Genomic DNA, 72,089 nt, shown 5'->3' with positions numbered 1-72,089 from the left:
CCATAACTTTTTGTTCATGTCACTAGGCTGGCTGCAAAATACATTTCATTTCCCATTGGAAGAACACAAATATTTTTTTTGTTACTTGTTCTATCTTATGTCTTATCTTATGTTACTCCATACATAATATGTAATTTGTGAATTTATTTGTGTTCAATAAAACTCTCACACTATAATTTATATATGGAAATTTTTATTTAAGTTTGTATTATTTCTCTAATAAGGTTATTCAACTATACTCACAATTCAATTTATATCAAAATATCATACTTCAATTGTAGTGAAAGACATTTTACTTTTATTATAGTAAGGCTAACCACATTCCTGCAAAGAACCCATTGACAAAATGATGTGGTAAAATGAGGTGGAATAATATGCTATTTATATTTTATTTTTATTGCTTACTTGGATTGTCAATTTGCAAGTAATGCAAATTGGCAAACCATTTGCATCCCGTAGTGGCAGCAGCGGCAGCAGCTTTATACCTTTTTTTTTAATTTTTTATTTTATATATGTACTTTTTGTTTGTTTTCTTTATTTATTTTATTGTTTGGGGTCCACTTTTCAAAATAGATTAGATTTGCAGAGATGTGTGAATAGTAGATGATTTGCAAATGGGATGATATGGAAGTGGGACCCATTTTTTAGAGTGGGAGATATTTGCAGGGATAAGGTTAGCCTAAGGCTGGGATTATCCCAGCCAATATCATATTGGCAAGATGAGTTGGACAATGCCATGTATGTTTTTTTTTTTTTTTTTTAAAAAAAAAAAAATAGTGAGTTTGATTGCAAGTTTGCTCTGCATGCAAACTTGCAACCGTACAAAAAGCTGCCGCGTACTTTTTGTACTTTTTTTTTATTTTTTTTTTTATTTAGTTTATTTAATTTTGTTTCCTTTCTTTTATTTTATTTGTTTTTTTGTTTTGTATTTTGCCATATTAATTTTTTTATATTTAATGTGTAATTTTTTTTAATAAAATAATATATTAATTTTTAATGCTTTGAGTGCTTTTGTAGTTGTAATTTGTTTCATTTCAGTGTTGTCGTAGTTGTAATTTGTACTTGGGTTAATTGTTATGAATTCAATTACTTTGAATTTGTAAGGTTCTTTTGAGTTTTAGTTTTACAATTCAAATCGTGGTATAATATGCATCCGGTTATATACCATACATAATACAAATAATTTCTTACATTATTTTTTAAAATAAATTCATTAAAATTACGTGTCTAAAATTTATGTTGATAAAGATACATTTTTTTTTGTAAGATTGATATACATACATTCATTACTATACGTATTTAATTCATTAATACATACATTTAGTTTTTCCATTAATACATACGTAATTAGTTATTTTCACATTTGTTATATTTAATATTTAAATATAAGTTATATATTGATATAAATAAATAATGTTGAAGACAAAATAATATTTATTAAGAAAAAAATATTAATTTTTTAAAGTGATGTGAAATTGGGGCCCACTTTTGCAGGTTGATTGGATTTGCAGGGATGTAGTGTGAATAGTAGATAATTTGCAAATGGGATGATGTGGAAATGGGATCCATTTTTGAGAGTGGGAGATGTTTGCAGGGATAAGGACAGCCTAATGGTCATTTAATTAATTTCGAATTGAATTAATTGAAGTGACGGATGAGTGTCGATGGTGTTGGTAGAATAAGTAGATTTGTAGATTTACAATTACTAATTTGTGATTCTACATTGGTATTTGGCTTCTAACTTTTAATGACTTCATTATTATTATTGAGAAGATTTGAATGGTTTTTGTGGCGTAGGCATGACCGGCGACTCTTGCCCTCCTAGGCAGCGTGAGTGTGCGACGTCGTCTCTTCTTCGGTTCGTCCGTCTTCTCGACTTTGATCAGAATTCAGAAAACAATTAACCACTTTTTTTTTAATATATACTAAGTAATACTCCGTATATCTTATGGCCTATGAGCCCCCTCTAGAGATATGTCATGGGTAGGGGTCCAGCCTGCCCTTGCCCCAAGACCGGTCCTGAGTGAGTTGAGAACTATGGAGTATTCCCATTTGTGTTTTCTAGGGTTTTTTTTTTTTTTTGGTCAAAAATGAAGGGAAGAGATTGTGAGATGGAGGAGAGGGTAAAAAAGAGAAAAAATTGATTTTGTTGGGAGTTGGATGTTTTGACGTGTGCATACATTTTTCTGTGGATCCACATGATGAAAATAACCAATCCTGATTTGCCACCTAAGGGAGTATAAATGAGGGAGTAGAATTTTGGAAGTTTATGTAGTAGAACTCTTTTTCCTGACAAGCATGCTATTTATTTTTCTTTTCTTTTCTTTTCTTTTTTTTCTTAGTTTTCTCTCCCATCTCAAGTCATGTAATCCTAACAAAAACTATGAAAAACGCTGAGGATGCTCGAAGTGCTAGTGTTCCTAAATCTTACAGGGCGATTGGTTGGAGGGGATTTAAATTTCATTCTCACTTAATTCTCACCTAATTCCAAATGTCACTAAATTTCTTAGTTTGGTTGGAAGGAATTGCAATTTCATGGAATTGCAATACCCTCATTTTTATGGAATTAAAATCCCATGCCCCCCTTAGAATTTTAATTCTATGGATTTTAGGAAGAAAAAAAGATAATGATGAGACGAAACTACCCCTCCCCTTTTATAATCTAAAATTGATGCCTGACAACAACAATATACATTTTAGACTTTATACTATTTATTCCTTTTAATTCTCATGTATACCAAACATTGGAATTGAAATTCCCAATAAGTTTATTCTTGTAAACCAAATACTGAAATTTAAATTCTTACTTTATTTCCAGTAATTTATCTCCCATAGAATTGCAATTCTTTTCCCACGTAATTTCCTCCCTCCAAACGTCTCATTTTTAACCCGCTAGGTGCTAGCGGTCGTCGCCCGCGTACTGCTTAGTTAATGAGCCTGCCCGCCAACAATGAGGAGTATGAACGTAACTCTGAAGTATGAATAAACTTACACAATTCATATGAATTAAATGCCAGAATATAATTTAGTAAAAAGCTATGGGCATGCCCAACGTGTCTTGAAGGTACAGTACTGCAGTCTTTGGTGTTCGATCGTCGGAAAAGATAGACTCGTCCGGGAAGAAGAAAAGAGGGGTGAAATGATTAAAATATCTTCATTATTTTATTAATTAATATTTTTCGGTAAAATTTGGTCGGAGTGATCAAAATTGATAAATTTGTATAGTCTAAGGTACTAAATTAACAATTTTGAAAGTCGTGAACTGCAATAAACAGGACCCCTATAGTCACATGGCCAAAATTGAAATTTACTCTATTAAAATTTAATAAGGATGTTCTCTTTCAAAAAAATTTAATAAGGATGTTTTTAAACATTATCATCGAATTAATTACTATCATTGTGATCATCCGTAAAAGCATTAAATATACACTTCTATTTTAGTGAAAGTGTAAATAAATGCATCAATTAAAAAGTGTAATTAAGATTTTAAACTTACTATATTATACAATCAAGTTCTGTATTATTAGCCTTCAATTTCCAAATGAGAAATTTTTTAAAAAAAGATTTTCGTAAAAAAAAAAATTTTGGTGCCGACACATCATCCTAATAACAACAACATTATTAGTAAAATTCAATTTCAGGTTTGTTGTCAAATTTGTGAACAAGTGAAAAAAAACATTGAAACTTGAGGGAGGTCCGCAGTTGGCGACCACTCTTCACGTGCCCGAACACTTCTTTTATTAGTTTTCAGAAACTAAGAAATAAAATTAAGATTTAATATTAAGGGGATGTTTGGTTCGTGGAAAATGTTTTTCAAACCCTTAAAGTGAAGGAAAATGTTGTTTTCTAGTGTTTGGAAAATTAATTCCTCAAATTTGAGGAAAACAAAATCCTTGAAAAACAATTCTGAAAGATTTTTTCCTTTTGCCCGTCCTATATCAACGATACCTCACAACTCCTAAGCACCATATTACCCCAAATTCAGTCGAGAAAACAACCACATCTCATCCTTACCTATATCCAAAGCGCATTTACGCGCAATCACACCCTGTCCAGATTTCCGCGTTCTGTGACCAATTTCAAAGAATGACCTATATCTCGAGATCTACTGGTTAGATTTATCTGAAATTTTGATATGTTTTAGATCTCTTCTGGGGTGTTCTATTGATATATTATACACTTGCTAATTCCTTACGGTCATTGAGATATTGATCTTCGAAGTAAGGGCAACGTTTTTGTTTTTCTTGGTGATTTTTGAAATTCTTGATTCTGTTTTGAAGGGGTTCTGTGGATCCTCTTGGTCCAAGGATTTTGTTTTCCATGGAAGATGGGAAGAAAAAGTGAATAGATTGCCTACTTTACCCTTGCTTTCTTTTTTAATTATATTACTTTTATTAATTTGTAGGGACATATAGGTCTTTATACTCATTATTCCTTACAATTCCAAATCTGACCAAACAATAGAATTAGTATTTCCGGTAATTCTTTTTCCACCAACCAACCAATGAAATTCATCCTCCTAGTAATTGTTTTTTTCATGGAATTCCAATTCCACTTCCCTTAAAATATTTTCTGCGAACCAAACGAGCCCTAAGACTTGGTTTTTTCAATCTTTATCTTCCACATCACTTTATATGCCTAAAAAATTGCTAAAAAACATCAAAAAAAAAAAAAAAAAAAAAAGAAAAGAAAAAGAACTGATAAAAATGGAATTAGTACGTGTAAGCGCATTCCAAATGGTGGAAAATTTTTAAGGAGTTTTTTTTTTGTTTTTTTTTATTTTTTTTAACCAATTGGATGAGTTGGAACACTTGTCTTCCAACACCTCGCCCCCGCCGCAAACAACAAACTTCTCCACTTCCAACTAGACGCCAGGTGCGTGTGTCCATATCTGTGTGAGAATTGTTCATATTAGTTAATTAATTAAATTTTTAAATGGTTTTAATGAGCATGAACTATGAATAAACTTACACAATTCATATAAAATTAAATGCCAGAATTTTACAAAGAACTTGTAGTGGAACAGTTTAATTGCGACTTTTCTAAATAGGAAATCTCAGGTTCAAATTTCAGTTATTTATTATTTTTGATTGGTCATTTAAAATTTTATTCTACAAACACCAGATAACGGTCATAAAATAGTTAGTTTATAAATCAATTTTGACATATTTGATCACTATTAATTGGTTGACCTTGTTAGAAATCAATATAGGCTATGTTTGGTAAAAGGCTGCTAACTATTAGCTAATTTTGTTAATTAAGGATATAATTAATTGTAACATTAACTGTTGTAGAAAAGTATTTGGTAAACTAGCTGTTAGTTGATAGTTGTTTGGTATAATTTCTTTCTTGAAAAAGCTAATTGAAAAAGTTGCTTGGAGTAGCTTTTTGAATTTTAGCATTTTGAAGTTGTAAAAAGTTCATTAACCAAATACTTATATTCATATTTTAACTAAATCAAACAATTAATAGTGGTTAAATAAATCAAAATTATAGGCATTTTACCAAATAAGGCCATAAGTGTTTGATTAATTAACTTTTTGTATTTTTAAAATGCTAAAATTTAAAAAGGTGTTCAAAACAAATTTTCAATTAGCACCAAATAGTTATCAGACACCTTTCTACAATCAGCTAACATTATCAACTCGTTATACTCTCTAATTAACACAATCAATTAACAGTTAACCAATATCCGCTAATAGTCATTTAGATGAAGAGGAAGATCGATTCAGTTTAGTTTTTTTGTCTGAAGTTGAGTAAAGGATTCAAAAGTTTAATGGGAGAAGAAATAAGGGGAATGGCCACAAAGAAAAACAACAAAAATAAAAACAAAATCAAATCAACCTGCAAAAGTTAATATATATCAGGTAAAAAGTGCCTAATTACATTTTTAATTTGCTCAATCATTCCTACTGAACTTTCTCGCTTTAAAATTAAAATTAAAATTGTTGAGAAAACCTGCAAAAACATAGATCTGTAAGTGTATTATTCAAGCTCTGAACTCATGAGTGTTCGAATACATTCTGTAAATGCTTAACTGCATATGCATAATCCACAGGTCCTTCGATCAATTCTCAAATGGATGCCAGAGAAGAAGGGTTACAGGTCCAGAAAGCGGGTGTTTGCTGCAAAACCATATCAATCATCATCACATTCTTCACCACAATCTCGGCTAAACTCAAGCACACCGGATTCTCCTTTTCCGATGAAACAGAAACTGATCACTCAGAGAACCACGCAAAGCTAAAGCAAGAGATGAATAAAATAATGTATCAAGTAGGTGTTAACGCAAACTTTGGTCTCCTGGCCGTGAAGAGCGAGAAATTGGAAGGTGTAGATCAGGTGATCATCGCGGCAAACGCAATGGGATGCGCCCTCATCTACTCCGGCCTTCTGCACCGGAAAACCTCGCCGAGATTCGCCATGATTGCGGAGCGGGTCGGAGTGGGAATCGTATTTGTTGCTATTCACCTGCTGGTTTCAAAGCACTTGTTCTGGTGGTTACAAATCTTCCTAGCGATCTGCTGCGCTGCCTCCATTACGCCTCTGCTCATGCCGCCGGTGGCTCTCAAGATCAACCGCAATGAGGTGCCCACTCCTACCCATTCATCTTGATTGAATTGTTTAGGATTTTTTTTTTTTAATTTGTTCTAGCTAAGTAACAATAATACCGCTAAGAGTTAATTCCATTTTTAGTCATAGATTTACAGGTAACAGTCCACTTTTAGTCACTTTTCATCTAACAATTCATTTTTAGTCACTTTTTATCAAACCATTCATTTTTGAGTCTAGTATTATTGTGACATGATCAGTTTTTGTCTCCTATCAACAAAATCGTTAAAATTTCATTAAATAGAATGACATTTTGATCTTTTTAATACAAAATACGTTGACCCGTTATATATTTTATGTTTAATTTTTAAAAAAATTCATAACTGAAGAGCAAAATGCTCTTGTACTTAACGCAATTTTAATAATTTTTTTGATAGAGGATCAAAATTGGTCGTGTCACAATAATACTAAGACAAAAATAAATGTTCTGATAAAAAAACAAACTAAAAACGGACTGTCACCTATAAATCTAAGACCAAAAATGGAATTAAGTCATGCCGTTAAAATAACTTTGTTACTACTCCATTCTTCTTAGTTAATTTATGTTTTAAAAAAAAAATGTTAATTTATAATGAAGGTTTTACAAATAGTTGATAGTTGGTTGGTTTAGTCATAGATAATTGTATTACCTAATTTGACCAATTGATTGTATTATTATTATTATTTTTTTGGTAATTGATTGTATTATTTAGTTGTAAAAAAATGTTTGATAAATTAATTGTTGACTATTAGCTGATTGAATGTAAAACAATATTTTAAGATATGAATGTATTATGTTATTTTAGGCTTTAAATATAGTAAGAGTATAAAGACAAATTATTCTGTGGACATGGGTCTAGCTTGCAAGGTGGACTTAGGTCCAAATGTTTATAATTTACGTACTAAATGAGTAAATGTTAAAAAAACCACAATTTGTATACTACGAACGCACAATGTTAAGTGATTATCTTGTTTTGTATTCACAGATCCCTTTCACAATATTAACATATTAAAATTTGATCATCTGTATTGTATTCACAAATTCCCGAATTCAATGACCATATATTATATTCACAAATTTCCTTCTACCGTTATTATATATTTTAACGTAGAAATACAATTTATATTCTAAAAGTTCATAATTGCAATACTAAAAATACAAAATTTATACGTCGTTTATGCACATATTTTATATTCTCATTAAAATTTTACCAACATTCACTTTGTATAATTTAGTATATAGAAAGAGACTTTCATAATTTTCATAATTACATGGCAATCATAGAATTAACCTAAATAGTGGGTACAATTGTACAAAGCACCTTTTCTAAAAGGTATAAATGAAAAAGTATTATCCTCTTCTCTATTTGAACATTCACAAACTTTAATGTTGATATTACGTACTTCCAATCTAAGTAAAATATTAACTAGTGATATTAGCAAGTGGCAAAGTTAGCTTAGAAGAGACGAGGTATATATCAACATCAATCCAAATATTCTCTTTATTACCACTTCCTTTAAAATATAATTAAATCTATACATCATATTCACCCATAGAGATCATCTTTACAATTTTATGTAGACACAATTAATTAACTATTCTCAATTAATTAACATTTAAGTAGTCACAATTTACTGCCTCAAAACCAAAGAAAACAAATTAAAATAAATTATTATATACATGACATATACTATATTATTCATGTTTATAAATACAAACTTAAGTGCGTTCTTACAACATATATAAGTTTTTCAAAAATAACTACGACTATTTTCATATAATTGCACTATGTAATTCAAATTATCAATCAAATAAGACTTATTGCTATCTAATCTCAACTTTGTTTTCCAACCCAATTCTTTAAACATCTCTTGGATGAGATGTCAAACATGACCTCTATCATTTTCTTACATAGAAGTGCATACCCACGATTCTTGACACAACTAAAATTCAAGTTAGCATCATTAGTGTTATTGATTACAAAGTCAAGTTTCGCGTGATTGCTGAATGTAGAGAGTGAGATGTTGAGAAAGGAGTCCTATTCCTAATTAGGTGTACTTAGAGCTAGGTCATCATTCAAATAATGACGGTGAGTTGATCAGATAAGAAGAAAGGTACTCTCCAAACTTTAATATAATAAAGGTTAGTGGAGCCTAGCTACTTTGAGCCTCAGATTCGTAGTGGAAAATCACTATACTTTTAGAACTAAAAGTGAAATAAAGTTGAATGTGTAAATAATGAAAATGAAAATTATCTTTTTCTTTAAACAAAAGGTTAAAATTGACCCTATCACAATCTAATTGAGTATTTAAAATAGGCTATGTTTAATTTTATTACAGTGGTAAATTATGGTTATCTATTTTTCCAGACTGCAAAATCAAATCAAAATTTTTGGGGGTGAAAATGGAATTAACATCGAGAGAGAGAGAGAGAGAGTAGAGAGAAGAGGCATGAATATTGAATAAGATGCTTCCAGTGAGTGGATTAAAAAGTCAACTCTCTCCTTTTCCTTTTTGATACCCCACCACTTTCTCTGCTCTTTTTTGTACTCTCCCCTTTTCTTCACCACCAAAGCATCTACTTATACTTAACTCATTGACCCACTTCCTCTTCGCTATCCTGCGCCGTCCACTCACTTTCAACCCTTTTCAATTCTCAGCCGGCACCCAAATACTCAACCTCAAAAGGTAAAACCCTCACCCTGAGGGGGTGTTTGGTTCACGGAATCTTGGATTACCCCAGGTAATAAGATTACCTCCAGGAAGATAATGTGAGATGTAGGGAATGTAAGATTACCTTGTGTGTTTGGTTTGGATGGTGTAATATAATATTACCTTGTTTGGTTCAAGGTTATATTTTAGGTTATATGGATCAATTTACAATAATGTCCTCAATTATATATATATATATATATATATATATATATAGGGGCGCACTCAGGTGCGAATAAGTGCCCAGGAAGGAAATGCGAACGAATCAGCGCGCGACACGTGTCCAGATCTAATAACTTAAAAAAAAACGCGGTGGCATTTTCGTAAATAATTAAACATCGAAGTGCAAGTAAAATCTCTTATAAGTGCACCTATTTTCACCTATAAGTGCATGTAATTTTGCCTTGTTAGCATTCACTTTCCGCAATCATTCATGCACCTGGGTGTGCTTATAACTATATGTGCAACTATTTATAACTATAGGTGCAACTACTTATAACTATAGGTGCACCTACTTTCACCTATAAGTGCATGTAATTTTGCCTTGTTAACATTCATTGATCTGAGTTCAGCGGGTAGTAATACTCCTGAAAACCACTCGCAAACATTCATACACCTAGATGCAACTACTTATACCTATGTGTGCAACTACTTAGAACTATAGGTGCAACTACTTAGAACTATAATTGCAACTAAGTATTGATGCTCAGTGTAAATTTTTACTTGCACCTATAATACATTTTACATGCACTTGTAATACATTTTACTTGCACTTCGATGTTCAATTATTTACAAAAATGCCACCGTATTTTTTTAAAAAATCAGTGTTTCTCATCCATTAGATCTGGACACGTGGACGAACAGAATCCATTCCTATTTCGCGCATGGGCGAGCCGTTCGCACCCGAGTGCAAGTCTATATATATATATATATATATATATATATATATATATATATATATATATATATATATATATATATATATATATATATATATATATATATATATAATGTGTGTGTATTTATTTATATGTATGAATGTATATCAATGTTTAAATATTAAAAAAAAAATAAATATATAAATATACACATGTATATTTGATTATATAAACATATATTAAGTTTATTATTATTATTATTATTATTATTATTATTATTATATAAGGATTAGTTAACAAGGGCAAAGTTGAAATAATTCAAGGTAATCTAAGATTACCTAAAAAAATGGGGGTAATCACATTACCTTGAAACATTACCGCCACGTCAGCTTTCAGGTAATATAACATTACCAGGTAATCTTATAACTTGAACCAAACAAGGTAATATAACATTACCAGACTCAGATTACCTAGGTAATCTAAGATGACCTGAACCAAACGCCCCCTTAGAGCCTCACGCCCTAGCTCAACAAGATTGTGAATTAGTAAATTATAAGACGTATAGTAATGATATCTTAAGTGGGAGGACTGGTGCTTAGTATGCATAAAAAACCCATCACATTGGGTAAAACTCTCATATTGCAGCTGCATGCCAAGGCTTGATATTATGAGCCATCATCCTCAATCTAACATCCAAGTATTAATTGAACTGCACATTAACACCCAAATACGTAATATTATAGTGGGTATCAAGTATGTAAATGTGTGACTAGTGTATAAACCATACGTACTCTCATAGTAACAAATACACTTCAAGTAAAAGTATATAATTTGGATCCAATAATTATACAAAATTTCAAGTTTTAAACTCATACCCAATTCATACAACAAACCCTATAACATCCAAATAATTCAATTTATGCAGCACAAGTTAAATAGATACCAATAGCAAGAAATCAAACCAAATTCAAGCCAAAAACACTTAGTTATTCATTATATCACAATCGATACCAAAAAAAAAAAAAAAAAAAAAAAAAAAAAAAAAAAAAAAACAGAAATCATAAATGCCAAGTAAAGAAAGAGATAAAGGCAATAAACTTATCTATTAAATATTAATGTTTGAAGATCTAAAATTACAAAGTTCTTGAGCTATGAAATCAAGTGGAATAATGAATATACACTAATCTAACCTAAACTAGTGCTAAAATTGAGTAGGAAATGAGAGAAAATTAAAATGTAGTAAAAGGGTGAATAGTAGCCCCCTTAAAAAATATGTAAAAAAGTGTTTAAAATAGGACAATGGTACTAGGCACAACCATGGTCGAGCTTGTGGAATCATAGCGGGCATAAAATTCACTATGTTACAAGCACAAATGTGCCTATTGGGAAAAATGCAACCTTAAGTGCCCACGGTGGTGGCTTGCTCCAATGTAGCAGGTTTGTCTCTTAGGCTATTTTTGACCGGTGAAACATATGAATTAGTTTTTATGTTCTTAGTAGAAGTTCAATTTAGATCTTTAAGTTAGCTTTTCAATATCGCTAAAATTACATAAATTTGATATTCCTGTATCAAGTTATATTATAATTGAAATACCGAGCAAACATCAATTTGGACAAGAAATGTAACTTTGTTGTCTTTTGCATTGAATTGCTTATATCATCAAGATCATTGAAATACCAATATTTAACACATGAAAGAATGTTGTATCAACCTCATTTTGCCTCACCTTCTCCGGCAACCAGGTCGTTGTTCGCGTTCACCTTCTCCGACGAAGGAGAAGGTAGACCAGTTTACCCTCTCTTTCGCCGAAGAAGCTGAACGCGATCAATGACCTGGTCGCCGGAGTTTGGTCGGAAGTTCGTCAGAAGATTAGTTGAGAATTTACCGAAACATTAGTATTACTGGTCACTAACTGGTTTATGGGCTTCAATGCTCCAAAATAATATGTTTATAAGTTAAATTGCAACTTTTCAAAGTTTAAGGACCTAAATTAACTTTTTTATCAAAGTTCAATGGCTTATTTGACCATTTTTCTCTAAAATAATAAATGGAGACTATCACTTTTGGCCCATGAAATGTTTTCATTTTAGAAAGGGAAAATGACACTTTTCTCCTTGAACTATACACTTATAGCATTTTTTCAATTTGAATTATTCATGTATCTACATTTGCCCCCTCAATTATTTTAAAAGTGGTGATTTTTCTCATTATTGCTTATAGACCTTGACTCTGATATCACTTGTTAAGGTCAAACGCTTACCCAATACGCCAAAAGCTATAGCTAATAGCGAAAGCGTAACTTTATTTTCTTATAGACTGTCATCACATTTTTGAGATGTAATGTGATAGACTTGCCCCTTCACCGACCTCCACCGACAATTTCCCTTATCCACCAATTGATGAACTTGGCCCATTAGCGACCTCCGCTTACCAAAAAGTGTCATATTCTCTTTTAAAATTTTGATCCCTCGTTATTAATTTGAGCAAATTTATTATGTTCACAATATTACACATTCAGTCCTTTAGTTATATAATGCTAGACTAAATATGTAATATGGGAAGGGTTCAGGTGCAGGAATGGCTTCCCGTGCGGTTGAACGCACCTTAAGCATTAAAATGGCGCACATTAAGTATTAACTTCGCGCATCTTAGTTTATAACACTGACGCATCTTAAGCATACGAATCACGCACCTTAAACACACAACACACGCACCTTAAGCGCAAAACCCACGCACATTAAGCACAAAACTCACACACCTTAAGTTTCATATAACTACTCACCTTAAGCACAAACCCCACGCACCTTAAGCACAAACCACACGCACATTAAGCACATAACTCACGCACATTAAACCCAAACCCAAACACCTTAAATTTACATAGATGCAAAAATGACCAAATTACCACTGCATCTTTTTTTTTTTAATTTTGATAATCTTGAACGTTGATTTAAGCAAGACCAATGGCTCAAATTTAACCGCACATGGGGCTGCTAACCGCACCAGAACTTAATTTTATGTAATATTATGGACAATTAAGAGGTTAAATTTTCTTAAATTGATAAAGAATGATCAAAATTTGAAAGAAGAACAATTTAGAGATCGAAAGTAAAATTTTCTTAATTTATAATTAAAGAAGAGAATTATTAGTGCACAAATGCAATATCAATTAGGAATAATTTAATCAAATAATTGGGGCCAAAAACCAATAATAATTAAAATAGAAAATGTTGACTTATAAACAAATTTATTATTATTATTATATATAAATAAATAAATAAAACAGCTCTCTCTGGGAAAAGTTGAGTCTCATTTTCACTCATCCCTCCGTCATCATCACCTCATTCTCTCACTAACATACGCCCGTGTCCATATAATAAATACACATCATATCATGTATAATTTTGACTTTTTTGTATTCTCTCTCTCTCTCTCTCTCTCTCTCTCTCTCTCTCTATCTGGCTGAGTTCTGAGTTGGTTCTGACTTTGTGGGTTGGCGTCAGAAAGAGCGTTAATGGAGTTGGAGGGTCTGCCCTCTGGTTATCGTCCCAACGTTGGAATCTGTCTCATCAACGATGATAATCTTGTAAGTTTTTACTATAATCCACTACCCTTTTAGTCTCTGTGTGTTAATCTCCCCAGTTCTTCACTAATTTTCAACTGTTTTATGCAAATCACTCCTGCTTTTGTCCCTGTTTTCTCTGTTTCTTTCCTGTTTATCAATGAAGTTTAGTGCTTTACACAAAAAGGCTTTTGGGTGTAGTGAACTAGGAAGTGGGTGTTTGTGCTTTCCTGGATCATGATTATCTGAAATTATACTTTGTTGAATTGTGTAGAGAATTTGATTTTGCATTTACAAATCCGTGTATGGATCTGGGTATCTATCATTGATTAATTAAGCAGTGTTAGTTGAAGTAGTAGAGGGAAGTGGAGTCCTTATTTTAGCTTAATGACAGGTTAGAATCAAATCTCTGATCCCATTTGATGTACCCACAGAGATATAAATGATAAGATTGAACTTTTTGGAATTCAAGATTAAGTTCTTGCAAAATGGGATTGGAGTTTCATAGATCTCTGGCTTCACCATGATGTTTATTAGATTGTTTCGTTTTGGTACAAAGTTATATAGCATTGAAACTTTTAAGTTCTTTCGTAATCTTTTTTAGTGACTGGAGATTTAGAAATTAAGTTCAAAGTGTGCTCCAATGGAACCCTAGCGATTTTGGTGATTTGTGGTTGTTTTTTTTTCGACGGTCTCGCTTATGAGATTGAGACTATCCCTTCTCTTGTTTGACAGAAAATTCTTGTTTAAAATATGGCTTTGGTAGAAACAGCAAATTATACTGAGAATTTGTTAGCTAGGCTACTGGGGGACTGATGAATTTTAAGAATTTAGATTTAGAATGCTCTTAATTAGTAAAATGCTACTCGGGAATTGATTCTCGTATACAATGCTAGTATTATAGTATTTGGAGTTTCTATGTGCGACAAGTTGATAGAAGAAAAGTGATATTGCTAAACAAGATTTACTCGGTATTGACTTCATAATGGCTGTGTAAAAACTGATCTGGAAATGAGTGATTGAATGTGCATATTGCTGATTGCTAAATGAATTTCAAATGAGGAAATCATTAAAAAAAAATATTTTTTAAAAAATTGATATATATATGGTTTCAAGGAAAAAATTTGAGCCCTAGGAGGAATACTTGAAAGCATTATTTTTAGCCCACAACGTTCATCAATATGTGAAAGGACGAAACCTACCTTACCATGCAATTATAGCATTTGTACAACTGAAATAAATTTAGGTAGTTACTTGATAGTCGCTCTACCTAAATTTTGGTAGACTTATTTTCTCGTAATTTACCTTCTGAGAGATACTTGCAGGTCTTTGTGGCTTCAAGACTGAATGTTCCCGGAGCATGGCAGATGCCACAGGTGACGCTACTGTTACAGTTTTCCTACATTCAACATAATTATTTTTTCTACATATCGATATGTGTATTTTTGCACTACTTTCTTCAATCACAGGTTCATTCGTAGAGTATTTCTGTCATATATCTTAGCTATGAAGTATTTGGGAAATCCCGTGCACTGTTCTGCTATTTTTATAAAAAAAAATGATAAATTAGCTATATTAGGTTTCTTAATTTATGTGCTTGGTTGAATTAGGGGGGAATCGAAGATGGAGAGGACCCGAAATCTGCTGCAGTTAGAGAATTGCGTGAAGAAACTGGAGTAGTGTCTGCTGAAGTGATAGCAGAGGTAAATAGGAGTTTATTTTGCCTACCTTAGTTCAAAAGATTTGGTTGCCCCCGAACAAAAATGTGTTTGTTCCCAGTGCACACCCTCGGGTAGTGGTTGCGAGTTTCTCTCGTCACTAAAAAAAAAAAATGTTTGTTTTTCTCTTTTCTACTTTTCGAAAAGCATGGGATTTGTACCTGTCGGTGGTTGCTAGATTGTAACGGTGAATTAGAAGTTTCGAATTGACTTCCAAAGTCGTGTTTTGTTCAAACGTACCATGATTCTAAAAGAAGTTTTGAGTTGCCAGGTTCCGCAGTGGTTGACCTATGACTTCCCGCCTGCTGTAAAGGCCAAAGTGAATCGCCTCTGGGGAGGAGAATGGCATGGACAGGCACAGAAATGGTGCGTTCTCACTGTAATATCTGTTTTATAACATGGTATCAGAGCTTGTTCAGTTCACTTTGTGTTGGTGCCTTGGGTGGCACCCATGTGCTTAATTATTAGAAGCATGGAAGCCATTGATTTCATAGTTGTGATTCAATTACTTATAAAACTATTAAACTACACGACCATAATGCTCCATTAAAGACTTTGCGCAAATGGCAGGTTTCTTATGAGACTCACGAAAGACGAAAGTGAGATTAACTTGGAAACCGGTGCAGCAGACGCAGAATTCTCGGAGTGGAAATGGGCTAGCCCCGAAGAGGTCGTCGAACAGGTATCTTACAAATAGCTTACTAGATGAGTCGAGGCATTCCATTTCCTTTGTGGCTCGGGAATTTAACGGGATCCATGATAGGCGGTGGATTACAAGAGGCCAACGTACGAGGAAGTGATCAAGACGTTCCGGTGTTACCTCAATGATAATGGAAAAGCCACTAAATGCCAATCAACAAAGTGGTGAGTGTTATAGATTTGGTATGCTTATCATCCCCTCCCTCTATTTCTGACCAATTACTCATATCTGAAGTGTAGAATTTTACCCTTCTCTCTCTCTATGTAAATGTATGCAGCTTAAGAATATAGGCGGTTGTCTGCTTTCAATAAAATTGCATTTGTTTCTCTACTTGTCAAGTTTGATTTTGTTTTGAACTGGAGTTGAACATTTGCTGAGGCATTTTTTTCAACGAAAATGTTACTTCGCTTAAATTTTTTGCACCAAATTTTATAAGTTTGAACGTCAAACTTAAGGTCATTCTCTCCTTGCCTATAAAAGACGAAATTTCCTCACTCTAAGGCCTCCAAATCAAGATGATATTCTAAACCGCTTTTTAGAGGCTATATTCAGGCCCTATAAGGCCTGATTGGCTTAAGAAGCAACAATTATGCCATGGACCGGTCCACATTACAATGTGGACCGGGTTCAAAATATACAATTTATATATTGAATGTTCACAATTTGAATTGTTAACTTTCATTTGTAAATTTTGAACATTTAGTATATAAAATTGTGAACATTCAGTATTTAAATTGTGAACATTTAGTATATAAAATTGTGAACATTCAATATATAAATTGTATATTTTTGGACCCGGGTCCACAGAATAATTTGCCGCTTAAGAAGGCAGTTTATATCATGGACTACGGTCACATAGCATGAACACAACAAATCACAACACAAGACACATATACATATTATATATTTACTTATTTTTCAAATCCAATTTAGGTACATAATTTGTGTTAATATGCATAGAATTTTACAAAACAAGATACATAAATTTATAACATAAGACACAATTACTAATTTGAATGAATGGGTTCAAACATTGAAATTTGAATTGGAATCAAAATAATATATATATATATATATATATATATATATATATATATATATATATATATATGAGAACCTATGGACAAATTTAAACTGTCGATTTGCAAGATATGAAAGATAGGAAATCAAGTAAAAAAAAAAAGTGCGGGGCTATATTTTTATAAATATTAAAAACTTTTGAAATTTGTAATATTTATGAAAACGATCTAATAAATATTTTTTTTTTTTTGCTTTTGTGCAAACGGTCATTTTTCCAATCACCTAGTGCATGGTTGTCAATTCTTATGGGAGCCGAACCTTGTGTGTATATATATATATATATATATATATATATATAAGTTTCATATTGAACGCATCGAAATTGATTTTTTGAGAAAAGAAAACTTAATTTATTGAATCTGAATAGAGAACATCATGGCCAAACAAGGAGGCATGGCATATCACTCCCCCGGGCCAGACAAAGAAACGGTATTCCTAGTAAATGCATGGGCAGCCCAATTTGCAGGCTTCCTAACAAACTTGAAGCTGACATCGCTAAATAACAACATAGCTTCTTTAATATCAGAAATAATCATACCAAACTCAGAAGGAAAATTATTAACTTGCAAAGCTGTAATTACTAATTGAGCATTCGTCTCGGCATCCATATTATATTATCATAGTTCATCTCTTTAAGCCAGCTCAACGCTTCACGAATTGAATAGTCACTTCCTCCGCCACCTTGACTGGATAACATATATCCTTCCCATGGCATCGATTTAGGGCAAATTATATCGTGCACCAGGGCGCATAATGCATTGTGCGCTATGACCAAAACAACGTCGATTTCCGGTTCTGTCGTTAACTTCTTAAAAAAAATTAAAAAAATTTCTGTTTCGGATGTATAGAATTGTATCGTAGAATACACATAAACTCCTAACATAATATACATAATCTAACATAATACATAATACACAATACACATAAACTCTTAACAGAATACACATCAAACACAAGTGTTAAAAAAAATGTAACAAAATTAAACAGATAAGACAGTGTATATCGCGTCAAAACGTCGTTTTAGGTTAAAACGCACAATGAATTCTGCGTCTTGGTGCACGATATAACGATTGGCTTTGTGTGGACAAGGCCAGTCCACGAGTACTTGGGTTGCCAAGCCCACCACAATTCCAAGCAATGCAACTCATTGGGAAAAGCCATTTGTTAACCATCACCCTCAATGTCCATGCCCATTAAAACATCATTACCATGCACGTCATTGTCCTCCATCCTAAACTTCTTCTGGTCCATATATATGTTGGGAAAATCATTGGGCTTACCTTTGTCCAGTTCAGACTTGAGTTCCCAATTGTTATGCGGTGATCATGATCCACACATATGTGTGGTCCATGTTCCAAAAACGACACCACAATTATATTTAACAAAAAATTCATATTTGTGATGTGTTCAAAATAAAATTAAACATAATTTATCTAAAATGAAAATAGATAAAATATGTCTCACATATTGAGTATATATTATCAAATGAAACTGTAATTGAATTGAAATGATACTTTATTTGTATTGAATAACATTACAGTAGGTATAAAATAAAACTAAATAACATGTCTCACATATTGAGTGTATATTATCAAATGAAACTGTAGTTATATCAAAATAATATTTTAATTGTGCTGTAATGAAAACTACAGTGTATATAAAATGAAACTGAAAAACAATTTCACAAACCGTAGTTGAATTAGAATTATACTTTAGTGGTGTTGTAATAAGACTGAAGTGTATATAAAATGGAACTCAATAACAGGTCTCGCGTATTGAGTATATAATATCAGATGAAATTGTAGTTAAAACAAAATGATACTTTAGTTGTGACGAAATGAAACTACAATAATGTCTATAAAATGAAACTGAATACATCATACAAATAGAAGTAATTAGACGGAACGGGTATCGTTTCTTTTCGTAAAAATTGTTATATTACATTATAGTATCTGTTCATCTATTCTTTCTCAACCTGTTGAAGGTTGGAGAGTCAACACCACCTCAGCCTCTCGATCTCATGACCTCCCACATGCGAGAATCACTACATATCATCTGAGCACAAAGTACTTAGCGAGTATCATTTCTTTTAATTAAAAGAAACAACACCGTTTAAAATTTGCCTGAGTTCCCCATCATGCTGGATTTCGCCCCACTTTCCCGATCCACTTCCCATATTCACCACCATTAATCCATTTTCCAAACAAAGTTCCTTTCCTTATTCTGCATTATGGCACCTTCCACATTTTTATTTCATTGTTCTAGAGTAAGGGATGAAAATGATAATGAATTTTATGATTATGAATTTAAATCTAATAATAAGATATCAAAAAGTTGTTGGAAAATTTTAAAATGAAGATGAAAAGGCAACTTTGCCTTTTAAGAGTTGTCCCACATTGCTTGTCTAGCTTGCCTCTTCCCACCGTTTAAAGGTTATCACCTTTTAAAGGGTTTGAACTATTATGGAGGGAAAGGAAAATAGGAACCCACGTGTGATAGGGTCATGTTTTGCTCCGCCCCTATTTTTGTGGAATCATGGATTACCTAGTCTGTTTCTTCCGATTCCGGGCGTATTGCGTATATTTAATGCAGTGTTAATTATAACACGTTGCAAGAACATCTCTCCTTTCATTCTTTAATTCTTCGAGTCGATATTAATAGTACTTGTACGACATTGTTGTCTTACTACCAGTTTCAACTCATAAAATACAACAGTTAAAAGTAATCAAGCAAATACAATAATGACTAATGAGTATGAAATCTGATAATAAAATACAAAAATTATCATCCAAACACAACCTAAACATGATAATTTGACTTGGCTCACCATAATAATAATAATAACGGGGTTAGGCAAGAATAAGATAATGCAATTGGCGGATGGTCCTTTCCTAATTTTGTCAAACCATAATTTATTCTACTAATAAAAATGATGGCCCTTGCACTTAGTTAAAGACGTACAACTGCACCTATAACGTGCACTAATATTTTATTAACCATTAAATCAATGACATAACAATGAGACATGCTTGATATAATCATATAATATCATATCAACTTGTATATATATATATATATATATATATATATATATATATATATATTAAATTTTACCAAAATTAAAAAGTCAAACTTGACATTGTCAAAAAAATATTAAAATAAAGTGTCAAACGGGCCTTATGGATATGTCTAATGGTCCATGAACTTAATAGGATAATTAATATTAATATAACAATAAATGCAAATGCAAATTGGGTTTAGAGTCATATTTAATTAAATGACAATTTTGTCATTCCTTCTCCAAAAATGTTGAATCCCAACCCCAAGGGCCCTTCATATTTCAGTCCGACAAAGCGTTTGGGGGATGTAAATCACGGCAAATTATGTTGTGGACTCGTGCTCATTATGTATTGTGGACACGAGTCCAAAACGACGTCGTTTTTAGAGAAAATGACGGCATTCCAATTTTTTAAAAAATTGATTTTGTCTCGCCGTTAAGGCGTTAATGGCGTTATTCGTCTGTGGAATTATGAATGTACAATTATGAAATTATGAAAGTACAGTTATGGAATTATGAATGTACAGTTATGAAATTATGAAGGTACAGTTATGAAATTATGAAAACAGAGCTATGACATTATGAACTTACAATTATGAACATATAGTGATAAAATTGTGAACATAGAGCTTCAAAAATTATGAATGTACAGTTATTGAATTATGAATGTACAATTACGGAATTATGAATGTACAATTACGGAATTATGAATGTACAGTTATGGAATTATGAATGTACAGTTATAGAATTATGAACACAGAGCCCTGACATTATGAACTTACAATTATGAACATATAGTGATAAAATTATGAACATATGCTCCTATAACAAAGCGGTCTGAAATTTAAAAAAAAAAATGGTGGAAGATAACGGTGCCACTTACGGCACCATTCCGTGTCCACAATGTATGTTGGACACAGGTCCGTAACATAACGATTGGTAAATCACGGTGACTCAATGACTCAGCAAACAGGGCCAAATATTGGTGCACACAAGGGATCTACCACTTTAGGCATAATCCACACACTGCCATTGTCGAAATTCGAATCTTAATCCCTTCTTTTAAATACTGTCTACTAAACAAGTGAGTTAAGCCTTTGCGGGCAAATTTTGTCATTCCTATTTTGAACCAATATACTTTTGAGTTTGGACCATAGGAGAATATAATAATTTTATTTTTAAATTGGAGATTATTTATAATAGGTAAAAATATTAATTATTTTAATGAAGATAGCAATAATTATTTATATTAAAATAAAATTTGTAATAGTCGTAAACATTAATAACAGCAAATACACCGACTACAATGTTATCATACGGCTACTTGGAGATACTGCTCCAACTTTTCTTCTAAACACACCCCCAATCTACAGTCAAATAAACCCTAAAGGAGCGTTTTTTTTTTTTTTTAAAAAAAGAAAAGTTATTTATATAACATTACCAAAAGAATATCTTATTTACTCATTATAATGTTAAATTTTCAGCATTTAGTTCACGTTATCTGGTACGACTCAATTAAGAGGGATGATGTTATTAAATTTTAATAAAAATTAAACTCATGATAATCAAGGTATGAAAATAATATTACATTCACTAGTTACCTTTTTTGGAACTCAATAACAAATTTTTTTTATATATTTTAATAAGTTGTTGGTATTATTATTAAAGTCTTCCATAATAGCCCACAATTTGTTTTCGTTCTCCTCCATCTTCTCAATTATTCTCAACAAAATTCCTAAACCAATGGTTTGTTTCCATTTGCCTCCACCTTCGTAGCACATGATCTTGAGAAGAGTGCTTGTTGCCGGATGCTGGTGAAGGGTTAAGTTCAGCAATTGGTGACTAAAAAAATTATTGAGCGGAGGTTGGTATTGTGAAGGGTACGGTTAAGACTTGTTGGCGAATGCTGGTGAAGGGTTAAGTTTAGCAATTGGTGATGACTAAAAAGATTGTTGAGCGGAGGTTGGTATTGTGAAGGGTACGGTTAAGACCAACATCCTACCTCTATTCAACGGACAGAGCCAAATCCAAATACCGGTACTGCCGCCGAAGTTTGGACCTTGTCTCTTCTCTCAAATACTGCTCACTAAAACCATTGAGCTAAACCCGTATGAGTCATTAATATTCTTTTTCCTTTCTTTATAAACGTTAGTCAAATCAATTGAAATTTAATGGAATGATAGAATTTTAAATAAAAAAAATTAATTAAAACAATCAAATAAAAGTTAAGAATATAATAAAACAAAATAAAAAAATAGAATTAAATATACCAATATCATAATAATAAAAAATAAAACTAAAATTTGCTCTTTAAAAAAAAATCTAAATTCTTAAGCAAATCCCCCCCCCCCCCCCCCCCCCTAAAGGCCCTAAATATAAAGAACACAAGGTAAATGTGTAATTTTAAAGAGATGGAGGTGCAGTCATGTTAAACACAAGCGCACTAAGTTTGTCCCAAAAGATGAGGCGAACGATTCAACACGACACACACACGTGTCGGCTGAAATTTTAAAAAGAAAAAAAAAATACAAGAAATTATTTACAACCATATATCACCATTTTAAGAGAGAAATCGTTTTCAAAAGAATCATAACCACAATCTTAAATTCCAATTTCGATGGTTAAGCTGTCAACTCCGGTCCGTTCGGTGGATTTCGTCGTCCAAAATCAACATATGACGACGTTTTGAGCGGAGATTGGAAATTGAATAGTTAAAAAATAAATAAAAATAGATATGAATTTAGTATTTCGTGAATATTAATATACAAGTATTTAGTGTTTTTTTTTTTTGTTAAATACATTAAATTACGCTAAATTAATTCTAAGTTTTTAGAGTCCTTGTTTAATAACCGCAGGAGGAGGTAAATTGAAAACCGCTCCATATAGGTTTTCACATGTCTATACACCGGCGTACGTGGAGGTTTTCATCTCTTTTGATCGAGGTCTCTCAATGACTACCAAGTTCATAGTAGGATTCTAACTCACTATATTATTTTTAGAGCATCCTTATCAGTTGGGGTTTTTATGAGTTATTTGTGAGCCCCAGCATCCACCTCATCCTCCACTATCTCACTCAATCACAGATAACTCTTCTCCACATCAGTTTTAAGTTTTTTTTTTTTAAATTTTTTGTGAACCCACCATTTTTACCCACTATATTTTAATTATGTCTTTATCTATTTTATTTATAATTTTTTTTAATAAAAAATAGTGAAACTGCATACTGGATTTGCAAATGAAACAAAAAAAGATGGTTGTGAAAAATTTGTAAATAATAAAACAATAAAAGAAATAATTTTGCAAATGAAAAATATTGAATGTGAAAAATTCGCAAATGAAAAATTTTGAAATTTGTGAAAATTTTAAAATATAAATAATAAAACAATAAAAAAACAAATTAAATGTTAATGTTAATAAATATAAAAGACGGATGAATGCTATGCGAACCAGACGGATCAGATGTGGCTGCCAGCCCTTCATTCTTCTTTTCTTTTTCTTTTTCTTTTTCTAACATGATCCTCTCATTTGCAGGAGGATTATTTCTCAAATAATTCACACTCACATCAACTATTAACTCTAGTTAGAAAGAATTCATGTAAAAATAATTCCATATTATCCACTAGTGTGGATGCTCTTAGAGCAAGACTTTAAAAGGTGATCTAATCACGTTTTTTTTTTTTTTTTTCAATCAATCTAACCAATTAAGCTAGCTCCACGAAACAATATTTGGTGACTTCGCCTCATTTAGCGATATAATTCATCCACTCGTCTTCAAACTAGAGCCCATAAAGACCTTAAATTTAGATGTCGAACTTAAAAATTGAACGGAGGCTCCAAAACCCTTCCAAACGCGCCCTTCCTCAAACAACAGAGCCGTCGCTATCATAATCTCTATGCGGAGGGGTCAGCTTTGTTGGTACCGTTGGTAGAAAAAACAAATAATAATTAAATAAAAAATGATTATTATTTTCTAGAAAGAAGGGAAGAAAAGATGAAGAAATTGGCTAGTGTTTGGTGTTGGGTTTTTGCAAGAGTCAAGCATGCACTCTTTCCTTAAAACCTTATTTGCCACCTCCCAAAGATGCTAGGAGCGTTGTGGCCTAGGCTTCCTAGGATAAAACTTGCTAGTGATTCAATGTTTGAGCACTCAAACAAGGAATCCGGCGAGCAAGACAAAGCTATGAACACAGTAGGCAAAGAAAGAGTAGAAGCAGAGAGGTTTTGAGGCTAAAAAGATGAACTTTCGTGTTCAATTTTTCTGTGTAAAAACTCTACTGCCCAACTCCTTCTTATATAGGGGTGGAGGACTTAAATAGCTTTTAATTCCGTAACAGTAAGAATTGAACACCCAACGGTCACAGAAAGCAATACAGGTTCGTGCAGGCTAAAACTTCAAGTTTCGACCATCAGGCCGAAACATGGAAGTTTCGGCCATGGCCCTTACACAGTCTCGGCCCGCAAGGCCGAGACATAGGTTTCGGCCTGTCCAAAGCCGAACCTACAGGTTTCGGCCACAAGGCGGAAACCATCTAGGCAGCTAGGCCGAAACCTCTGTGGTTTCGGCCACATCCAGTGGCGTGTGTTGGAAAATGATTTCGAAGTTTGGCATAACTTAGCCCGTAAGGCCACGCCAATTTCCGGACGACATTCGTGCCCGCGCACACGAGCTCGGGCTTGAATCAAGTCTTTTTCAATCTCGTCTAGTTGGAATTTGATTTGCACCTCCCGGTGCGCGCGCGCGAGAGCCTTTATGCTATACAATTCTACAAAGCTCACTTTATCCCTTCATTTTCCAACTCAAATGGGTCTACTTTGAGAATCAATATCTCATTCACCCATTATCCGTTTTGAGCGTACAATATATCGATCTCTTCGTCTCACTACGAAGAATCCGAATCCACATTGACCCGACCCAAATCGGAAGTGGACCCCACTGATAATTGTACCACAAAATAGTCACTTAACATGCATTTTTATGCCATTTTAAGCTATTTTTTCCAACAAGCTTCTCCTTAAGAGCATCTACATCAGCAGATCTTTCACGGTTTTTGAGAGTAAAATGGCCAACATAAAGAATCGAGAGGGAAAAGAAAGAGGGAAGGAGTTCCTCTTGCAACGAAGTGATTTTTCGTAGAAACGTGAAACCCACTGTAGAAATATGCCATCCGCGCGGCCTATGCATGGCTGTCACAACTTTATTTTATTATTATTTTTTCTTTTTACTCTTTCCTCCTAAATTCTTTTTCCTAATTACATTTACAAGAACTTTTAGAAAAAAAAAAAAAAAACAGTAGTGTAAATGCTCTTACCATTCTCACAACCTCTAGAGTCACCTATATATCCATCTATATCTATATATTTGTGTGAATTACATATGCGCGAGCACACACATATATATAGTATGAATGTATATATACACATTATACATGTACATTGAATCTCGAGGGCTGTTTGTGTATGGTGATGACAGACTGACAAGGCGACAGGGGAGCGTGGAGAAGATAAGGTTCGCAAAATAAGGACGCGGATTGGTATTATTTTTGTCTTTTAGGATGGATTCCGAAGATCTATCGATTGGTTCTATTTTATTATTTTCTTATGTCCACCAATTTAATATATGGTTGGCATTTATTTATTTATTTAAATTAAATTAAATTAAATATGTAACTTTTTCAGAACGCTATGATATTTTTTGGGGCCTGACATATTCTGTTTTGACATTTACGTGTCGCTGCGTGTGTAGATAAATTGATATATATTGGAGTTCTTATATTATAGATCAGGGTACACCTTACCAAATAGACTATAATTATAAATAATATATAAATTATATATTTTTGGATATGGTTAATAAATTTTAATATGTTTATATTGTGTAATTGTAATATCTAAAATAAATTTATAAATACAAAATAAATTAATCAATTACATATCATAATTTATAATATGTGAAATTTTTAAAGATAAATTGTGAACATATGGACTCGTGGACGCCCAGTCCACCTAATAATTTGCATATATATTGGGGGCGTTTATTCATCGACTTTACGCTTTGATTTTTATGGTAATTTTGTCATTTTGAGTTCACAAATTCTCGATCTCTGAAAGCGCCGGGAACCGAGCTCAGCTGCTCTGGTTAGCTTTTGGAGACTGATTTTTTTGTCATCGGAGGTAATTTTTCTGCAGCGATGATGTTGTTTGGAGTGGAATTTGGATTTTTTTTGTTTTGTTTTCATTTCTTGTTGGGAATTATGATGTCGAATTGGGTTCGAGGGGAGAAAAGAGCAGATTTTGATTTACTATTGTTGCGAACATGTGGGAGTAAAGTTAAATCACTTGATTTCGAGATTGTGTCGTAGATTTGCGGCAGTGTTGTTTGTGTTTATTGTGGAGAGATGCGTCTTACATCAATGAGTTTGAAGTTTCTATGTTCATTTTCGATGTGTTGTGTAGCAATGGATATGAAGTTCTGCATTTTCTGAGTTCATTTTCCATCTTATTCTGTCTTTTGACACACTTGTAGGTTTGGGAGTAAATTCTACAAGGAGTTGTCTCATAAATGGTAAATTTGTGTATTTTGTATATCTTGCAGTTTGATATTTAAGTTTATTGTTTTGATCTCTGTACTTGGTTAACGTTTTTTTTTATTTTTTTTATTTTAATGATTGTAATCTAACATCACTATCAGATTTTTTTGAAGAATAAGCATACAAGTAAACCACTTGTAAATTTCACATATCTATTTATGATTTTGCAATTAATCTTATCCAATTAATCACCTTACTTTGTGCATATAAACATAATATATAAGATCTGGCTTCTTATGCATTCGGCCAGATAGAACTATTATTTTCTGTTTATAGATACTGCTATTTTGCCAAGTGACCTGCCGTTAAGTTGATACGAGTTGTTAGCTTGGCACACCTAGGGTTTAGGGAAGGGGAAATATAAACCTTGAAATCCCAATAAATATATGATTCACTTAATGATTGCAATTCAAAGTCTCAAACCATCTTTGGTCTACTATTTCTTTGCACAGCTCTATTTCATTTGCCTCTGATTCTATTATGTGAAGATTCAAGTCGGAGTAATAGGTTAAGGCCTATTGTTTTGAATCTATGTGCTCTTATCGAATCAAACTGTGCTATTCTAATTCAAATAATTTGGACAAACTTGGGTATATTCCGCAAGATATAACTAATTGCAGATTAGGAGAATAGGTTGGATTGCCATTAGTGCATTATGGACCTAAACGTATTTTTGCTTCAAATACATTCGGCACAAAGTAGGTTCAAGGTGTTTTTGAACCCTAATCAATCAACATTGAAAGCCAAGATTTCTTTAAGCCGAACAGATTCCTATCCGACATAACTGATCAAAGTCTTATAATTTATTATTAACATTAAAATCTGTAGTATTTGGAATTTTACCATCAGTTTTCAAGTGCACTGGGTTAGTTGTTTGTACCATCACTTTCACTTTTCCGCCATCTACTTCAACTGAATGAACTTCCTAGATATTGAACAGTGCTTGGCCTGGATAATATACAGGGTAGATATTCAAGCGGCATCAGTTCAGTTCATTCTCTGTGGCGACACAAAGGGAATTGCCTGCTTGGCATTTAGTTTCCATATGTAGGACTGGGGGGGGGGGGGGGGGGGTGGGGAAAAGAAGTGTTCTTACCTGTTGTTGATATGCTTAAAACTAGGGTGTAGAAGGTCATTCTCATTTCACCTGTTCTATTGTTATGTTTGATTATTTATTTATTATACATTTATATTGCACTTTGAATCTCTCTTTGTTTTAGTAGAAAACCTAGCTCAGGTATTATATCTTTTACATTGCAGAATATGCCTTTCAAAGAATTCTTCACTGAATATGGTGAGGCGAGTCAGTATGAGATCCAAGAGGTTGTTGGCAAGGGAAGCTACGGGGTTGTAGCTGCTGCAGTTGATACTCATACAGGAGAGAAGGTAGCTATCAAGAAGATCAATGATGTTTTTGAGCATGTTTCAGAAGCTACTCGCATCATGAGAGAAATAAAGCTCCTTCGCTTGCTTCGACACCCTGATATTGTAGAAATAAAACATATAATGTTGCCTCCATGTCGTAGAGAATTCAAAGATATCTATGTTGTCTTCGAGTTAATGGAGTGTGACCTTCACCATGTGATTAAGACAAATGACAACCTGACTCCTGAGCATTTCCAGTTCTTTTTGTATCAGCTTCTTCGGGGTTTAAAGTATATGCATTCAGGTTGCTGTTTGTCCATGCTTTAGAAACAACTATAAGTATTTATTTATTTGTTTTTTTTTTTTTTTTTTTTTTTACATACATGACTATAAATCTTCTAATGCCTTCTCTTTTTGCAGCAAATGTGCTCCATCGAGATTTAAAGCCAAAGAACATTCTAGCTAATGCAGATTGCAAATTGAAACTCTGTGATTTTGGGCTTGCTCGGGTGTCATTTGGTGATGCCCCATCTGCTGTTTTCTGGACTGTATGTGTTTCCTCTCCTTTAAAGTTTCTGAGTTTAGTTTTATTCAATTGCAATTCATGCACATAAGCACTGTAATTATATTCCCACTTTTTACAATTCTAATTTCCTGGGTTATGCTAAAGCTTATTGCTTCTTTGAAGGACTATGTGGCAACACGTTGGTACCGAGCTCCTGAACTTTGTGGTTCCTTCTTCTCTAAAGTAAGTGTATTATACAAACAATTGTTTGTGCAGAGATATGTGCCTTTTTCTCATGCAACCATTATGAGCTTTAATAATTCATTTATGGGGCAAACATGAGAGCTTTCATCATCTTGATTAATGCTCTCATGTTTTCCCCATAAATAAATTATTAAGCTTATATGACTTCTTCTAAACTGAACTCCATTTCCAAGTTAAACTATCTTCATTTCTATAAACAACTGCTCTATAGCTTTTGAATGGTCTGTAACTCCCGATCACCACCTAGATGTTTTATATTGATAGGTAGCTAGCTTAGATGGTTTAAGGATCTGAATGTGCTATAATGATAACTTAGTGGGCACTGTTGTTTTGTTTGGTTTAATTTGCTTCATAGTTATCATTTTTCTAGTTATGATTTGGCCTTGCCCTTTGTTGTTAAACTTTGTGTATGAGTAACATCTCTATATTCAAGTACAAAGTTCGATTGTCATCTAGAGTAACTCTCTTCATCCTAAGTTTAATCTATCATGTGACTCCTGTACTGTCCGTCTGTTCTTCTGGTTCTAGCATCATCTAGAGGGCAAACAAATGTCAGGGTTTTATTCTTGATGCACAAAAGACATTTTCTTTGTGTATATGTAAAAATAAAAGTTTTTGTTCCCATCAAGAGAATCTCTTCAATTGGGATTCTTAATGCAGATAAACAAATCAATTTCTGTTTAAATTCATTCTTGATATGCACGCTAGATGGTTCTTGATTAGGCAATGGTCTTAAGAAATCTCTTAGTGGACTTCTAATTCATGACATTTGTTGCAGTACACACCAGCAATTGACATCTGGAGCATAGGATGTATATTTGGAGAAATGCTTACTGGAAAACCACTTTTCCCTGGGAAAAATGTGGTCCACCAGCTGGATATCATCACTGATTTACTGGGCACTCCCTCCACTGAAACCATTTCAAGGGTATACCTCTCCTCTTACCTATAGCAGTTGCTAAACTTCTATTTGTCTTTGGCTGCATCTCAGTGAAGTATTACCTAATATATGCAGATTCGAAATGAAAAGGCCAGGAGATATTTAAGTAGCATGAGGAAGAAATCTCCTATTCCTCTCTCGCAAAAATTTCCAGATATTGACCCACTAGCTCTTAGACTACTTGAACGTTTAATTGCATTTGATCCGAAAGATCGTCCATCTGCTGAAGAGGTAATATTATTAATGGTGTTTAGAAAAGTTTGCATAACTTTCCTAAATGTCTTATGCTCTTTTTAAATAAAGGGGTTCTTATCCTGATATTGGTGATTCTTTGATCTCTTCTTTAGGCATTGGCAGATCCATATTTTCACGGTTTGGGAAATGTTGAAGAAGAACCTTCTGCCAGGCCAATTTCAAGATTTGAATTTGACTTTGAAAGGAGAAAACTGACAAAAGATGATGTTAGGGAGCTTGTATACAGGGAGGTACTAATTTGGCTATCTGATCTTTTCTCAATATACAGAGTAATACCTTTATTCTATTTTTTTTTATTTTTTATTTTTACTTACAAGGTACCTTTATCTAAAAACACAGATTTTGGAGTACCATCCTCAGATGCTGCAGGAGTATCTTCATGGAATTGATCACACTAGCTTTCTGTATCCGAGGTTTTGCAATGACCTTTTTAAGAAGCTTATGTCTTTTGGTGCTATTTATTTCTTTAGCTCACTGCATGTTCATTTTTTCTTTTCCTGGTGGTCTCAAGCTATCATCAAGATAAAAATATATCTCATTATATTCCTTCTAATGCAACATCCATTTTTTAAGTCTTTCATGCCTTTTTCTTCTTAAGTCTTTATTTTATAAAGTTCTTACTCAAGAAGAAAATTTGCTCTTTATTTTATAAAGTTCTTACTCAAGAAGAAAATTTGCTCTCTTTAAATTATTAAATTAAAAGGTACCGTGAACAACCAGCAAAATCAGAAGTGATTTTTTTTTTTTTTTTTTTGGGATTTATTCTAGCACCTAAAATTTTATACTTTGCAGAATAGCAATTTGACATGTTTATCATTCAATCCTAATTTACTACTTGTTAGGTACTATGTGAAAAACAATTGGAGGTCTGTTGGTATTAGAAGTTTCCAGAGTTTTACTTTTACATCTCTTGCTCCAGCAACCCTCACATTTTTCTGATAGATCTGCTGGTGATAAAAACTATGCACCATCACCATTTTTTTTTTTTTTTTTTTTGGGTCAATGACATACATTTCTCTCCTCCAATCATTCCCTGAACAGTCACCCCAGATTGTCAGTCAAACTTCTAACCCTTGCCTGAAAATTCAATTCAGAGATTGTGTTGACCTCGTGGGACATAATGCTTGACATTTTCTAAGTCCAGGGTTGCAGGCTTGCAGCATACCATCTTTATTTGTTTATTTTTTTGTTTCTCTACTGACTTCAAAATCGATAATCAATTTATGCCCCCCTTTTCTCTTGCCATCTCTTGGAAGCTTCTATTCATGCAAGCACTAGAGACAAGGCAGCATCTCTCTATGATGCTGTGATATGATAGGATTGTTTCACACAGAGAGTGTGAGGGGGGGGGGGGGTGGGGTGGGTGGGAGATGTAGCTTAGGATTTTAGAGAAGGGATGAAGTGAGATGCAATTTAGGAGACAGAATTTGTAGAGAGAGAATGGGATATATAGTTGCTCTACAACCTGTCGCACTTCTGATCAAGTCAGGTCAATTGGTATTTACCAAGTCATCTTCATTTAACAGTCTTGTAAGGGGTTCTTTAAAATGTGGGCTGAGTGACCAAATTGAAGAATGTTTGGGTTAATGGACCAAATTAGTTTCATAGGGGTTTGTGAGGCAAAAACATAGGGACGAGAGTTGGCAAGTTGCTGATTAATCTTGTTTCCCAATGTGTTCTATACAAGTCACCTTGTATAAGGATACTGGTTATGCTGGTAAACCAGTGAAGTTCGATAATTGAGTGTAATTATGACCAAGCCTTTAAAAATGTCTAATGCTGTCATCCAGTTGCATTGAAACATAATGCAGAATTGGAAGCCATTTATTATCCCGACATTATGACCAAAATGATATGATATCTTTATGAATTATGACCCTCCCTTGGTAATCATTGAGTAACTTGTGCATTACATTTGGAGAGTTCAGAATGGAGGTGGTATTTTATTTGTTGGAAGATTATTGTCTCAATAACATGCTATGCAATTTGTGCAATACCAGGCATCCCTGTTCCTGTTAAGATTGAATCCACCCAAATTTTATTATTCCATCTTTTACTATTGTATCCACGGGAAAAAGGAACCTTTGTTCGTATTCAGGGATAGCTTTACTCTATTGCTCCACATCGTGGTCCAACTTGGAAAATGGTTACATAAGGTGGTTTATATCAGCAATTTATATTATTATTATTATTATTATTATTATTATTATTATTATTATTATTATTATTATTGTTGTTGTTGTTGTTGTTGTTGTTGTTGTTATTGTTATTATTATTATTATTTTGGGGTGACAAGGGAAATCCGCAGTCACTACCCAAGAGTGTGCACTGGGTAAACTCCACTCCTGTGTAATAGCCTGCAAACCACACAACAATTTATATTATTAAGCATCCGATCATGGCATTTTGAGATTGAATATACCCCTTTAATTATGCAATTGTTTTCAGTCATTCACTAGCATTTCACTTCACAACTCACTCGCTGGTGCTGTGTGTTTGTATTCACATCCTACACTCACATGGATTTTTACTTTGTTATTATAGTGGAGTTGATTGTTTTAAGCAACAGTTTGACAATCTTGAGGATCACTATGGTAAAAGTGTCAGAAATGCTCCAAGGCGATATGCTTCCTTGCCTAGGTTAGAAATCACAACTCTTTCACTTCATTTGATGATTGAACTCTGTATCAGTTCTAAAGGTCATTGTTTTATCTCCAGAGAGCGGGTCTGTGTTTCCATAGATGAGGATACGGATCAGGATGGTGATTTTGATCAGCATGTTGTGGCTGCAGTTGCTCACAGATGTCTCCCTAGCCCCCGTGCATCACCGAAGAATAAGAAATCGGATGCTGCTGCTGATTCAGATATAGGTCATTCTCAGAATGGTCACTGTAAAACAAACAACAGTGAGCGTTGCTTACTAAGAAGTTCCAGCATTAGCTTTTCCAAGTGTGTCGGTGCCATATGGCAGGACAGCGAGGTAAGTGTCGCCTAATCCGTTACCCGTTATACATATACCCTTGCAAAGAAAATTGAAGAAAACTTCTAAAATCCCAAATACCATTAGTTTATTTCTTGTCCCCATCCATACTGAAGGATCGAGGCATCACCCTTTGCTTCCTTCACGACAGAGTGAAAGCGACTTTTGTAAATTGTTCATGATCTTTAGTAATAGTATTAGCGGTCGAAGATGGAAGCTAGGGATAATAGCCGGTGTAAGATTTTCATTACTGTCGTATATATCTGCCTTTATCCCAGGGTACAGCTTGCAAGCAAAATGAGATCAGTAGATCGTCAAAGGAGCTGGCTGCTTGCAAGCAATATGACAATGGGATTGGTAGATCGCCAAAGGAGCTAACAGCTTTGTATGCTTGATTCTTCAATATGGATGGATGGATGGATGGAAGTTTTAACTTCTTTCTAATTCCTGGTAATTTAAACCTTTTTATGTTGTGTTGTACTATTGATGCGACTATGATGTTGGCAACCTTATATGCTCCTATAGCCATCGCTACTTAGTGCTGTATGCCTTTATACTATGGTTGGCGCTTACTGCTCTTCTATCGACGATTATTATGTGCTCCCCCCTCCGTATCTTGCTTCGGTTGTAATGCTCTGATGAAGTTGTAATTAGTGTTTGTCTCAATAGTAAATGCTACATTCATATTCCTATATGAAGTTCTCCATCCATGTTATTCTTATTCTCATTCCTGTTTAAAAGGATTTTCGGATTTTTTTTTTTTTTGATATTATAGTTTCTTTTGTAGTTTCTATTGGATTCAATTTGGGGAATTGTAGTTGCAACTTTCAAGTCCATTATGTTTCTAAATTTGAAGAAATGTATAGGAAATACATAGTTTGATTTTGATTTTTTTTTTTTTTTTTTTTTTTGGTGTTTCCATAAAAATGAAGAATTCTGTGGTCAATAAACACACCCTTGCAAGGGGAATAGCCTAATACCAGGGGTCCCAGGAATCTCTATTTCCCTTGTAAGGGGAATATGTCATTCCCAGGAACATTGTGAATGCTATTTCATTTTAGGCCTATTCTGCGAATCTGCCATTAATATTTTAGCAACTAGCTAGTTAATTATATATATATATATATATATATATATATATATATATATATATATATATATATATATATATATATATATTAATCAAATTATTAATATATATAATTTTAGTATTTCGTGATTTTGTGACCAAAAATAAAAAAGAGCGGCGTCGTTGGGATGTTTGTTCATTAAGTGGTTGAAAAAAATTAGGAAAAGAAATGTTTTCTATTAAGCTTGTTCTTCCCCTATTTTCTTTTTGCCATGGTGGTACATATATGTATGCACATAATAGTACTCACTGCAAAACAAAATAAATAAATAAAAATGGAAGACCATAAAACAAAGTTGCCTTAAAAAACAGATATTGAAAATTTGAAGGATAAGAAGGAAAGAGGATAGGAGATATATGTCTGGTTTATGTTGAAAGGGTTGAAAGGCCATACAAGTTGTGCATGATATGATTGAGTTTGTAACCAGCAAGCAAATTCTAAATGTGGTCCAACCTTATTATTATAAATTATAAAATTTTTGAAAGCAATGCTTTGAAGTTCATTGTATTTGGTCTTCCCGGTTTATTTTAGATCTATTAAATGATAACTTCCTCATAAGATTTAAGTAATTAAAAAGTCTCAAATTAAGACTTTTATGAAAGGATAGTTGGTCACTTATTGAGATCCTAAGTATTAGCTACTTTCTTACGGAATTCTAAATATCTTCTTGCATTTAAAGATCTAACCATCTTTTTGATTCATGGAATAGGTCGGGAATGAAATACTATTTTCAGAAATAGACATATTTCATTGTTTGGTTTATCTTTCAAGATTGGGAATAACATCCGGAAATGAGCTATTCCCTTTGTAGGGGGAATAGCCATTCCTAAGGGACCCCCTGGTATTAGCTATACTTAAGTATATGGGAATAGTTTTTGTACTCTAACCGAAAACACCTTTTTTGTATATATATATATATATATATATATATATATATATATATATATATATATATATATATATATATATATATATATATATATATATATATATATATATATATATATATAGCGGTGGTGGCGGCGGCGGCAATGGTGGTGGTGGTGGTGGCGGTGGTGGTGGTGGTGGCGGTGGTGGTGATGGTGGTGGCGGCGGTGGTGGTGCTGGGGTGGTAGTGATGGTCGTGGCGGTGGCAGTGGTGGGGGCGACGATGGTTGTGGCGACGGTGGTGGTGGTGGTGGTGGCGGCGGCGGCGATGGTGGTGGCGGCGGTGGCGACGGTGATGGTGGTGGTGGCGACGACGGTGGTGAATTAGGATAAATTTATATATAGGATAAAAAAATTAGGTTAAAGAAAGGGGTAAAAAAGGAAATAGATTTTAAAATTTATTCCTGAGCGTTCAGTAATAGGCTAATACCAGGGGGGCCCTAGTAATAGCTATTATCTTATTTGAGGTAATAGGCTATTAACAGGAATATTATTCCTGGTAATAGAAATGGTTACCAAACAAAGGAATAGGCCTATTACTGGGAATGTTATGCCATTCCCGGCCTATTCTGTGAACCAAACGGGCCATTAAAGTTTATTCCTTGCGCGAACGAAACAATAGAATACAATTCCTATTCTATTCCTTGCTTATTCCATTTCTTATGGAATAGCAAACATGTTCTTTAATACAATTTTAACTCTCATTAATATGAACAAAAAAGCTCCAATTTTCTCCGGTGTAACTTGCGGGCTATTATATGAGAGCAAAGTTTACTCAGTATACATTACTGGATAGTGACTGTGGGTTTCTATCATCACAAAAAAAAAAAAAAAAAAAATCTAATTTTATGTAATTGTGTTTTGAATTATATCAATGATAAGAAAAAGGGAGTATAAATGTGACTTTATTGTCGTATTAGCATCCAAGTATTTGGAGACTTGTAAGCCAGTTGAGATACATCCGTGATTTATTTCTCATTAATAGGGCAAATTATACCGTGGACCATAGTCCACATTTCAATGTAGACCAGGAATAAATGTACATTGTAAATATACTAAATGTATATTATTTGTATACTAGAGATTTATTATTTGATAGTATACCAAATAATGTATCTTTAGTACTCAAATAATGTACTTTTAAAAAATGAACATTTAGTGTATTAAAAATGTACCTTTAGTATATTAAAAATGTACCATATGTCAAAAGTTTATTTTATAAAGTGAACCATGATCCATCGTATAATGATTGCTCAACTAGTCAACTATCCCACTCCTAATGGTGCATTTTCAATACTGTGTGATGCTTTTATTGATATCTAATAGTGAAATTTTTGATGATGCGTATTTAATTTGTGCGTTTTTTGTTGTGCATTTCCTAACGTTGGTGTATATTTGCATAACTATTGGGGCGGCGACCACACCTGAACTCAACTATATATATATATATACATACACGAAGGTGATATAAAGAGTGAATGGATCGGATAGCAGCATGTGAATACGGTGGTGGCAGAGCAAATTAATGGTGCAGAAAGCAAATTGCAGTGTGGTAAAAGCAATGCATACGTCTACGTCGGAGAAGAAAGTACGTGCATGGATTCATGCATGCGAACAACATTGTTGTCGCAAAGCATTCATTGTCGACGCTGCACATGCTCCGTCCGATCTTTATCAATTACCCTCTGTCGTATCTTCTTGGCCGTTGGCTCAATCCCAATAATGCCTAATCACTCTTATTCTATTTGATAGACCTTCTCTACCTACTATACCTTCTATAAATCATTTTTTCCGAACTCAATGAAACCCACTAACCCAATCAACTATGGTGAAAATACATGTCAAAATGTAAAATTTAATTAGGTCAAATCTATGCCTGTTAGTTAACTTTTATGGTATAGTTAGAGTTTAATTATGTTCATATTTTATGTATGAGTTGATCAATTACGTATGGTCCATATATACATGATGAAGCGTGCCCGCATGGGTAACTCAACTGGTCATAGAGGTGAAATTTTGGAAGCACTGGTCATAGAGGTGAAATTTTGGAAGAATGACTAGGGATTGAGTTTCACCAGCGGCAGTGTGGGAGCAACCTCTCAAAGTGAGGGGGGCTCCTTGTGCGCAGTGAGCACCGATCTAGCCTCTATGGTTCATGTTCAGTTGAGTCACCATGATTTACATCCTCCCAAATGCTCTGTCGGACCGGGGTGTGAGGGGCCCTTAGGGTTAGGGTTCTTGGAAGAATGATGAAGCGTGTTGAGCATATAATATATAGTTTTTTTGGAGCTTAAATAGGAACAAGATGAAAACTACATACATATCCATACATGGAAACCGTCCAAAATGATAATCGTTGATGAGGCAGAGCCATTGTTCACCAATCATTGTGTCGTTGCACGGATAGGGTTTGGGAAAATTTTTGTTAGGTCTACTTCTACCTATTTTACGATATCAAATAAATACATATTTTATAGTTCCGTAATTTACAGTTTGACTTAATTCCATTTTTGGTACTAGATTTAAATGTGACATTCCACTTTTACGGGGTGTTTGGTTGGGAGGAAGGAATTAGGAAGGAAAAGAATTGTAATTCGGTGAAAAAAAAATAAGGTAGGAATAGTGTTGGAATTCAAATTACATTGTTTGGTAGGGAAGAATATAATTATTGGGAATGAGAAGAAAAAAGTGGCATAAAAACTAAAATATCCTTGTGTAATAATAATAATAACAATCAACAAGGGTATTTTTGTCATTTCTTATACTTTTTCTTATCTCAAAAGCATTTGATCCAACCAAACACTGTAATTGAAGTCTTCATTGAATTACAATTCAATTACAACTAAATTACATCCAACCAAACACCCCCTTAGTCCTTTTTATTAGAACATCCATATTTGGTCATAGTATTATTGTGGCATGACCATTTTTAGTCATTCGTTAACAAAATCGTTGAAATATCGTTAAATACAAAGACATTTTAGTCTCCAATTTTGAATTTTTTCAAAAAAGAAAAACATAAAAATATAACGGGGTCGACTCACTTTGTATAAAAATGATTGAAATTTCTATGTATTTAATGATATTTCAACGATTTTGTTAACATATGGCAAAAAATGATCATGACACAATAATACTAGGATCAAATGTGGATGTTCTAATAAAAAAAGGATTAAAAGTGAACTAACATATTTATTATTTATCAATTTACAACTTAACATTTTTTGGTACATTAATCTATGACATCTTATTTATAAAGTTACAAGTTCGACTTTTATCTTAGATTGAACCGGTCATATGAACAACTTAAGTTGGTTTACATTTTTGTAATCATTTGCTAACTAGAGTTAACGAATAGTGACTATAAATTAGGGTAGATGTCTGTGTGTGTGAAACCTCCAATTTCAATTCCAAGGCTGGGACCAAACAGATAGAATTTTGAAGGGATGAAAGGAATTTGTTCAAATTGTGTCGACAACGAAAACGAAAGTAGTCTGACTAATTACGTACTTTACTAACGTTTGAAAGCTAGCATTCCACTTTTTCAATCATTCATATAAAACTACACTACACGCTTCTATCTTTTTTTTTGTTCAAATTTTCAACGATAGATCTGAGAGAGAGGATAAACTAACGACAGGTTTTACTGAATACAGCAGGTTAGCAGTTGCTGTTTTTCTCGATCTTCTTTTGACCATACAAAAATGTTTGTGGTCGTCGACTAGCTGATAGAGTGATAAGAAAGGCTGAATTGTCAGAATACTTCTGTACTAGAATGCTCGCCGCCTCGCATTATCCACTCTAGGATAGATGCTCACACGATACAATAATTAGAAAAGGGGTAACGTGTGTGTGTGAATTTTGTATATAAGGTGCATGAGTTTTGTATATAAGGTGTGTGATTTTTGTGAGTAAGGTGCATAATTTTTGTGAGTAAGGTGTCTGAATTTTGTACATAAGGTGCGTGAGTTTGTGCTTAAAGTGCTTGGATTGTGTACTTAATGGTAGTAGTTGTTGAAATTTAGGTGCGTGAGTTTGCTTCTTAATGTGCGTTGTTTTCATCTTAAGGTGCGTGATTTGTATGTTTAAGGTGCGTCAGATATGCGAAACTTAAAGTGAACCATTTTTAAAACTTTAGGTGCGTGATTTGTGTTCTTAAGGTGCTTTATTATGTGCTTAAGGTGAGTGGTTGGTGTTCTTAAGGTACGTGATTTGTGTTCTTAAGGTGTTTTGTTTGTGTGATGTGCGTGTGTTGTGTACTTAAAGTGCGTCAGTTTAATGCTTAATGTGCTTCCAACCGCACAACCGCACAACCGCACGAGAAGCTATTCCCGCACCTGATACCTTCCCTATATATGTGTGTGTGTGTGTGTGAACATGTTCGCGAACATTATCGAACGAACTTGTTCGTGAATATTAAACGAGCTTGTTCCCAAACATTATTAACGAAGAGCTTGTTCGTGATCTCTTAGCAAACGAGCTTATAACAGTTCAGACTCTGTTCGTTTATTAACCGAGCTCTAAATTTTGTTTGTTAATGTTGGTTTACCTTAATAAATGAACGCGAACACGAGTAGTTTGCCGAAAGCTCTATTCGCTATCACCCCTAATTATAACCTTATTATATTTAGTTTTCAACTTTTAAATTAATCATAATTAATATCATACTTTATTGATATTGCCACATTAAATTCCTTTTAAACCAGATTGAAAATAAAAATAAAAAAAATACCATAATAATCATCAAACTATTTTTTTTTTCTGGGGGGTATTTTTCTTCTTTGCCTTTGTTGTTGGCAAAGGGAAGGGCACCCTATTCTATTCTTAAATAATAAAAAAATTGCAATATCATGATGCAATGAATTTATTATGGTCTTACCAAAAAGCAGTCGCAAAAGGAATATTGGGAGTGAAAGTTCATTTTGTTCCATAATTAAGCATGGCATAGGCATTGCATGTTCATCGTACCAAATCGTGAAAACCAGAAAGGAAGCATTTCCTTGTATTAGAATATGCGATGTGGCATTGCATGCATGATGCTTTGTCGTCACACACTTTTTATTCATAAGAAGAGTGCTTCTTCTATTCCATTATATTTTTCCCTAGAGTTATTTCTTCCCTTTTTTTTCGTTTACACTAAATTAATTTTAAACTCTCAAAATCTCTACCCAAAAACATTTAAGGAGGTAAATTACGAGTCCTCATTCAATCATCAGTTCCACCCATGTCAATACACTCTGCGTACAAAGAGTCTTCATCACATTTAATCATTTTTTTTTAGATTTTTGGTCTTCAAATGCCCCTATGTCTTAAGCAGGAATTAAGTTAATTAGAGATACTATTTAAAGATCGTGAGAGAGAGAGAGAGAGGGGATTAGGCTTCAAGTGAGACTTGCAAACTAATCTCATCCATTATATTCTTAAAAACACACTCACATGAAAATCTATTTATTAGGAGAAAATTAATAAAACACTTAAAAAAAAAACCTCTAAACCAAATTAACAAGCAAAACCCTATACCGAACCAAAAAAAAAAAAAAAAAAACTAAACTATAAACTTAATAAGTGAACCTTAAGTGCATTGCACTTTCAAACTGACCAAAAATTATAGTATCATATTGCAAAGTGCACTATATATTGTTGTAAAGTGTACACTTAAAGTTGAAAAATTATCAAATTATGACTGCATTTTTTCCCTCTTTGCTCTAAATTGTTAGATTTGACTAGATGGATGGCAGTTTTTTTTATAAAAAAATTACAATAATTATAAAATTGACTTTTGTTTTTATTTTTTTTATTTTTTTTTTTAAATTTAGTAAGACCCTTAATCATTGATGAATTTGATGATTGGCAAATATTAATCCTCACTTTTTACGCTTCTTACCGACGAAATACATGTCGAATTTATGTGGTAATTGGGCGAAATTTTTTATTGATGTAGGCTTGAGGATTTAAAACCATATTGATGTTGTCCTTTCCAATATAGAGAATAAAGCTTAAAACATGACTGCGTTGCTCCTCTAATTCCTCATTCATCTGCTACAACAAAGTTTCTTAAACATCTATCTATCATAAGTAGGGGCCTGTGATGAGTCAAAAGAATAAAAACTCAAATCGATGAAAATTAAAGCCTATTGATAGATGGAGTAATTAGGCATGACCCGATTCTCAAAGGCTTCGCTCAATAGAAAACGACTTACTTATGTCAGTCAATTGTTATATCATGAGCTAGGTTCCATCTTGAATTGTAGACTCTGATACAAAAATTATGTGCTTGCAATTAACATATTATATGACTCCCGTTAATAGATTATGTTTGTAAATAAATTGAAACCACATAATTTGTTAACTAAGAACACATAATATGTTAAGTTGTTAACTGGCACATAATATATTAATTGTATATTATGCGTCTGCAATTAATATATTGGTCTTGTTTGGTAAAACACAGTTAGCATATTATCAGTCGTCAATTTTGACTTATTTGTCTACTATTAACTGTTTGACTTGGTTAAAAAATCAATATAAGTGTTTGGTTAATTAGCTTTTTGTAACTCCAAAATATTTTCAAAAAGCTGCTCAAAGCAACTTTTTCAATTAGTTTTTTGAGAAAAAAATTATACCAAACAGCTATAAGCTAACAACTAATTTACCAAACGCATTTCTATAATCAGCTAATGTTACCAACTAGTTATACCTTCTAGTTAACGCAATCAGCTAATAGCTAACACCCATTTACCAAACAGAACCATTCGCTTCTTTGCGTCTAATATAAAATTTTTTACTACCGTGCATAGTGCAAGCTAGCCAGATTGGTAAGATATAACATAAGGGTCCGTTTGGAAAGTAGGAAAATGACTTCTGAAAAATGATTCATTTTCCAGAAAACATTTTCCTTTTCCAATGTTTGGTTGTATTTGGAAAACTGTCTTGGTGTGTTTAGTTCATTTTCTGGAAAATGAGTAGAATTGTATAATTAAATATTTGAATTATTTTATTTAGAATATAAAAATATTTATAATGAAGATATATATATATATATATATATATATATATATATATATATATATATATATATATATATATATATATATATATATATATATATATATATATATATATATATATATATGTGTGTGTGTGTGTGTGTGTGTGTGTGTGTGTGTGTGTGTGTGTGTGTGTGTGTGTGTGTGTGTGTGTTAAATTCCCATCTCCTTCATCCCAAAAGCTGATGATCCTCTATCCTCTTTCAGTCGGCTCTACGACGGCGGCATGACAGCTTGAACCCCCGTCTCTCATTTCCTCGTCTGGCAGCGGTGAAGACTCAGCAGCACCGCGCGACCTTCTTCCAACAGCTTGAAGCTTGGTTGGAAGCCATGGCAGCAGTAACAGATGGCGGGGACGGCAGTGCCGTGAGGTTCGTGAAGGCAACGCTCTCCCTCTCTCTTCCCCTATTTTCGGGCGAGCTGGGTTCTCCAGCAACAGGTGGGAGCTCCCCCGACAGTGGCCATAGCGGACACTCAAAGTGATAGCCAGAAACCTAAAAAAAAAAAAAAAAAAAAAAAAAAAACAGGGGTTTCCGGCGGAAACCAGTGGTCTGGTTTTCGCTGGAAACCATAACAAAACAGTGCTCTGTTGGCGGAAAATGACTTCCGCCAAATCATTTTCTGCCAAAATGAGCACATTTTCCCTAGTCAACGGAAAATGTTTTTCGTTGACTGAATTTTCTAAGTGTAGCCAAACACAAAAAATCTAAAAAATGGTTTTTAGAAATCATTTTTCAAGTTTCCAAACACCTAAGATAAACAAACATTTTTCAATGTAGCTAGGGCAAATAGGCGATATGTTGAATTGACAATTCGATTACCACACATTGGGAAGGGAATAATTTCCTTATAAGGCTAAACAAAGTTATCATATATCATGGCTAGGCCATGAGTACTCACCAACTACAATTGTAGGTGGCATTCCATGTAGAGATCAGAGGCACAAATAGAGTATAAGTTTGAGACCAAAGAGGGATGGAAGAATCCCATTATTACCAACGCCCAACCTAACATTCAACTTCTCTCGATCACCTTCTATCTCTCAAATTTAATTTTACGCCCCAAAAAGAGTAGTCGAGTGATCGAAATATGATTTTCTTATCTAAAGATCACGAGTTTGATTCTTATAAATATCCTTTCGATCGAGCTCATCGTACATGGTCTTCATAGAGTGTGAGCTGTGTGATGAGCTATTTACACATGAATGGAGTTTACCTAGTCCATACTCTCAAATAGTGAGTGCAAGTTTATCGTGTCATTAAAAAAAAAGTTATTATGTTCTAGCAATGATGGAAAATCATTATTGCTAGGTCACATCATAGTGTATAATTATATAGTCGATAATAACAATATTTCTTTATATGTTTGACAATTATAATAGCGGGTAATATTTTTTTAATGCTTTCACAATATATTATCTGTTGGGCGAAAGCTAGTAAAGAGTCTTGTCTAGCACCAGGTGGCTAGAAGGATTGTTAGGCGGAGACATGACACGCTAAGTCTAGCACCTTGAGAAAATATAGTTACGTCTTTGCTACGAGTTATAGCTTTTAGCATAGTGGTAAGCGCTTAATCCTAATAAGTGGTATCAGAATCATAGTTATTGCTTAGTTTTTAGCGTAATGATAAGTGTTTGATCATAACATTATCATTGTGCCTATTATATTCTTTGTTTTTCTTTTTAAATGATTTCCAAATTTGAGTATATATAAAAACAAACACAAACTCTCTTTTTTAAATGAGTTAATACCCAATTTAGACCTTTACTATAGTATTTTTCTCAATTTAAGGACTAAACTGAGAGAAATCACTATAGTCGAGGATTAAATTGGGGAAAATCATTATAATCGAAGACTAACTTGGGTAAAACTATTATAGTCGAAGACTAAATTGAGTATTAATAGAGGTAAAATTATCATAGTATCTTAACATATGACTCAATTGAGTAAAATCATCAAAGTCGATGACATAATTAAGCACAAAGAATCTTTTGGGACTACATCCAAAAAAAAAAAAAAAAAACTAATAAAAAAACTACAATCAATGATTAAATTGAGTATTAACTCCTTTTTAAATACTCCATATCATCATACAATGAATTTATCGTTTTACCAAAAATGTAGTGGCAAAAGGATCCAATGGCGTTATGGAATATTGGTAGCTAAGGGAGCATTATATTATAGAGATCATGATTCAAAGTTCGATTTGTTCCCTAATTAATTAAGCACGGCATGTTCATAGTACTAAATTGTAAAAACGATAAAGAAATTAATGCATTTCCATCAATTCCTTATTGTATTGATACGGCATACGAATATGCGATGCTTTTAAGAGTTAATTCCACCGGGAGTCCCTTGTCTTTGGTGGTAATTTTAAATTTAGTTTCAGATTATTGTTTTTGTTATTTTACATCCCAGACTATTGTTTTTTGGATACTTTTAGTTATTTTCATAATTTTTTTCTATTTTTAATAAGAGCATTTTTGTCTCTTCATATTTTTCTTTTGTTATTTTTTCCGGTTTCAGTCAGTTTAATTGGTTTAGAACTTTAAGTAACCTCTGATTTTTAGTAACCATATTTTTCAACCAATTTTTAGTAAAGTACTACACCAATTAAACTGGTTGAAACTGAAAAAATAACAAAAGAAAAATATGAAGATACAAAAATGCTCTTACTAAAAATAGAAAAAATTATAAGGAGAATTAAAAGTGTTCAAAAAACGATAGTCTGGGATGTAAAATGACAAAAGCGATAATCTGAGACTAAATTTAAAATTATCATCAAAGACAAGTGATCTCCGGTGAAGTTAACTCTGCTTTTAATTGTAAAAAGTACTTTATAAGTCTATATTTTTTTATAGTGTTAGATAACTGAAATTACAATTTTTAAAATAATAGTTTTTCATAGAAAAATGAGTGGGTCAACGCAATGCACGCGGCTTGGGCGTGCGGTTCGTGAAAGGGCGTGATGGGGAATCGCCTTGATGCGCGTGAGTACGGGGCAGCCCCATCAAGAATCAACTTTTGTAGTTTTGTTACGTTGTTCCTACACACCACGTGCATTTGCTCAACGACCAATCGTTTTCTCACAAGGTATGTTTGTTTCGCGAGATTTAATGACAGCTACGTCGAATTCTCCAAAACACCCCGAAAGCCAGTTAAAATCGGTGGGGGTGAAACCGTCAATTCGATGGCGTCGTATCTTACGACTTTTACGGGGCTCCGTTGTAAATCGCGTATATTTAGTATTTACGAGGAAGAAGAAGAGCGTGTCTCCCACCAATACGACACCGCTCCATGCATTAGGACCCTGGGAAGATATCAAAATGAATTAATAAACAACGTATCCTCGGAGTTGGGGAATATTGCATTGAGATCCATGATTAATGGAGTGTTTGGTAAATGACTGTTAGCGGATAGCGGTTAGTTGATTAGGTTAGTGACTTTATTTAGTTGATAATATTAATGAGTTAATTCCAGCAATGGTCCTCCGACTATGTTGATTTTCCAAAATTAGTCATCGACTTTTAATTTGGACACTTTACATCCCTTGACTTTCAATTTCTTTCTAATTGAGGTCCTTTTGTCAGATTATGATAAATTGGACTTTAAATGAAAGGGTAAAGTAGTCATTTTATCTGTCTAATATATAATTCTTCGTATTTCTCCCTTGTATGTGCAACTTCGGACATCAAATTTACTTAATTACTTAATCCCTAAATCCACTCGAAGAACAAAATTCCATTAGCGATTAAGCAATTAAGTGAATCTGATGTCCGAAGTCGCGTATACAAGGAAGAAATACGAAGAATTATACATTAGGCAGATGAAATGACTAATTTACCCTTTCATTTAAAGTCTACTTTACCGTAATCTGACGAAAGGACCTCAATTGAAAAGAAATTGAAAGTCAAAGGATGTAAAGTGTCCAAATTAAAAGTCGAGGACTAATTTTGGAAAATCAATATAGTCGGAGGACCATTGCTGGAATTAACTCTAATATTAATTGATTGTAGAAAAATATTTGATAAATTAGCTGTTAGCGGTTAACTGATGACATACAAAATGACTTTCTTAAAAAGTTTATCGAAAAAGCTACTTTGAGTAGCTTTTTAAATTTTAGCATTCAGAGCATTAAGTTATTACAAAAAGTTAATTAATCAAACACTTATATTGATTGTTTAACCAAGTCAAACAGTTAATAGTGGTCAAATTAAATAAGCCAAAATTGACTGACGGCCTAAGAATATAGGCAAATAGCCCTGCTCACTAGATCATCAATCAACAATAAATTTTGTTATTAGCCTAGTACTAGTATATAAACGACGTCTTATGTGTAATAGTGTACGAGATTTATTTATTTATTTATTTATTTTTGGATACATTAGATTTCTCTGCTTATGCTAGAGTAATCTTAAGTCTCAGAACGTCTACACAAGGACGCTGGAGAACGTAAATCATGAATTGTATAGTTAGTCCTCAATTCCACCCTTGAAGGTACACTATGTGTACAAAAAGCCTTCATCACGTCTGATTAATTTTTTAAATTTTGAGTCGTGACTCCTTATTTCTTCAGTGGAAATTGGACCATCACCTTATTACTAGAGCAAGACTTCCAAGGTGTACATGCAAAATATTTATGGAATCTCAGGTCTAATTAGCATATTAGAAACCTCATCATAGTTTTATGAATATTTCATATGAGAAAATATTAGATACATCATCGATATATATGTGTTATACACCGACAATACATAATGTTCATCGTACGAAAATTATACAAAATTAATTTGCAAAAGTGATGTCCGGTCAATAGTATTCGTTAAAAAAATAATGTGATTTATTGTAATTTATTGTTGATATAAAACATCAAAGAAAGTCTTGGATGCTTCTTGTACTGTAAACAAGCCAAAAATTTTTGAAAAATGTTTAATGTTCGTACGGGGTATTGACTATTGAGGAGTGCATCTATTGTAATTGGTACACAAAGTCAAAGTCTTACCCTATTCACCATTCACTTTGGAATTATAACGAGTACAAATAACATTAATGTCCATTGACACCTTAAAAATTTTCAAATTAATTAAACGAACATTCATATACTAATGATATATAAGATATATTTTTTTATGAACTATATTGTCATTCAAGGGGCATATAGTAGTCATATATCTGATAGGGCATATAGTAGTCATATCCAATAATTGAAATAACATTAAAGGATAAATGCAATATCATTTGACGTGAAAAATTAAATAATAATTAGCCTTTGCTCTACTTAATAAAAAATAATTGGAGGAATAAAATAGTGTGTTTTAACGGGTGATGCCTGTTGACTTGATGGAAATGGACATGAGAGAACTTTGAGATGAATAATTAATTAGGGAGTGGGAGCAAGTCGATCATGACCAAAGATGATTAGGTACTAAGTGTTGGAACTATTGATAATAATAGTGTAATCATCATGAAGTGCTAACCAAAAGCTATTTTAGTACTTAGAATACCTAAGTTGATTACTTTATGAATAATATCATTATGGACTGAAACTAATTTGATAGTGATATTTGATCAGCCTAAAATAAAACTAGTATTAAAACTAGTATTCAATGATATATATAGACACACACATGACATCAAAACCTGAAAATAGTGGACAAAATTCGATTTTGTTGGATGGTGTTATGTCAAAAATTATTATTTATTGAAATTACTATACAACTTTATTTATTGCTTCATATTTTGTGCTTTAATTATTTACAAACCTTATCAATCCAAAAACTCAAAATTTTTTGTGCATATAATTTTTAAAACAAAAACTATAACAAGTATTAAAACTTCTGTCATGCTTAAATTGACTCGAGATTTGACCATTAATACGGTTTCAATTGCTTATATCTTTAATACGGTTTAAAGTGTTTTTCTTTAATTTGTAGGTCGGCAACAACATTTGATCATTATTACGTTGTTAGATTAGATTAGATTTGTTCTATAATGGTACATGACATTTCCATAGGGATGGTTCTTTTAATATATAGGGGCATCCCTTGAGCCTAGCTCTTATTTGATTTTGTAGATTTTTGTGTATTATGTATTGTTCTGTTCAGTTGTATTATCTTAAGAAGTGTAGTTATTTTTTTTTAGGAATAAGGTTCAAATTGGCCACTGAACGTAACCTGAAAATGCAATTAGGCCATTGAACGAAGAAAAAGTGCAATTAGGTCACTGAACACTTCAAAAATGTACAATTTCACCTGATAGCAGGTTACCCTCAATTTTAGCAGGTTATCTGCTTACATGGTAGCTGAGTTGGCATTTTTAATAAATTTTAAATCATTTTTAATAAATTTTAATAATAAATTTTAATAATAAATTTTAATTTAAAAAAAATTTAAAAAATAAAAACGACTTTATTTTATTTTTTATTTTATTTTTTTTCAATTTTTTATAAAATTTATTATTAAAATTAGTTATTAAAAATTATTAAAAATGCCAACTCAGCTGCCACGTAAGCAGGTAACCTGCTATCCGGTGAAATTGTTTACGTTTGGAGAGTTCAGTGGCCTAATTGCCCGTTTTTGGAGTGTTCAGTGGCCTAATTGCACTTTTTGTTCGTTCAGTGGCCTACTTGCATTTTCAGGTTACGTTTAGTGGCTAATTTGAACCTTATTCCTTTTTTTTTTTTTTTTTTTTTTTTTTTTTTTTATAATTTACTTATTTCTTCAATTCATGGTTATATTAATTAATAAAATAAGAATATATATTATGTTAATTTATTCAGACTCAACAAAATAAAAATACAATTAGTTAATTTAGACAGGTTAAAAGAGGTAATAATAAAAGTTTGTCCGATCATTACTATAATTTCTTTGTTAACACAGAAAAATCTTTTGTTAAATGTCTTATACAATGCATAAAGACATTAAAAACAAAACTAAATTAAGGTAGATTTTAATTAGCTTTCATACAAAACAGCTACAATGCATAAAGACATTAAAGTTTTGTTAGCGGAAGCTTCGAGGGCCAAATAATCCAGCACCCTGTCATCAAAATGTGGCATTAATTGCTATGTAAATATAAGAAAATAAATTAAAGTTGAACATTCACTATTAGCTATACCATTTGACGTAATGGTAAACACTTTACAATAACACTCATAACTTTTGACATAATGGTAAACGATTAATCCTAAGAATTGGTATTAGAGCATGTCACGAGTTTGAAAAATTGTTGGATAGAGGCTCAGAAGGTCGAGCACAACAACCTGTCATCGAAACATGGTGTTAACTGTTATACAAGTATAAGAAAAAAAAATTACACCTTTGCTTTTAGCTATATATACCATATGACATAGTGATAACCGCTTGATCTGACACTTTTATTGAATTTAATAGTGGAGAACTAAAAATTTAATTCAAATATAATTTTGGAGAAGACATTATAATTTCTGTCTTAAGTTTTTTCTTTTCTTGTCAATTGATAGTCTTACAATTTTAAAATCAAACTTTCAGAAAGAATTATATTACACATTTTAAAATTATACTCCATGTTCTTTGATGTGACGATTAACTATTAATCGTTGAAAAAAATACTTTTCTTTATTTTCTTTTTCTTTCATACAGTTAATAAGAGCTAAGTGACAAAAGTGTATACTCTATAACAGAGTTAGCATTTTCATTCACAAATCAACTTGTTTGTTACTTTATTATAAAGGGTATTAAATATCTTTATCCCAAGTTTAATTTTCATGGGATTCCAACCACACCGTCCAAATGTCCAATACTACTACTTTTTGACTTATGTCTTTAATTAATTCGGCTTTCTTTTATATATCCCACGTTTCTCTCAAGCCCCAACCAAAGCCAACTTCTTGTTTGTGACGAAAAATATTTTTTTAAAAATAAAAAGAAAGAAAATTAAGAAAAGCCTCCCACTAAGGCATAAGCAAGAACCAGAAATATTTTTTTTGACCTCCCACATGGGAGAGGTCACTATATGCCATCTAAACACAAAGTGCTTGGCGCAAGAAGCAGAAATATAATTTGCTTTCAAAGTCGGCAAATTATGCTGTGAGCATGTGCCCACCTTGCAAGGTGGACATGATTCCATATCCATAATTTCTATACTGTAGATTCCAATTGTTGAATTCTATTATCACAAATCAGAGAACTATATGTTCATAATTTGATAACTATACAATTTAGAAATTATGAATTTACAGTACAGAAATTATGAATCTATAGTACAGATATTATGAATCTGCAGTATAGAAATTATGAATCTACTGTATAGAAATTATGAATCTAATATATTTAAATTATGAATTCACGGTTTAGAAATTATGAATCTAAAGTATAAATTTTATGAGTCTACAGTATAGAAATTATGGATGTACAACATAGAAATTATGAATCTACAGTATAGAACTTATGGATATGGAATCGTGCAGTGCCCACCTTGCAAGGTGGGCACGTGCTCACATTACAAGGTGGACACGTGCTCACACCATAACGTTCCTTCAAAGTCCAACCAATCCTCGGACGCAGTCTCTCCCTCTTGTATAAAAGGGTTAAGATGAGAATATGCTCCCATATAAATCTATATAGATATATAAGTTAACGATTAATGATTATTAAAAAAATAATGACGAAAAGAGAAGATTTAGTTTCATAAATATTGTAAACTTGAAAATAATTATAAAATTGACATCATTTTTTTTTTTGTATTAAAATTATCAACCATTGATAAATCTTGATGGGCGGCTGAGATTAGTCTTTACTTTTTTTACATGAGGAGTTGTTCTCATTTGAACTATTCTCCCCCACCACACACACACACACGTGTGTGTGTGTGTGTGTGTGTATATATATATATATATATATATATATATATATATATATATATATATATATATATATATATATATATATATATGAGAACAATTAAGTTCTTAGGTAAAAAGTGAAGACTGATCTAATTCATTCATTTAGATAGATCAACACTTGTGAGTTGCTGAAAAATAAGGAAAAAAGTAAATTTTACAAATTAAACTTCAACCCTAATAACATCATAAAAATCTATCAATTTACAATTATTCCTAATAGTGTTAAGTGACTCAATGTTTAATTAATTTTTTTTTAATTGACGAGGGAAACATGCAATCACGTAGTATTTGAGGATATGTATTGCGTAAACTGCGCTCCTGTGTAATACCCCGCAAATTACATGTGAAAGGTAAACTATACTTGATTGAATTTTATATCATATGCTTGGTGATAAGTGGAACTTCAACTACTGTGTAACAAAATTCCAATTAAGATTTTATATCATAAACTATGCTTTGGAGGTAAAGTGCTAATTAAATTAGCACATATATCATGATCATCTAACACCATGTGCTCGGGTGTTATGTTTAATATATTTGGCATTATAATGTTTATTGAGCTTAAAGTAGAGTACATTTTTAGCACTAAATATTTAATTATAGTGTTGTTAGACTTGAAGAATATATATAATTAACATTTATATGTACGTATGTATGCATCAATTATTATTATATTCAAACAATACGTACTACTATTACAATGATAGTGGCTTCCAATATAATGAACATAAATTTAAATTTGACTGAAAATATTACTATTGGAGGTGTCTTAGCTTCTCCTTGAAAAAGTTCTAATAACATGGAGATTTATTAAGTTTCTGCATGCCTAATCTTTACATACCCTAAAGAAAAATTGCGACGAAAAATACATTTTATTCGCTTAATTATAGACAATTGGTTAATTTGGTCTATATATCGCTATTATGCAAATGCAAAATATACTTACTTATTTCACATGATTGCTAAATTATATTAGTTCCTCAATTATTGTCAAGTGGGTTGTGAACGTACTAACATGAAGTTACTATTGGAAATTTTTTGAAATTTCCGACCACCTGAAAGTGATCTTAAATCAAGTTGAAAGCCTTGTTTCCGACCACTTTTGATATCCGGAAAAACCTTTGCTGCTATTTTTGACCACTTTTTGCTTTTAATTTGATTTAAGATCACTTTCAGGTGGTCGAAAATTCCATAATTTCGAGTAGTGAGTCATAGTAAAGAACCAATATAGTAACGACTATGTGATTAGCTTGGCAATGGTGTGGAAAAATTAGAGATGATATTTGCATTAATGTGCATAACACTAATTAAGAAGCTAATTAATCTAACCGATCGACCAATCACCAATAATTGAAGGTGGTTACCATATGTTTCTACTCTTTTTACCGACAATCAATCAGAGAAGTCAAAATCAATCTCATTTCAATATTCAAAACTAGGGAAGAAATTTTCAAATTAACACTTTACATATACTAGCTTGAGATGATGAGCAAGAGAAATTCAAATAAAAGTATGATGATGATAATGATGATTATGATCACCCTTTGCTTCCTTGTATGGCTCCTCCCTTCTTGTCTCCCATTTACTAATAATCTTCATTTGCTTTCCTCCATTGTTGAAAATCCAATAAGAAATGTCTGCTCCAATTACAACAGTAAGGCCCTCAGCTTCTTCAACTTAGTCAAAATTCCATGGTTTTTGGAGGCTGCATTCTTAATTATATTAATTATTATATTAATTATTATTATTATTATTATTTTTTTCTCTTCATTGCTAAGATGTCATCTTTTTCTCTCCCATTATATGCAGTTAGTATATAGTATACTATCCATCCATGAAGCCATTGACATTCAAGATCACAAAGCTTTTTGCATGCATGTTCACAACTTTTGAGTTTCTCCATTTCTCAGATCATAGAAGCTCCTTTTAACTCGGATATCTATAATCCCATAATAATATAGTATACTAATGTGATCGGTAACGCTATCAGCATTCCGAAAATAACCCTGTAATTTGAAAAATAATGTGGTTGTGTTAGTACATTACAGAAAAAAAAAAAAAATGAATCGTTTAAAAATTTGATCAATTCTCCCGAAAAGATTATAATATTAACAAAACTTACGCAGTGCTGAGAATTGCAGGATGGACATTGTACTCCTTAGCAAACACAAATGGGACAATCCCTTGTGGCAAAGCAGCCTATAATTGAAGATTTGAAGATACATAAACATGTACATATATATACAATGATTAGTACTATATAAGATGTGACCAAAAAACATTAAATTTTTGAGAAATGAATGTGAAGAATATAATTATTTTTGGGACAAAATCAATTCTGAGCAGCTGGCCGGCCTATAGTGACCCAGCAGTGCAACAATAAATAGAGGAAACATTAAATTTTGTCATTTGTCCTAAAAAAAATTGTCACACCTTATAACTTAATAATTACCTGTACAATAGCGACATGTAGGAGGGTACCACGGAGACCAACGGCAATGGAAGCGGCCGCCATGACCGCCGGGCCGGTGAGGAACCTCACCGCCATGGCGAAGGTGGCCACCGTGTTCCCACAGGCGATTATCCTTGGCTGAAGCGCCATGAACAGACCTTCAAATGAACAATAATAATAACCCAATCATTAAAACATGAAAAATATATAATTTTTCTTTTTCTTCAATTAAATTTCAACTGCCTTTTAATAAACAGTACACGCACTAGAGCAAGGCTATCAACGGACCACTAACGACATCGACCTCCGGGCCCACGTGTCGCGAATCCAATTATTTTAATCGAGTTGATTATTATTGTAGTATTTTTCAAAAATGAATTGTCAACATTATTGAAATACGATGACAATTACATAACCACTTAGATACTTTAAGTAGAAAAGGTTTTAGTTTGAAATTTTAGTAACTAATTGTTATTAAAAATATTTAATTATCGTGATTCTAAACAGTAAAAGACCAAAAGAAAGTAAACAAAAAAAAATCAGCTTAATTGGTGTGAGTGGTCGTGAACCAATATAACCAGTATTTTATATTTTTCCCCTTAATTGGATCAGTTGCCAGTTTGACTAAAATAATCGGAGTTGCCTTTAGATATTATTAACTTTTGTTCTTATAGTATCTGGTACGATTTCAAAAGTATATATATAGTTGTATTTCATGTAAAAAAATATGGGTGACTATTATAGTTGTAAATTATGAAGTTTGCATACCTAAGCTAAACATGGCCATTCCAAGGCCAGCATCAGAGAGGATGGAGATGGACTTCTCTATGATTTTAGGCATGTGAACATCCCAGCTGCGTATATATATACATATAGAGAGAGAGAGAGGAGAGAGAGAGAGACAAAGGAACCAAAATGTAAGTAATCAAAAATGAAACTTTAGCCAAAACCAAATTGAAAAGAAATTAAAATGTTGGAAAAAAGTGGGACAAATGGAATTGTTTAATCCGTGATTAGCTTACCGGTACTCAACTAGTGACCAAATGAGACCAATGAGGCTGGAATACGTGTTGGGGTTTCGGATAAGCTTGCGCCAAACCATGATTAAGATGAGACGGGTCATGACGCTGGCCGGAGGCATCTGTTTTCTGGCGCCGGAGTCTTGATTTTCCGGCGGGTTTCCGGGGGAGGTGGATCCCAGTTTGGACAGTGCCGCGGCGGCCACGTCCCTTTCGCCTTTCTCTTCCCCATCTTTGCCGAAGGCGTAGTCTTCCATTCCAAAGTCCCCACTTTGCGTAATGGCTTCAATTATATATATAAACACCAAACAAATTAATGATTTAAAAATTCAAACTTAAATCCCACAAAAAATTATGTTTTTAATGTAAACTTACGTTTGGTTTCCCCGTTTTGAGGATGATCCGCGACTAACATCCTAATTTCTTTGGCTCCATCGGACCGACCAGAGTGCTCGTTTGCCCCGAAATCTGCGCCGCCGCCGAACAAGTGGAGCCCGCCGGCCTCCGATACCGGCGACGCGCTCGAGCTCCACACGAACATGTGGAGCTCCTTCGCGTCATGGCTGCTTTTGCTCTGCAGCGATTGCGACTGCGCCGGCGCCGCCGGCGCCGGCGGTTGACACGGCGGTTCTTTCTTGGAACCTTTCGGAGCCATTGAAGCGATTTCTGGGTTCGGGGCGGGATAGGAAGCGGCGGCGGGTTGAGCGCCGGCGGCGGGGAAAAATCCGAACTTTGAGGAGTTGACAAGAGGTCCGGGAGCGGAATTTTCCTCGAAATTCGACGGCCGGGGAGTGGGGCCCCGGGAGGATTGAACGGAGTACATATCCGCCGGGCCGAAATTGGATAACCGGCCGGGAAACCCCATCATGGAGTAGAAATCATTGTGGTTGAAATTAGACCCTCTCGGCGTAGGATTCCGGGAAGTACTCAAACTATAAATCTCCGCTCCGGTGAGATTCGACGGCCGGGGAGTCATCGCGAAGGACCTTCTAGAAGCGTTAGATTTCCTCACCGTCACGTGAAGCTTCCCATCATTCCCAATCTCCGCGTCCGTCTCCAAAAAATCCTGACCGTCCAAAGAAACCACGTCGGACTCCACCTTAAACTCCACAATCGACGCCGCCGTCTCCGGGAACTGCTCCATTATCAGCATCTTGGCGCCGCGGTACTCGAACAAGAACAGCAACAAAGTATACCAAATAATGCACTGAAGCACCACCACCTGCACCATTAAGCTGCCGGAATATTCGCCGTACATCGCGATCAACAGCGGGATCCCCATAACCAAAGTATTGGGGAGCGTGGAGAGAGAGAAAATGGTTATACTCCACTCCAGGCTGCCGTTCTTGGTGAAATTCGCCCAGACGGCGAGCACCGCCAGCATGATGACTTTCTGGAGGCTGTCGGCGGCGATGAACCGGAAGTTCATGGCGTACGGGTTGTTGGCGGCGATGAAGTGGAAGGAGAGAAGCGGGACGGCGAAAATGGCGACGAAGCGGTTTATGCCGGAGCACTGGTCGGGGGTGAAGATTTTCCACCACCGGACGGAGCCGTAGGCTAAGATCATTGCGACGTAGAGAGGGATCACCGCCGTCAAGACGACGTATAGATCGTGCCACGTAATCATTTTCCGGCGAGGTCGGAGAAGAAGGGTAGAATGGGGAGAAAAAAAAGTCGTTATGCAACTTTAATGATTGACACTTTGTTCTCTGAACCAGTGAAAGCAGTACTGTTCAGAGAAAGAGAGATAGGAAAGAGAGTGAAATTACTCAAGCGTGTAAACTCAGAACATATATATATAGCCTCAACATATTCATTTTTTTATTTTAAAATACTATTTATGGGTAAATTATATCCAACGAATATAAAATAAAGGGACAGAATTTTTTATTTTATTTTAATGTAAAAATCGTAAATGTGAAAATAATGGGTCTTTCACTATATATATATATATATATATATATATATATATATATATATATATATATATATATATATATATATATATATATATATATATATATATATATATATATTTAGAGTTTTTCACATGTATATATATTGTAAAAGGCCAGCTCAAACTACTATGTAGAATCAAGTGGCGTGTGATTCACTAGTACCCGGTTACTCCTCCAAGTGGGAGGTAATAGGTTTGAACCTTAGTTGAGGCAAGTAGTGTGTATATAGGATATCTCCTTCCTTAAAAAAAAAAAAAAAAAAAAAAAAAAAAAAAAAAAACTAGCACATAGACCTTTCGGCTGAGCTCGAGGTAAAAGATGACTACGTTCTGAATCTCAATTTATTTGTAACAGCTGTTATAATTATCCTCATAATTATTATGTGAATTGAACTTGTCACAAAAGGTTTATTATGTGAATTGAACTTGCCACAAAAGGTTAAATTGGACTGGTCAAATTAGTTTTTCTATATGAGAAGGGGTTTAAATCCCGACCCCTTAGTGCACACCAATCTAATTTATGTCATCAGTATTTATATCATATTAAAACGTAAACACCAAATAAAATAATTATCTAATAAAATCTTCAGCCAAATTGTCTTTACTAAATTAAATATTTACCATTATTAAGAAATTTAAAAACTTCTAAATAATACCGCATGGACAAACCTCTAATTGTTTAAAAAAAATTATGTATATAAGAAAATTTTGTTTTTCTTTTTATTTTTAAATTGTAATATATCATATATTATAGTAATGCAGCTGGAAATTAAAATACATACATTCTCGGTGAAATTCAAATCATTACTTTCGAGACATCCTCGTGCTAGTAGGAAAAGAAAAAAAAAACAATTTTAATAGCTACAAATACAACATCTTGTTAGTTTTTATTTTATTATATTTTATTTATAAAAACAATAGTTTATTAGTTTATTATATTCTAAAAATATTTAAATAATTTAAAGATCGATAACGAAAACAAATTTTAAAAGGCACTGGCTTGTATAATACAGTCCGTGACAAATTAAAATACTGTCACGCTCAAAATTTAAAGATTACGAATGACAACACCGTTTGAGGAATATTTTGTATAAACTAATAAGGTATGACTTTTGACCATTTAAGTGCATAAAAAAATTATTAGAAAAACAACATGCAAGAAAACATTTTCTAATTAATTTCTTATCCCCTATAATTAAACAGTTTGTTTGAGTTAATTTCACTTTTAGTCTTATGACTATTGAGGTCTTGTTAATTTTAATCCACGCTTTTTAAAACTGTCAATTTAGTACTTTAACTATTTAATTTTTATCAATTTTGGTCATTTCGGCCAAATTGTCAGTCAAAACTCACCGAAAAATATTAATATGTAAAACAATGAAGGTATTTTAAAGAAGAAAGAAAAGAGAAGTAAAATGACTAAAATACCCTCTTTAATTTACCTATTAATTTTTTTTTTCCGGTGAGTTTTGGCCAACAATTTGACTGGGGTGACCAAAATTGATAAAAAAAAAATTGAATAGTTAAGGTACTAAATTGACAGTTTTGAAAGTTATTGATTAAAATTAATAAGACCCCAATAGTTATAGGATCAAAAGTAAAATTAACTCCAATTTGAATTTATATGGTGACAATTTAACAAGTTTTCACAATTGTTTTTTTTTTTTTTTTTTTTTTTTTTTTTTTTTTTTTTAAATTTAATAAAAGTTCACATTTACTATGTAAAAGTGCGTTACTCATTAAAGTGTAAATTTTTGCTAAAAAAAACCGTTAAATACATTAATATAAAAATGTATTATTTGCACTTTCACACATGAAATCACATTCGCACCTAATCTAACCCCATATATATAATTTGCATAGAATTCATATCCTCAAACATGCATGCACACAAACTTCATTCTACCCTATATTGACTTTATAAGTTAGGTCAATATAAGTTATAATTATAGTAGTATCATGATGAGCCATGCAAATTATTACCTTATTTCATATTATAACATGTTACCCTAATGAAAGTCATAATGTACAACTTTACCATATTTTAATTCCATGAATTGATCATCCACTTTTTTAGTCATATAATATATAGTCCTAAAACTAATAAATAATAAAAATTATAAATCAACTAATTTAAGTTATGTATTCCTTCTAAATTAGTTTAGAAAGATCACATACGGAGTATTTATTTTTAACTATTTAACTTAAAAATTATTACAAAAAATAAAGAAATCTATAATAATAATACAATACCATTAATATGAATAGGTTTCTTTGTGCAGGGGCAGTCGTACAAAATAATAATAATAATAATAATAATAATAATAATAATAATAAGTTTACAAATTGCAACTACTAAATATTAAGTATTAAGGGTAATTTTTTCAATTTAAAACAAGTAAAATTTTACAACTTTAAAATATTTTAAGGTAGTAATTATAATTAGTATACTAATTAGACAATACTAGCTAAATAGTAAATATGTAAGAATTTAATAGGCATAAAACAAATGTCATAGCTCCTAATGTGATAATCTCAATAGTCATTACTCTATTAAAGTATATATGCATATTATATTTTTTTAAAAATGCACAAGCCAATAGGCTAAACTTGACTAGACCAAAACTTAAAGTTTGATCCTGTTCGTAGTATAAAACAGGTTAGCTCTAGTCCCCCTATTGTATCAAATGGACCGAGCCAAACCTACTCAAATGAACTGATCTTCGAGCTAATCCGTCCGTTTGACAACTCTATGTAATAGTGAGTTTGACTCACATATACGGGAGGTGGTATTGTTGGGAATCAAAATTTATTACATTTGTTGTGAGTAATTTAATTAGTTTCAATATTTAAGGATGATTTGTAACTTATTATTGTAATCAAAATTAATAAGTTCATCCTAATCAAGACTATGTGGTCTAATGGTATCCGGGTTGGACTTCCATTTGGAAGGTTGTGAGTTTAAGCCTTAGTGGAGGCGTTATTGATTCTTTGTGTTTCAGTAGGTTGAGAAAGTATATGAACAGATACTACAATGTTATAGAGCCAATGGTTAAACAGTTTAGATTTATATAGTGATAGTTTTACAAATTTTCACAACTAAAAAGTTATTTTATATTTTAAATAAAAGTGAACATTTATTACATAAAAGTGCATTATTCATAAATGTTTAAATTTTTTTTTTTTTTTTTTTTTTTTTACTACAAAAACCATAAGTGCATTAATATAAAAATTGCATTATTCACACCTTCACATATAATAAAATCACATCACGTACGCCTAATCTGACCTCTATGTATAATTTGCAAATAAAATTTATATTCCCAAACATGTATGCACACAAACTTCTATTATATATAAAGTTCGGTCATAAGAGTCTTAACCTAGGGTCAAACTTAGGCTCTGATACCAACTGTAACACCCCAGATTTTCAGGATATTTAAAACTTATAAAATAAAGGTGAAATCTCATTAAATCCCAAAACATAACACAAGAGTATGGGGTGCTATGCCACACCTGAGCTAGAGAACTCAGGTGCACACGCTAACTAACTAATATCCTCAAATAGTATCAATACTAAATCATGGCACGCAGGCCGAAGGGGAAAAACTATCTAAGTTACGTCCAAGCTTCTAGCGCGCTCCAGTTATCTACTCGTCTGTGCCTGAAAGCCAAATATATCTGTTCAGCGAGAGATGCTGGTAACCCACTCCAACGCGTTGAAATACAATACATATATATATATATATATATATATATATATATATATATATATATATATATATATATATATATATATATATATATATATATATATATATATATATATATATATATATATGAAAAGTCATTTTGAACATGAGGATATCTCCTTCAAACTCTAGCTTTTAAAACAGGGATAGACTCAACAGATAGGGCTAAGCACAGACAGCAGTTATACCGATCATATACAGATTACAACAGGCAAGACAGATAAGATAAGCACAATTAATAATCATAACTCAACATATACAATCCCCGGTATAAATCTCATAGTCTCATCCCCAAGATACTCATAACAACAACTCATCCATACTTCATCACATAGCACACTTTGTTGGCGCCACAAGACCAATCGCATGCCCATACATGAGGGTAAGCGCATATAGCTCTGACACGGCCCCGCAACACCCTGCCCCGTTTCACAGCACGGAGGGGTCGATTGCAACCGACCGATGAGCCGCAGCTCTATATAATGTTTATGTACCTGACCGGTCTCAACCAGCCTGGTTGACAGTTGGGATGGTTCTCAACCCATTCAACTGCCCGTATAGTGGACCTCTGTCCTATATAATATTTATATACCTGACCGGTCTCTACCAGCCTGGTTAACAGTTGGGATGGTTCTCAACCCATTCAACTGCCCGTATAGTGGACATCTGTCCTATATAATATTTATATACCTGACCGGTCTCTACCAGCCTGGTTAACAGTTGGGATGGTTCTCAACCCATTCAACTGCCCGTATAGTGGATCTTAGTCCTATATAATATTTATATACCTGATCGGTCTCTACCAGCCTGGTTAACAGCCGGTATGGTTCTCAGCCCACCCGACTGCCCGTATAGCCCGATTGATCTCAACTAAGTCGGGGTAACATGCACACATAACACATAGCAAGCACATGCAACCCACATTAACACATTGGGAAAGGGGAGAAAACGTATAAGAAAACCTATGCGTGATCCTTCACATACTAAGAATAGTCCTAAGGGGTTCATACTTCTTTCACCTAAGTCAACGGGGTACCAATTCAACTAGCACGCAATATATAAGACCCATACGACCTACGAACGGTACCCGAAAATCAAACTAGACATAGGCACGATAGACGGAGTCCGTTGGGACACCATGGGGGTCGGGGGAACATCAAACGGGGAAGCCAAAATCCCCAATTGGGGTTCAAACCAGCGGGTAGACGGTGTGTGTGGGTTCACCCGCCGGCTGCCCGCCGGCGGCAGCCATTCCGGGCAGCGGGTGCCCGGCGGGCAGCTGCCCGCCCGCCGGCTGCCCGCTGCCGGCGTTGCCCAAGGAGGCCGCGGGTAGGTGGCGGGTCCCCTACCCCCACTGACTCTTTTCATCAAAAACGCCCCGGAAACCTTTGTGGAACCCGAAACCATGCTTGGACACTTTCAAACGCAATTGATAACACACGTAGACAATTAACGGATCAAAATCAGGAAACAAACGGCACATAACCTGTCATGCTTTTCTAAACATAATAAACACCCAATCATGCGAATTCCCACCCAATATACCAAGAATAATTCCATACGATACAACCTAGGGTTCTAATCAATTTTAAATCAACAAGGTCACGATTCATCTTCTAATATCAAGATTCAGTAAGAATATTATATAAACGTCAGGAACATCCTACAATCATCAAGAACATCATATAATCATCAAGAACATCATATAATCATCAAGAACACCGTAATTATCAAGAACTTTTCATCATCAAGATCACCCATGGAATTATCCCATCAATCATCAATAATAACACAAATCATCAATACACAATAATATGGGGAAATCCTAAGAGGGGAATCATAGCTATGAAAATAGGTTTTGTTGAGACATGGGTTACCTCTTAGCCTTAATTAATTCCTTGGCTATGAAGGGTCTTTCTTTAAGCTTTCTTGCTTTCTTGATTTCTTCTAAGGGGATTCTTGGAGCTCTTTGGGGTGGTGGAACGTTTATTGTGGTGGGGGTTTCTAGGTGCCTCTCAAGCCCACTATTTATATATTTAGGAGTCCTAGTTAGGAACTAATATTATAGGCTTGCTAATTCTATTTCTTTTGGAACTAAGGATTGGGTTGAGGGATAAGGGCCCATGGACTATGGTGGGCCTTTCCTAATTAATTATTGTGATTTAATTCTTTCTTTTGGGTAATTTGTTAAATGATTAATTGGTTTTAGGGATCATAACACGGGGTGTTACATCCATTCTCAACGTGTCCCAGGCATGCCAGAAGGGTCGATTACCAACATATAGCTAACCTTGTTAGTCATGCGCTAGCCGGAAGGGTCGATTACCAACATATAGCTAACCTTGTTAGTCATGCGCTAGCCGGAAGGGTCGATTACCAACATATAGCTAACCTTGTTAGTCATGCGCTAGCCGGAAGGGTCGATTACCAACATATAGCTAACCTTGTTAGTCATGCGCTAGCTGGAAGGGTCGATTACCAACATATAGCTAACCTTGATAGTCATGAGCTAGCCGGAAGAGTCGATTACCAACCCCGGCCCCTATCATACCGCCCTTAACCGCGGCCTACACATCATACCGCACCATTATGAACACCACCCCATATTGTTTTTTATACTTGATAATTATTATTATTTTGTTGAATTCATAGATTGGTCTTAATTGTAATATAATTGAAAATAAAACTTTAATGAATTTACTTTGAAATTTTGGTGAATAATTTTATATTTAAATATGAACAAAAATAGAACTATTAAATTAACTTTTGAATTGTATTTTTTCTTTGTTAAATTATAGGTAAAAGATAAGGTGTACTACTTTAATACATAAGAGTTGGTGTGGCTTGGTAGATTTAGCTTTGTTTGTTATGTTAATAGTCTTGGGTTTTATCCTTTATGGTGGCATTTTTAACCTATTTTATACAATCATTGTCTTGGTTCTCAAAGACAACACATAAGCAAACTCGTAATATACTAGATGTTGCGCTTGAATACATGAGTGTTGGTGTGGCTTGGTGGGTTTAGCTTAGTTTATTATGTTAAAGGTCTTAGGTTCTATTCTTCTTGGGGGTAATTCTTCAACTATTTTTTAAAATTATTATTGTCTTGGTTTTCACAAACAACACAGAAGCAACCCAGTTATATACGAGATGTTGTACCTTTAAACATAAGAGTTTGTGTTGTTTAGTTGGTTAAATTGCTTATTTGTTAAGTTTGAGGTCATAGGTTCAACTCTTGTTGTTGCATCTTTGCTTATTTGTCTGTGTTTTTAAAACTGTTCTCTTTGTAGTGTTGTGTATTCAAATACGCTTAAAGACAATATACCAAAGACAACGGTTAAATAAAACCGTTGTCTTAAACAAATAAAGAACGCGCAACGACAACGGTTATATAAAACCGTTGTCGTTTTAGTGTTGTGTATTCGAGTACGCTTAACGACAACACACCAACGACAACGGTTAAATAAAACCGTTGTCCTTTTTTTTTAAAAAAAAAGACCGCACAAAGACAACGGTTTTAAACAACTGTTGTCTTTCTAGTGTTGTGTATTCCAGTGCGCTTAAAGACAACACACCAATGACAACAGTTAAAAAAAAACCGTTGTCTTATTTAAAAAAAAACGCACATAGACAACAGTTTTAAAAAACTGTTGTCGTTGTGGTGTTGTCTTTTCACAAAATGCACAGAGACAACACACTTATTACAACGGTTAAGTAAAAACCGTTGTCTTTGACAAAAGTGTTGCATCAAAGACAACGGTTTTGGATCAAACTGTTGTCTTTTATACAAAAGACAACACTTTTCTTAAAAACTGTTATCTTTCTAGTGTTGTCTATGTGCATTTTTCTTGTAGTGTATTGACTTAAGTTAGGTCAATATAAGTTATAATTATAGTAGTATCATGATGAGCCATGATAATGAAAATCGAAATATACAACTTTATCATATTTTGATTACATGAATTGATCATCCGTTTTTCTAGTCATATAGATGGCTTTTTTTTTTTTTTTTTTTTTTTTTTTTTTTTGTATCCAGGGTTTGCAGAGTGACTAATCCTCTCGTTAAATTGTAGACATCTCTTTTGGCTGGAACAATTGGCCTAGAGATTTAAGGCTGCTCCATACCCAAAATCAATAATCAAACCTTTGACTTTTGGTTAAGGATGAATGAGTCCTTCCATTTAACCACACCCCAGTTTATCTTCTCCCAACACCCCAGTTTATCATATACATGGCTAGTTGTTCCTTAACGAATTTGAATAAAACGTGCGTCAATTCCTTAATTTCTGATCAATTTTTTTATTCATTAATTAAGGTCATCATTGTATCTTGCACTATATTTGAAATATTAAAAATCAAGAATATAATTGCATGACGGCAATTTACAATCATTGTGCAATATTGGCTATGTAATATACTTGTATAAAAGATAATTTTCAATCATTGTACAATATTACCTATGTGAAACGTTACGAAATTTACACACACACACACACACACACATATATATATATATATATATATATATATATCATAAATGTGCATTACGACTTATGTAATGATTGGTTAGACTCACTCGCTCACACATATATATGGGAGTTAGTTGGGAAATGAATTTTGTCACTTTTGTAACTTATTATTGTAGTATTGTAATTAAAATTGTTATTATTATTTTTAACATAATTGCATATATTCAGATATATGGATTATATTATACTCACCATATGTTTTACTGGAAATTAAACTGGGACTTGGGGAATGTGGTTGAAGATTGTACTGGAAACTGGGACTTGGGAGTGCCTGCATGGGGACCAGTGGAAGTCACAAATTAAATTAGCTTAGACTTGGATAGGAGCTAGGAAAAAAGAAATGAATTATTCTTTTCATTGAATGAATTTTTGTTTAATTTTATAATTTTAATGAGGTGGGGCTATGAATTGACAACGTAGTATAAATTGATGCAATGATTTCTTGATTAAGTGGCTAAGAGTGTAGTTGTTTTCTAAGTTGTAATGAACATTAATTAAAGAAAAAGGTTTTTAGAAAAATCTCGGTTTGAGATTTTGAATAAAGTATGAAGTGTTGGGACTTGGGAGATTTTTGTTTTTTGTTTTTTGTTTTTGTTTTTTTTTTCAAATATAGTTTAATAGTATGGTAGGTCAGCTTTGAATTAGTTGAGATTTAATGAAGTACTGTAAAGTTAGAGTACTTTTATAATTAAAAAAAAAAAAACACAAACCGTATTAAAGTTTCATTACTTTCATATAATATAGGGTATATATGGGTTTGTATAATATCTAGTCTTATATTTTAATAATGTTATTTAAATTATATTTATTTTGTTACATAAACTTTAATTTTAATAGTTTTTTATCTGCATATTAGTACATTGATGTTCTTTAATTTAAATAGGCATGTAAAGTTATTATTGTTGGTCTCGCCCAAGTAAAAATTTACTGGGTTGAAGACTTATTAAAACTTCTAACTTAGGGGGTATGGCAAATAGTTGGTAGTAGATTGAGTTAGGTGATAGTATTAGTTGGTTGTAGAAAGATATTTGGTAAATTAGCTGTTAGTTGATAGTTTATTACATGCAAATGACATTTAGTGGTATAATTTATTTCTCAAAAAGCTAACCGAAAAAGTTGTTTTGAGTAGTTTTTTGAATTTTAGAGTTTTGGAGCAATTAGTTATTACAAAATGTTGATTAACCAAACACTCATATTGGTTGTTTAACCAAGTCAAATAACTAATAGTGGAAAAACTAAACAAGCCAAAATTGACTAATAATAAGCTAACTATATTACCAAACAAGACCTTAATAAAAAATTTTCAAAGTAATTGTAGTGGAAGTCTTAAACTTGCCAAAGTTTGTATGTAGCTTGTTTTGTACGTTGCTTTGTAATGTGTACGAAAATGTATGAAGTTTGGACTGATATGCAAGTAAATAAAGAGAGATTAAATAGATGTTGATGAATACATTGAAAATGGCCCAATAATAATAGAGGTCTGTGGTCTGGGAATGTATAATCCAAGTAGCCCAAGAAGAGTTTCAAGCTCGTAACCTGCCTCTGGGCTCAAAATGATGGGTTTTGACTTAGTCTTGTGGCCCATCGTATGGGTTTGACTTAGTCTCGTGGCCCACCACGAATTTAGCACTATACTAATTGGTTGAAATTTCCTTTGTATAAATAACTTATATTTAAGTTAGACAAGACATGTTCAATTATGCTATTATAATCCACTTGTAATATCCTACATCAATAGAAGTAAATATTACTACAATTATATTGTTTTTCTATTTTACTACTTTTATATTATATGCGAGATTATTGACCTGTATAATTACATATCCCGGGGTCAATTTTCTTCATCAAATGTTTTTATAGTGGTTTGAAAAATCCTTATTCTACCCTCCTCATTTTAACATTGGAGGATTTCACTAGTACATTACGAATACAAGTGAAATATAGTGGTTCACACAAGTTGGAATTGCAAACAAAGCCAACTATGTTACATGATAGCTAACTCCTTTGACAGTCCTTTGAAGGATTTTTATAAAGTTACCCACTCAAGAGTCATTTACCAAGTTGTCTTAGTGAATATATATCTTCAACCTTCTAACCATAGTCCACAAAGAGAAAGGTTTTTGTCTTAAAAGGTAATTGGACATAATCTAGATGATTCAAGTTTAGAATGCTTGGATGAAAGCTATGTACTCGTGTATCAACTTCTCCTTTGTTCACACTCTTTCTACTTCTTTTATAAACTTTAGGAGAGTTGTACTCTATTTATAGAGCGTGAAGTGTCAAAATTCAAATATGCTTTGGAAGTATTCGTTCACGTTCTCTGTGATGGTATATGTCCAAATGCTGCTATGTCCTCTTTTACGTTGCATTTGTTTACCATTAGGTATTAACCAATACCTTTTTGGTATAAAGAATTATTGTATCCAAAATTTTTACAGCTTTTTAGAACTTATCTTAATGTCATGAGTCTTGAGCAATGTATCTAACAACTCTTTTTCCACAAAGCCATTCTTTATGCCTTGTACTTAATTTTGCTGATTGTATAGTACTTTAATTGGTAGATATTATATTGGGTTTGATGTACTGAGAATATATGTCAAGCCCTAACTTGGATAGTTATGCTAATTTCAATCATGAGATGTCTACTAGAAGGCTTCAACACATGAATTAAATGTTTGCCCAATTGTCATTGACTAGTAATTCTGTTGAGCGGAGTTGATAGATGTGTTACATTGTTGAATAGAGACTACTTGGATATGTTGGAAGGGGTTTCTGTTTAAAATTTCTACTGAATGATCTATCAAGTTCTACTGGAATAAATTCTAATGTTATTGCATGATTTGCTTGATGACTTTTTTCGAAGTATAGATCAGTCACATCAAGATCAACTGCATATGGGATCTTCACACGATCTATTGGATAGAACATTTAAACAAGTAAATAAGTTGCTTGATAACTTTTTCCATTGAAGTATAGATCTATCGCATCAAGATTAACTACATATGAAATCTCCATACACGGTATATACGTTTAATCAAGTAAACTAAGTCTTATTTTAACCTTTACAGATTATCCTATAAAATAGGAATTACAAACAATTTTTGAGATTTCTAAATTACTTTAACTTTACACGTAATTAACATCATCAAAATATAAATTAATAAACTTTATCCTAACAATGGTTAATTGAATTGTCAAGAGGTTACACACGAGTGATGCTATATTTCCATTTTGATTTCTACTCATAATATTCACATCCTTAATTAGTAAGTTGATTTTTTTTTTTTTTTTTTTAACTTGGGGTGAGATTGACTAATAATTCATATATGGCAGTGAATATGGCAATAAATAAAAAGAGTTGTATTATCATATTAGAAGGTGAATATTGGTGAATATTGGGGGTAAAATTTAGATGAGAAAAATAGTATTATTAATTACAGATATCTATTTATTCCATATTCTCTAAGGCGTTGAATGCTACTGACTCTATTGCAGCCAATGCCTTTACTAGGACTAGATCTTATGACCTCTCACATGAAAAATGTCTCTATATGCTGTCTGAGCACAAGGTACTTGGCAATTATATATATATATATATATATTATTTAAAGTACATATACACATCATAGCGAGGGGGAAAAAGCGCTAGCATGGTCCGTATGGATTGGTTAAAGAAACATGGATTTTCGTGTAGATAACGTGGCTGGTATTTGATGGCGTGGGATGTCTGGTGACGTGGACGCCTTTTTCTTCGTTGTACAAATAATTTCGTTTGTTTATATTGATGGATACACAAATTGGCTACCTTCCTTTTTTCCAGGTTATGTAGTTTAGTCATGCTTTCATAGAATATTATTAGATTATAAACAGAATAAAAGATACTATTCACTTAATGAAATTTTAATTTGTATTGAGATAAGAATAGAATTGTAATTTGCCAATGGTTCATATTAGAATATGCTTATGAGTTGAACGAATAAACACATATACAATTTAATTTGTTCATTGAAGAAAGATTATTAACTGCACCATCTAGTCTGTAAAGTATGATTCTCGTACTAAAATTTTTAACCCTCATAATACCGACTTGATGTTTACTAGAGCTCTAGTGTTGTTTACCCTCATAATACCAAAGCTACTACACTTCCTCCATTGAAGCTCGAACTTACCACCACCCACATAGGAGAACAATTTGATACCATTAGACCACAAGATTCTTGATAAAAAAATAGAAATTTTCACTATAAATTAAAACTACATTATATTTATTGCTTATTTTTCATTTTACTCTCATTCGCTATTAACCTCAAAATATACACTTCATCGGAAAATTATTCAAATTGATAATAATTATGAATATATAGTTCAAAAATTATGAACATATAGTTTTATAATTATGAACATAGAGTTGTGAACATAATTATGAACATATAGTTCTGTAATTATAAATATAGAGATTCAATAATTGTGAATATGAAGTTCAAAAAATATGAATATATAGCTTTATAATTATGAACATATAATTCAGTAATTATGAACATAGAATTATGTAATTGTGAATATAGAGTTCAATGATTATGAATATAAATTCAAAAATTATGAATATATAACTTTATAATTATGAACATACAGTTCAATAGTATAATGAACATAGAACCGTATCCACCTTGCAAGGTGGATACGGTTCCACAGCATAACGATTGCACTTCATCCCACTCTAATATAATACACATAGTCAAAGACTCAAAGTTCACCAAGTACAGGTTTTGAATTGGGTAGTGTTATTGGGTTGGAGTGTAGACTCTAGAGTTGGTTAGGTTTGGTGAAAGATGCACGGGAAGTTTACCACGTAGAAGTTAGTCGAATTGCATGATAAGAACCTTAACATTTGATTTTTTATGGGGATCCACGCAGGAGAATAAAAAAAAACAAAAGATAAAAGCTTTAATTTTTCAGGACCAGTGTTTAGCGAGCGCATGTAGTGCACACACTCGTTAGGCATTGCTAGTGTGTGCAATACTTGTTGGGAGTTGGTAGTGCAAAACACGCACCAGCTCTGTTTTTTTTTTTTTTTTTTTTTTTTTTTTTTTTTTGTGGGCCTCGCAAAAAAAAAAAAAAAAAAAAGAAAGAAAATCAACACAACATAAATACAAAAAAACACTACCACTCCGCTCATCTCTAGCTCTCATCCATGTAGACTTTTGGTTAGGCAAGAAAAAAAAATGTGTATAAAGATTTAGTAGTCCCGTCTTCCAGTCTCATTATTCTCATTGTCTCTTTATAGTACTAGGTAACGGGGTGCTTGAGCCCATCGACGGAACTCATAAGTCCGTTGCTTAATAATCTAGTACCATGAAGGTAATTAACAACGAGACATGTAATTACTGATTAGTGTTCACAGGCTCCCTAAATGCATTGAACTACTTTTACTTAAATTGAGAAAGTTAAGGACATCGACCTACTTTTCCTTTTGTCAAGTTGGAGAGAGTGTCCGTATATTGTCACAAATCAAAATGGGAGTTCTCTAGCCTAATTTTTTAGTCAATAAAGCCAATAGAAAATTTGAATCTAATTATTGTGAAAAGAATGTTGGTCAAAAACGAGAAGAGCATTTTTTGGACAATTAAATGGAAAATAATATATTTTGGTAGACTCCTAGTCTCCTACAAACTTTGTTTATAAGCTCACGGCATGCATGAATGATTAGGTTTGATTTGAATCACAATTCAATCAAATCGTGTGTAACAACCACACATTTGTATCAAATTTATTTATCCTTAATTTGTTGTACTAAGAGTCTCCTATGATTTGTTTGTAATAATATAATTGTATCATATATTTTACCAAACTCTTACTTACCAAGTTTATACAGCTACGTACAAAAACATATTGAAATTAAGACATTATAAATATTGTCTTCTTCTTAACAGATATTTACAAGAAGTTATGATAAGGATCAAAAGTGACGAAAACAGAAAAATAGAAAAACTTCTATTAATTTTTTTTATACTCAATGAATAAAATTAAAGTAGCAAAGTCACTAAAGACAAAATTAGTTCTAATTTTAACTACTATATCATTAGATTATCACTTAGTATCTTATAAATTAAAATGTAATCTTATATTTCCTTTAAGAAAAATAATGATATTCAAATCAACCACTTCTGGCGAATCTTGGTCTGTCCGTGAATATAGCTTGGTCTACGCCTAACCTAAAATATTGAACCTGTTAATTATAGTCATAAAATACACAAAAATATATACTTACACATTATTATGTACATAACGTGTAGAATCTTACTCGACCGACATTTGAAAAAGTTGTTTTCTTCTATGCCCCAAATCAGCATTAATAAGATGCTGATGGGTCTTCACTTGCCGGACAGAAAAATATTACGAATCCCAGAAAGTCATTCGATTGAAAGGACAACCTACATTCTCCAATTACCACTGTTCTTTAATAGTTTCTTCATAATTACATATTATATCATTTTTTAATAAAGTCACTAGTATTCAAAAAAAAAAAAAGTGTCTGGCGTAATGAATTTTAGCACTAAATGAATAATTGTGGATAAGAATTGGTATTAAAATAATAGTCGTGAATAAAAATTAGTGAGAATTAAACATGTGGATCAAAACTATCATTTTGCTATACTTGTGAGACTAAAATTGGTATTTGCTAATATAATTAATTTAGGGGGGTGTATTCAATCATGACTTTCATAGAGTTTTAATGACTTTTATGAACTTTAAAAGTTTGGAGGTATTCAATTCAAACTTTTAGAGAGTCTTTAAAAGTCAGGCGGTATTCAATCAAGATTTTTAAAGAGTCTTTAAAAGTCGTGTGGTATTCAATTAAGACTTTTAAAGAGTCTTTAAAAGTCATGTGGTATTCAAAAAGTTATGAACTTTTGTAGACTTTTTAATTTTAAGACTTTTGTAGACTTTTGTAGACTTTTCCTTCTCAAATATAAATAGTTGAAATCCGACCATCAACCCCAAGATTTCAAATTTTCTTTCTAATAACTTTGAATGTTTTCCCTCTCTATTTAAACTCTATTTTTTCTCCCTATTTAAACTCTATAAACCTATCTAAATTCAATAAAATTATTTTTTTCTTCATTATCCTATATTTTTCTCATACCTAAACTCTACCAATTTTTCTTTCTCATAAACTTTAGAATCTTCATCTAAAAATTCG

At 32.9% G+C, this 72,089-nt stretch overlaps 4 protein-coding genes and 1 long non-coding RNA gene across 11 annotated transcripts in view; 4 read left to right on the top strand and 1 right to left on the bottom strand.

The window, feature by feature from the left end:
• LOC109156700 (mitochondrial outer membrane import complex protein METAXIN) overlaps positions 1–91 on the top strand; it is a 4,135-nt gene extending 4,044 nt beyond the window's left edge. Inside the window, exon 6 of the mRNA XM_019304528.1 lies at positions 1–91. This exon is cut by the window's left edge and continues 372 nt beyond it. The gene's annotated coding sequence lies outside the window, so the exon portion shown is untranslated.
• A 13,511-nt stretch (positions 92–13,602) lies between these two features.
• On the top strand, positions 13,603–16,494 carry LOC109156705 (nudix hydrolase 25). Its single transcript, XM_019304536.1, has 6 exons — positions 13,603–13,768; positions 15,070–15,120; positions 15,355–15,447; positions 15,734–15,828; positions 16,033–16,144; positions 16,226–16,494. The coding sequence occupies exons 1-6, from the start codon at positions 13,697–13,699 to the stop codon at positions 16,328–16,330; spliced, it is 528 nt and encodes a 175-aa protein (XP_019160081.1). The 5' UTR covers positions 13,603–13,696; the 3' UTR covers positions 16,331–16,494.
• Positions 16,495–25,649: 9,155 nt separating this feature from the next.
• Positions 25,650–33,917, top strand: LOC109156810 (mitogen-activated protein kinase 9-like). 7 transcript variants are annotated; one of them, XM_019304663.1, is made up of 12 exons: positions 25,650–25,806; positions 26,824–26,861; positions 28,128–28,556; positions 28,673–28,800; positions 28,941–29,000; positions 29,800–29,949; positions 30,037–30,192; positions 30,309–30,446; positions 30,556–30,629; positions 32,761–32,856; positions 32,935–33,196; positions 33,475–33,917. In XM_019304663.1, exons 1-12 carry the CDS (start codon positions 25,706–25,708, stop codon positions 33,589–33,591), a joined length of 1,749 nt encoding a protein of 582 aa, XP_019160208.1. In that variant the 5' UTR covers positions 25,650–25,705; the 3' UTR covers positions 33,592–33,917. The 7 variants fall into 7 exon arrangements, with proteins under 7 accessions (XP_019160208.1, XP_019160210.1, XP_019160214.1 ...); XM_019304665.1 differs by having other exon boundaries at positions 25,652–25,831; positions 26,824–26,862; positions 28,148–28,556; XM_019304667.1 differs by lacking the exon at positions 25,650–25,806 and adding an exon at positions 26,312–26,471.
• Positions 33,918–35,369: 1,452 nt separating this feature from the next.
• LOC109156811 lies at positions 35,370–43,886 on the top strand. The gene is made up of 3 exons (XR_002050118.1): positions 35,370–35,381; positions 43,252–43,256; positions 43,814–43,886. It is a non-coding gene; the product is annotated as an uncharacterized LOC109156811 (long non-coding RNA).
• An 8,692-nt stretch (positions 43,887–52,578) lies between these two features.
• On the bottom strand, positions 52,579–56,429 carry LOC109156809 (auxin efflux carrier component 7-like). The gene is made up of 6 exons (XM_019304661.1): positions 55,026–56,429; positions 54,654–54,933; positions 54,400–54,485; positions 53,632–53,789; positions 53,302–53,378; positions 52,579–53,185 (listed from the first exon to the last, which is right to left on the bottom strand). The coding sequence occupies exons 1-6, from the start codon at positions 56,275–56,277 to the stop codon at positions 53,119–53,121; spliced, it is 1,920 nt and encodes a 639-aa protein (XP_019160206.1). The 5' UTR covers positions 56,278–56,429; the 3' UTR covers positions 52,579–53,118.
• Between the last annotated feature and the right edge of the window lie 15,660 nt (positions 56,430–72,089).

This window comes from Ipomoea nil, unplaced genomic scaffold (assembly GCF_001879475.1).
Source record: "Ipomoea nil cultivar Tokyo-kokei standard unplaced genomic scaffold, Asagao_1.1 scaffold2759, whole genome shotgun sequence".
Lineage (NCBI taxonomy): Eukaryota > Viridiplantae > Streptophyta > Magnoliopsida > Solanales > Convolvulaceae > Ipomoea > Ipomoea nil.
This window is presented reverse-complemented; position numbering and strand designations above follow the sequence as displayed.

Bases quoted from the DNA above. Each gene is read 5' to 3' on its own strand.
- LOC109156810 (XM_019304663.1), top strand. From the start codon at position 25,706: ATGTATATATACACATTATACATGTACATTGAATCTCGAGGGCTGTTT. The intron at 29,950-30,036 runs GTATACCTCTCC...TAATATATGCAG, and splicing joins CCACTGAAACCATTTCAAGG to ATTCGAAATGAAAAGGCCAG. The intron at 33,197-33,474 runs GTAAGTGTCGCC...CCTTTATCCCAG, and splicing joins CCATATGGCAGGACAGCGAG to GGTACAGCTTGCAAGCAAAA.
- LOC109156705 (XM_019304536.1), top strand. From the start codon at position 13,697: ATGGAGTTGGAGGGTCTGCCCTCTGGTTATCGTCCCAACGTTGGAATC. The intron at 15,448-15,733 runs GTAAATAGGAGT...TTGAGTTGCCAG, and splicing joins CTGCTGAAGTGATAGCAGAG to GTTCCGCAGTGGTTGACCTA. The intron at 15,829-16,032 runs GTGCGTTCTCAC...CGCAAATGGCAG, and splicing joins CATGGACAGGCACAGAAATG to GTTTCTTATGAGACTCACGA.
- LOC109156809 (XM_019304661.1), bottom strand. From the start codon at position 56,277: ATGATTACGTGGCACGATCTATACGTCGTCTTGACGGCGGTGATCCCT. The intron at 53,379-53,631 runs GTAATTATTAAG...CTTCAATTATAG, and splicing joins TACATGTCGCTATTGTACAG to GCTGCTTTGCCACAAGGGAT. The intron at 53,186-53,301 runs GTAAGTTTTGTT...TTCAAATTACAG, and splicing joins CCTGCAATTCTCAGCACTGC to GGTTATTTTCGGAATGCTGA.